Genomic DNA, 70,776 nt, shown 5'->3' with positions numbered 1-70,776 from the left:
AAGAAATAACGGCTGAAAACTTCCCAAATTTGTCAAGAGATAAAACTGCAGATCCAATGTGCCGGGCCAATCCCAAATAGGCTAAACCCAAAGAAATCCACCAAAAGTGTAAACTGCTGAAAACTAAAGGTAAGGAAAATAGCTTGGCAGAAACAGTGCATTACTTACAAAGGAGTGCCAATTCAGATGGCCACAGATTTCTCATCTGAAACCACGGAGGCCAGGACAAGGGCGCAGCATTTTTCAAATACTGTGAGGAAAGAACTGCCAACTCAAATTCTATATCTGAAGAAAATACCTTTCCAGATTGACAGTGAAATAAACATGTTATAAAATGAAGGAAAACAAAGGGAACTGTTGCTAGTGAATCTGCTCTTAAAGAATGGGCAGTTGATAAGAAGATGTTGAGGTGTTGCTACTAACTGAGGTGTGTAGTTTACCGTATGGTTTACACTTAGCACCATATTAAAAGAAAGAATGGCTAAAGGAAGTTCTTGAAACAGAAGGAAATAATAGAAGAAGGCTTAGAATTTCAAAAAGGAAAGGACATTGGAATGACTAAAAATACGGAAAATATAATACACTGTTGTTTTTACTATGAGTTTTTAAAATGATATTTGATAACTAAAGCAACAATTACAACACCTTTTGATGTAGTGCTCAGTGTATGTAGCAGAAGTACTTCAGGCAATTATATTTTAAAAGTTAAAAAAATCAATGCCATTAGATTGTGATAAGTTACATAGATAGATGATAGATGGATAGGTAGGTAGATAAATAGATAGGGATAGAGAGATATAGAGATAAAGATACTGTGTTGGTCAGCCAAAGGGGTGCTAATGCAAAATCCCAGAAATTGGTTGTTTTTTTTAAAGGGTATTTATTTGGGGTAGAAGCTTACAGTTACCAGGCCCTAGAGCATAAGTTACTTCCCTCACCAAAGTCTTTTGCCACGTTGGAGCAAGATGGCTGCCGACATCTGCCAGGGTTCAGGCTTCCTGGGTTCCCCTCTTCCCGGGGCTTGCTTCTCTCTGGGCTCAGGGTTCCTCTCTTCCCAGGGCTTGTTTCTCTTTCCTCACAACCAAGCTCCTCTGTATACTTACTTCCTGGGCCTCCAGGTCAAGACTTGAGCATCAAAACTCCAACTTCAAAACTCCAACTTCAAAATTCCAACTTAAAAACTCCAACTCTGTCCTTTGCCATGTCTTTTATCTGTGAGTCCCACCCACCAAGGGGCAGGGACTCAACACCCTACTGACGTGGCCCAATCAAAGCCCTAATCATAATTTAATCATGCCCAGGTACAGACCAGGTTACAAACACAATCCTCTATGTATTTGTTGGAATTCATCAACCATATCAAACTGCTACAGATACCATTTAAACTGTGATGCACTGGGAAAAAACTGATAGATCCGAAAGAGGGAAATAGACAAATGTACAATGTAATTAGAGATGTCAACATATCACTCTCAGCAAATGATGAACTACTAGATGCACAATCAGCAAGTATGTGGAAGAACTGAACAAAACAATCAACCAACAGTATCTAATTGCCATGAATCAACACTCCAACCAACAACAGCAGGACATACACGTTTATCAAACATTCGTGGAATAGTCACTAAGATAGGCCATATCCTGGGCACAAAACCAAACCTCAACAAGTTTAAAAGAGTAGAAACCATACTGAATGTATTTTATTACTATAATGGAATCAAACTAGAAACCAATAAGAGAAGGACAAGAAGAAAATCTCTAAACACTTGGGAATTAAACACACCTTTAAATAATCTATAGATCAAAGAGGAAGTCTTGAAGGGAATTTTAAAAATATACAGAACTGAATGACAATGAAAACAAAATATATCTAAACATGCTGTATGCAGCTAAAGCAGTGCTAAACTGCATGCTTGTACAGTGTTGGTGGAAATGTAAAATGTACCGGCACTGTGGAAGTTTGGCAGGTCCTCAAAACATTCAGTATAGAATGACCATATAACCCGGCAATTCCATGCCTATGTGCTTACCCAAGGAATTGAACATGGACCCAAACAGATATTTGTACACCCGTGTTCACGGTGGCACTCTTCACTCAAGCCAAAAGGTGGAGCATATCCTCTCCAACATTTGTTCTTTTTTTAAAAATAATAGCCATTCTTGTGAGTGTGAATTGGAATCTCATTGTGTGTGTGTGGTTTTTAAAAAAGATTTATTTATTTATTTCTCTCCTTTCCCCACCACCCCGGTTGTCTGTTCTCTGTCTCTTTTGCTGCGTTGTCTTCTTTGTCCGCGGCACGGGAATCTGTGTTTCTTTTTGTTGCATCATCTTGTTGTGTCAGCTCTCCGTGTGGGCAGCGCCATTCCTGGGCAGGCTGCACTTCCTTTTGCGCTGGGCGGCTCTCCTTATGGGGCGCATCCTTGCGTGTGGGGCTCCCCTATGTGGGGGACATCCTGCGTGGCACAGCACTCCTTGCATGCATCAGCACTGCGCATGGGCCTGCTCCACACGGGTCAAGGAGGCCCGGGGTTTGAACCGTGGACCTCCCATGTGGTAGACGGACGCCCTATCCACTGGGCCACGCCCGCTTCCCTCCCTGTGGTTTTGATTTGCGTTTCCCTAATGGCTGCCAGTGATGTGGAGCATCTTTGCATGTGTTTTTTGGCCGTTTATGTATCTCCTTTGGAAAAATGTCTATTCAAGTACTTTGCCCATTTTAATGGGGTTGTTAGTTTTGTTGATTGAGGAATTCTTTATATATTCTGGATATTAACTCTTTTTCAGGTATATGATATACAACTATATCTTCCTATTCTTCAGATTGTCTTTTCACTTCCTTGATTATTAATTTTTAATTAAAAGAAAAAATTTCCCCCTAAATAAAAAGTTTCAGGCCTAGGTTTGACTGCAGAATTCTATCAAATATTTGGAGAAGAATTAACACTAAATTTACTCAAATTATTCCAATAAATAGAAGAGACAGAAACACTTCCTAATTTATTTTGTGAGGTTAGAATCATCATAGTATCAAAAATAAGCAAAGACAGTATAAAGAAAAAAATAAAAGGAAGACTACATATCAACAGGTCTCATGAAATTAGATGCAAAATTCCCCAACAAAATATTAACACATTGAATCCATACATATATAACATGACCATGTATAAAATACAATGTATAAAATACACCATGACCAAGTGGAATTTATTCCTGCTATGCAAGTCTGCTTCAACATTCAAAAATCAGTTAATCGATCCATCACATCAGCAGACTAAAGGAGAAAAATCATAGGATCATATCAGTTTATGAGAGAAATAGCATTTGACAAAATTCAAGTACCATTCATTATAAAGTCTCAGAAAATTATGAATAGAGGAGAATTTCCTCAACTTGATAAAGTTTAGCTAAAAAAAAAATCTGTAGCTAATATCATGCTTAAAGGTCGAGGACGAGGTCAAGGACGAGGAAGGTGGATCTACTACCACAAGTTGTTATTGCTGGAAGTTATAGCTAATGCAGTAAGGTAAGGAAAAGAAATCAATGGCATAAGTTTAGAAAAAAAACTGTCCCAATTTGCAGGTTACATGACTTTCTACATAAAAAATTCCAAGGAATCTATTATACATAATGCCTCCTAAAACTAATACATTCATCAAGATTGTAAGATACAAGATCAACATACAAAATCAGTTGTAATTCTATGCAATAAAGTAATGAACATGTGGAAAATGAAATTAAAAACACAATAAAATTCACAGTGGTACCAAAGAAAACGAAATGCTTAAATATAATCTAATTAGCATACATAGGATCTTTATGGTGAAAATGACAAAATTCTGATAAATTTTATTAAAGAAGACTTAACATAAGTATAGCGACATCCTATGTTCCTGGATTGAAAGATTGCCTAGGAAATAAGTCAGTTCTTCACAAATTGATCTATTGATTTAATACAGTTCCTATCAAAATCACAACCAAGTCTTTTGTTGACATAGACAAGCTTACTCTAGAATTTATAAGGAGGGAGCAGATGTGGCTCGAGTGGGTGAGCGCCTGCTTCCCACATGGGAGGTCCCAGGTTTGCTTCCCGGTGCCTCCTAAAAACAAAAACAAAAAACAAACAACTAGCAAACAAATGAAAAAAAACAACTCAGGGGAGCCAATGTTGCTTAGTGGTTGAGTACCAGCTTCCCACTTATGAGGTCCCGGATTTAATCCTGACCCCAATAACTTAAAAAAAAAATTATATGGAAAAGCATAGGAACCAGAATAGCAAAAAGAAGTTCTGAAGGAGAATGAAGTGAGAGGGGTCTCTTTGCCCAACACGAAGCCGTTCACAGACGATGGTAAGCGACGTGATGTACGTTGGTGGAGAGATGGACGTCATCATCCGTCAGGGACTGCCAGTTAGAACCTTGGTGAGGTGTCACTGCCCACCTAGAGATGACTCCAATAGAAGATGAGTAACACAGAATGCTCAGAGAAACGGGATCACTCCTCCGTTGCTGGCATGAATGTAAGTGTTACAGCTGCTCTAGAAAATAGTATGGTAGTTTCTTAGAGCTAAACATGTGCTTGGCAGACAACCAGCAATTACATTCTTGGGCATCTAGGCCTAGAGAAATGGCAACGTATGTTCACCCAAAAACCATGACACAACTGTTCATAGCTGCTTAATTCACAAGAGCCCGAGGTGGGACAGAACGTAAATGTCCTTCAGTGGGTAAATGGTTAATCAAACTGCGTTTTGTCCATGCCATGGAATACTACTCAGCAATAAAAAACAAGGACCTGCTGCTGGCCCAGTGACTTGGATGGATCGCAAGGGAATTAGGCGGAGTGGGAAAAAAAGCCAGTCTCCAAAGGTCATGCACTGCATGATTCCATTTATAGAACATTCTTGAAATGACCAAATGGTAGAGATGGAGCCCAGGTCAGTGGTTGCGGGGGTTGGAAAGAGCGGAGGGAGGGAGGCGGCTGCGGCTACGAAAAGATATCACGGGACCCTCATGTTGGAATTTTTCTGAATCCGAACCCTGCAGTGGCCGCACAGATCCACACGCTGGGTAATAGCGCATGAACCTAGACGTGCACAGACACACACGCACACGACCACGTGTAGAAGTGGTGAAAGCCGGTGAGCTCCGTGGGCTGTGCCAGCGTCGCTCTCCTGCTGTGACACTGCTCTGCAGTTATACAGACCTTACCATCAGCGGAAACTGGATAAAGGGGGCATGGATCTCTCTGAATCATTTCTTACAACTGCATGCGAATCCACAGGCTATCAAAATTAAAAGTTAAAAAAAGAAGAAATAAACCAAAAATCCTCTACAGGGATATGTTTAGGAAGAAATACACCTAAATGTTGGTGGTAGTTGTTTTTGTGTTGTAAGGGCTCTGGATAATTAATTGGAAAAGAAAACTCTGTCCATTTTTCTATATTTTAAAAAGTGTATTATAATAAGGATGAGTGATTTTTATAATTTAAAAAAAACAAGGAAAAGGTAATTCTGACTTTTTTTTTTTTAAGATTTATTTCTCTCCCCTTCCCACCCACCCCGTCCCAGTTGTCTGTTCTCTGTGTCTATTTGCTGCGTCTTCTTTGTCTGCTTCTGTTGTTGTCAGTGGCACGGGAATCTGTGTTTCTTTTTGTTGTGTCATCTTGCTGTGTCAGCTCTCCATGTGTGCGGCACCATTCCTGGGCAGGCTGCACTTTCTTTCGCGCTGGGCGGCTCTCCTTACGGGGCGAGATCCTTGCGCATGGGGCTCCCGTACATGGGGACACCCCCGCGTGGCAGGGCACTCCTTGCGTGCATCAGCACTGTGCATGGGCCAGCTCCACACGGGTCAAGGAGGCCCGGGGTTTGAACCGCAGACCTCCCATGTGGTAGGCGGATGCCCTAACCACTGGGCCAAGTCCGCTTCCCAATTCTGACATTTTTAGAACATTGTTTAGGTGTCTTATTAGTCTGTTGAAAAGTACAACACATGGTACCCAGTGGCAGTTATTTCCTGCCCCTAATTATTTTATCTTCTAGAGATTCCTATGGTAAAATACATTATTTGGGGGGATTATTTAAGATTTTTCACTTGAACTTGCGCTGGAGTCAAATATGCCTGTTGTTTTGTTTCCCTCCTGCCCAAATGTCACAGCAGTCCTGCTTAAGAATATTGAGGAATGCAGACTCTGTCCTAGGGACCTTCCCCACCTCTGCTGACCGAGCTGGTGGGTGTTTCTGCCACTTTCTCTCGGGCTGTGCGTCGTGAACTCAAGCACGGACGGCTCCCTAATCTCGTGGGCGTTGTGGACAGGCTGCTTAGTTTCACGAGTGCCCAGTTTCTAACTCCGGTGGGAAGTGGCTCCTGGCCGGCTGCTGCGCAGGTGGACACATGGGGGGTTAGAGGGAGACCCGCGGAGCGCGGGCGGCCGTCACGGGGAGGCGCTGGCGCAGGCCGAGCCACCTGGCCAGGAGGCCGGCGCCCGGGTGCCCAGAAGGAAGGGGGCCATGGCCGGGCCTGCTGCCTGGCACCCAGGCAGGGCCCCGCACACAGCCTCCTGTCGCCCTTTGCAGACCCCAGACTCTCCGGTGTGCTGGAGGAGCAGGGCAGAGCAGGCGTGTGCTTTAGCGCTTTCGTAAGTGGTACACATTTTCCTTTAATCAGAAGGCAAGTGGCTTCAGACCCTTCCCTTATTTTCCTGGGGTAGAGGTGATAGCTCTTCCTGAAATTTAATTATACCCTCCCCCAAATCTGATTACTACCTACACCCGGGAAACCTCATTAGAACTTCCTTTTGCTTCGTTAGAGATGCGTCCAACAGGCCCCTTCCTAATCATCTCTGGCAGATTTCCCAAAGAATATCAGCCAGCGGCTTTGCATAGATCGTTCACTACCCCATGGTGCAGATACGGAAAACACAGCGGACCTGTAAGCCTGGCGTGCTTGAAGACAGCGTCTGTTTTCCTATGAAAGGCTGATTGCTGAGGGTTCCCAAGGGTATTCATCACACCGAGAATCAGCAATCAGGAATCAGCAGGTAATTTGGTTTTGTTTTCCTTATTTTTTCCCAACTTTTCCTATGAAACATTTCAAGAGAAAGGCTGAAAGTCTGGTACAATAAACACCTGGATGCACCCTCTGCCCGATTCCGTCCATATTTGAATGCTCTTTCTCCTGCCCCCTCTACGCGTGTGGCATCTGTGTGTGTTTGTGTAGCCACTCGAAGGCAAACTGCAGACATGAAGGTGTGCACCCCCAAAAGCGTCAACATTCGTCTTCTAAGAAGAAGGACATTTTCTTACTTAATCACAATCATACCCCATAACTAAGAAAATTACCAGTGATGCCGTAATATTTTAAAGTAAGGATGATCAGACCCACGAGATGAGCTAAGAGAACAGCTGCCACCAGACGAAACAAAACAGAATCCAAAACGAATTATCCTTAGAGACGTTGGATGATACTGCGGCCATAAGAGAACAGCCCGCTAAGGAAAACGAGCGCTCTGAGAACTCTAAAGCGCCTTGCAAGTTAAGTGTGCGTGTGAGTTTGAATTTGTTGAATCCTCAAAAGAGAAAGGTGCCGTTCCTGAGCTAATCCGTTCCTGTGGGTGTGAGGCCCTTTCGGCTGGACCGGGTCGGTGCAGCGTGGCTCAGGGCGAGTCTCCGCCTCTCGCGGGGTCTGGTGTAAACAGACGCAGACGCGCAGGAGCAGGGAGCGCCGCCATCTCCATCTGGCCCGGGGGGGAAAGGATCCAGTTCACCCATAGATGAGCTCAGGGAGAAACGCTGCAGAGGCTCAAGGAGCGAGGCCCAGGGAGGGATGGCCGATCGGCCACGGCCGCGTTCAAGGGGGCAGCGGAGGTGCTGGCAGATCCCCCAGCTCGCCCGCAGGACGCCAGGGTCTCTAGGAGCTGTCTCTGCGGGGAAAGCTCTTCTGATGGGGCCTTGATTGGGACACTTAACCTCAACTGTGAGCTTTCACCCCCAATGAATCTCCTTTACAAAAACCAACCCCTTTCTAGCACTTTGCATCGGCAGCCCTGTGGCAGGCTAAGACAACATTTTAGAAATCCAATATAAGGGCAAAAAGATAAATTGAGATAACTTCCCAACGAAGATCTAAAAGGCAAAGTGAAGGGAAAAGAAGGGGAAGGTAAAGAGCTATGATGGTCAATCTAAGAAACCCAGAACTTTCCCCAAAAGAGGGAGCAGAGAATTCAGAGGCAGGAAAAAAAAAAAAAATAGAAAAAAGGAAAGAAAATTTCCCAGATTGAAGAAAAGCAGGAAGCTTTAGACGGGAAGGACCACAGACAGCCTGGGGGATTCCGGGACTCCGAGTAAAGCTAAAGAGAGGTCCCAAACTCAGGCGGGAGAAGCACTGAGTCCCTACCCGGGGAAGGCAGCGCTCGGCTCCCCTGGGCAGCAGCTCTGCGGGCTGGAGCGTCGCCCCTCAAGGCTAACCTACCCCTGAGCCTGGGCTCTCGCGCCCATTAGGGTTGGGGTGGCCCTAGGCTCGCGTTTCTAGCCAGCTCCTCAGGGATGCCTGCGTGGCAACGGTCTGGAATAAAATGAGCAACGCCTCTAGAATTCTGAAGAAAGTGATCTTGAATGTAAAATGTTGTAATTAGACAGATTAATGATAAATTCTGAGGGCAAAATAGGGACTTACAGATATCCACGTCCTCGGTAAGTTTGCCTGCCACGCACTCTCTGAAAAACATTTGTTGGGAACTGCAAAAACAACAACAACAAAAAAACAAAAAACCGCATAAAGGAATTAGGAATTAAAAAGATACATATGCTTTCTGGAATTCACCCAAAAGGAGTGTGTGTAAAGAAATCCCTGGATGGTAGTGAGGCAAGTCCAGAAAATTAGTCCCAATTAGAATAGGAAGTGAGAGGGATCCAATGAACGGCTTCACAGAGGAAATGTTTCCTGCTCAACCAATAACACGATGAAGAAGCAAGAGCCTTGTGAGATGATGGAAAAGGCATGTGTTTCTTCTTGAAACAAGAGAAAGAGAAGTCCATTAAGACTTCAGGAAAAACAGAGCTGCCCAGAGATTCCTGCTCCATGTGTGAAGCAAACCAAAGCACCATGTGAGAATCCATTTGACCTTGACAGCTGGACACTTCTCTTTCCAGCGGAACGAAAACTGTTTAATACTGGTTATTTCTGGAACGCGGTGCTAGAGGTAAGGGGTTGGGTAGGAGACATTTACTTTGTATTTAATGTTATTCTCTAGGGATTGAATTTCTAAAATCAAGAGTGTTTAAAACGATTGAAAACAACAGCAGCAGCCGTCCCTTACATCTAACGAGTAGGGGAAGGAAGAGAAGGGACGCCAAGTAACCACCAGGAGGCCTCTTCCAGAAACCGACGGCCACGGCCTCCCTCAGCCTCCAGGCCCCACACCGTCCCCGCCCCCACCGCGGAGAGTTCCAGGGTCTTCTCCTGGACCAGCAGGACGCCCGGCACAGGTGCTAGGAGGAGGCTTGGGCCCTGGGCCGGTCAGCGAGGGCAGTGGGGGCTGGGCTCTGGTCGAAGGACCTGGGCTCTCTGTGTCCAGGAAGGAGGCCTGTGGCCACCCTGGAAGGACCTGCCCAGTGCCTGGCCACCTTGGCTGTAGGCGGGCCCCGTGGTCAGCGGCTAGAGATGCCCAGACACCAGGGGAGAAGAGCAGGTGGCCCTGCAGGGAGCGGCAGAGGCCGGTGGCCCCGACTGCCTGGCAGCAGAGCCACGTTCCTCAGGACAGAGTCCCAGTGACCACGGGCCCCCTCAGCGGGGACGGGGTGCGGGCTGGGGCAGCAGTTCTGCCTCCCCAAAGGCGAGCTGCCCTTCTCCTCAGGAGGGGGCTGAGAGCCCACCCAAGCTGGCAGCTCTGGGGCACGTGGTTCCAGGGCTCGCCCCAAGACGACAGCCGGGGCCACCAAGCACCCCGATAGTGGCGGGAACCCGGGGGAGGCCTTGGGAGGGGCTGAGGCAGTGGCGGCCAGCACGGAGCAGGCCTCCCGGCATGGCCGCCAGCGGGCAGGAGCCGGCCCCCGGGGGCAGCGGACGCCAGCAGGCAGGGGCCGGCCCCCCGGGGGCAGCGGATGCCAGTGGGCAGGGGCCGGCCCCCCAGGGGCAGCGGTGAGGTGGGGGCTGGCCCCCCAGGGGCAGTGGACGCCAGCAGGCAGGGGCTGGCCCCCCGGGGGCAGTGGACGCCAGCGGGCAGGGGCTGGCCCCCCGGGGGCAGTGGACGCCAGTGGGCAGGGGCCAGCCTCCCGGGGGCAGTGGACGCCAGTGGGCAGGGGCCGGCCCCCCAGGGGCAGCGGTGAGGTGGGGGCTGGCTCCCCGGGGGCAGTGGATGCCAGCGGGCAGGGGCTGGCCCCCCGGGGGCAGTGGACGCCAGTGGGCAGGGGCCGGCCTCCCGGGGGCAGTGGACGCCAGTGGGCAGGGGCCGGCCCCCCAGGGGCAGCGGTGAGGTGGGGGCTGGCTCCCCGGGGGCAGTGGATGCCAGCGGGCAGGGGCCGGCCTCCCGGGGGCAGCGGTGAGGCGGGCACCGGGGGCAGAGCCGGGTTGACGCGGTCGTTCATCTCGGGGGTTTAGGGGGTGCTGGGACGGCGCACGCTCGGGGCTGCTGGGGGGCTCGAGCGCGTGGCCTGGTTTTCTCCCTCTCAGCCCGCTGGCCCGCGCGCAGAGCTGGCCTTGCTCTTCAAAACCGAAGGCTGCGCGTCTGGATGTTTGAAGGTCTCCTGGGGCCTCCGTCTCTGAGATTTCGGGGAAAAGCCGCTGTTGGGGCCGAGTGACGCGTTTATCTTTATTTGCTCCTCGAAAGTGGCTTCCTACCTTGCGTCCGGACGCTGAGCGTGGCGTGGCGACGGCGTTAGCGGCTGTACGCTCTCCAGCAGGGTGTGCCGGCTGTGATGGCACTGGGCAGGAGAACTCGGCGCAGGGCGGGGGTCACGTGCATAGCACCCACGCCAGAGCAGCCCAGAGTCCCAGCCTGATTCGCCCTGAGCTTACAGATCCTTCGGCACCAGATAACACCCTCTCAGGCACCAGGAACCGATGGAGAAAGAGCAGCTGCCCGCTTTCTGTGATTTAAAAACGGCGTCTACGCCCAGGGATGGTGGGACGTGCTGCCCGAGGGGGCGTCACAGGCGGGGGACGGGGCAGGGGCGGGAGAAGCTCCTCCTCCCCAAAAGTGTGGGTGTAACTGGCCCAAAGGTACCCCAAGGGCCAGGAGGCCCCCGCGCCCCGTTATTGGAGTGCTGGTTGGAATCTTACTGGTTTTGCAGTTTGCTTGTATTTAATTTCCTAGCTTATGGTTCAACAAGAGCTATAACTGTAAGCTGTTTATATCTAGTCTTACGTTTGAACTTGGAAACAACCTGAGTCGATGCCGGGAGTGACGGAGAACGCTTTTCCTCCGGGAGGGGTTCCACCTTACTCGAGCTGTGGGAAACACCTTAGGATCTTTTTTAGAAAGTTCTCCTTTGTTGCCATTTACTGCTTTATTTTCTCACAGTTTTATAACTTTGGTCGCTTTCTCTTTTTAATAAAGTGATGTCTCTCTCTCCAGGTGACACCTGTTCTAGCTCCCCTGGGCAGGCTTTCTTTTTTTTTGGCTGTTGCTTGTAGGGTTTGGGTTTTGGGGGGCCTGGTGCACACATCGCAGGCCATGTGGGGCGGGCAGAGAGGAGGGCGGGAGGAGGCCTGGGGGCCGCACACCCTCGCTTCAGGGGGTCCCACAGACGCGTCGCTGGGGGCCAGGGCACACTCATCAATCGCCCGCTGGGAGTGGCATGATGCCCAAGGCACCGCCACCCAAGCTGCTTTCCCGTGGTCGGCTCTGCCCGCGCCAGCGTGGCCCCGTGGCCGTCCAGCCCCGGCGAGAAGACGACGCAGCATCAGGTAAAGCTTCCCCAGTGCCTCAGTGCAGATGCCCCGGAGGTGCCCTCCCCGGGGGCCGGGGTGAATGTGGGGTATCCGCCACCTCTTCGGCTAGAGCCGGGGACGCGGGCTGCGCGGAGGCCGCACGGCGGGGGCTGCCCCACAGGGCACCTGTTCGAGGCCGAGCACCCAGGATGCACACTTAGGTGCAGACTGGCTGTGTGGGGCCTTGTACACAGCAGGCGCTCAATAAACATGAGCAGAATGAAGGCAGCCGGGAGAGACGCGCTTCATTCTCCAATCTGGAAGAGCCCTTGGGGGTGAGTTGAGTTTGGCCCAGTGTCACAACAAAAGGCCGTTCTGAGCTCAGCCCATCGCTGCCGCAGCGCATCCGTCCTCCCAGGGCCAAGCGCAGAGCCCAGGCCTCGCCCCGCTGCGCCCGCCGGGGTCGTCGCGAGCCTCCCGCCTTCCCTTCCAGAGTCTCTTTACAGGGTCTCCCTAAAGAGGGGCCTTGGGGGTGTCCAGCAGGTGGAGGAGGCGGGAGGTGGCCTCTCCCTCGTCCACGGCCTGGCACCCTGGCCGTCCCTGACCCAGCCCTAGGGATCTGGGGTGCCTGGGTGAATTTGCATTCCAGGCGAACAGTGAAAGCCTTTTTGATATAAGCACCCCTGCAGTATTGGGGTGTCCAGATGGCAAGCGGGCGCCCCGTATTTGACCTGGCAACTCTCTGGAGCCTGGGGACCGGTGCCCGCCCCGGGGCGCGAGCCCTGCGCAGGAGGACCGCGTGACTCGAGGCCGCTGCGTTGCTCGGCTTCCCGCACGACTCTGCATGCGCCCAATGTCGTCCGCGCTGAGCGGGCTCGGGACCCTAGGATGGCGGGAAGGCTGCTGGCCTCGGGGACGCCCCAGCAGCCTCTGGCCTGGTACCTCCTGTGCTGCGGGGTCAGCGCCCGGCACTGCCCGATGCCAAACCCTCACCCCGAGGGGTGCCTGCGTGCCACCGTGCTGCCAGCAACCAAATGTGGCTGCAGGTGGCCGCGGCCCCCGTGGCAGGAGCCGTGGAAGAGGAGAGCTGGTCACCGTGCAGGCTGCCACGACGGGGGCTCCTGCGCTGGCACCAGGACCCCGACCTGAGTGCGTGAGGATGGGAAGGAAAGGGGTCCACGCTGGAGCCGGGGGCCATGCGAATCCCCTCCCCACAATGGGCCCCGCCTAGAAACGAGTCCGCAGGCTGTGCGGGAACCTGGGGGTCCACAGCCAGGCGGGCTCAGCCCCCGCGCGCTGAGACCAGGTCCCTGCCGGAGCTCCTTTGTGCCGTGGCTTTCGCATTGCGTGGCATCTCCTGGCTGTGCTCAAAGCCGCAGCGCGAACGACTTCTCCTTGAGGGAAGCCGCTGCCAGCTCCATGGAACCTAAATGGTTTTCCACCTTCATGTGTGTCCATAGCAACATTTTTTTTAAAAAGATGTATTTTTTATTTATTTCTCTCCCCTTCCCCACGCCCCCGTCTGCTCTCTGGGTCCATTTGCTGTGTGTTCTTCTGTGTCCGCTTGCATTCTTATCAGCAGCATCGGGAATCTGTGTCTCTTTTTTGTTGTTGTGTCATCTTGCTGCATCAGCTCTCCGTGTGGGCGGCACCACTCTGGGGCAGGCTGCTGTTTTTTCGCACTGGGCAGCTCTCCTTACTGGGCGCACTCCTTGCACGTGGGGCTCCCCTATGCAGGGGACACCCCTGCATGGCACGGCACTCTTTGCGCACATCAGCACTGCATGTGGGCCAGCTCCACATGGGTCAAGGAAGTCTGGGATTTGAACACTGGACCTCCCATGTGGTAGGCGGAGGCTCTATCAGGTGAGCCAAATCTGCTTCCCTGTGGCAACTTCGGAATAAAAAGTGTAAAACTTGTTTATATATAACTTCTTATTTGTGCATTTAAGTTTTCTGTCTTTATGTGTGTAAATGCATTAGATGGTGCATTCAGGAACACAGGGATGAGGGAAAAGCAGATCCGTGCTGCGTGCTCAGCTGGATGGCCGCTGCCCCCGTGCTCCCTGCTGGCCCTTTACAAAGTGCTGGACCCACTGGCATCCTGGAAGCTGCGCCCCGTGGGAGCTGCGAGCGTCAGTCATTTACTATTTCACCAAGGGGGGCGGCACCACCTGTGGAAAACAAACATGTCTTTTAATTCCACGTCTCATGACCTAGAAAAAGAGCAATGATGCCAAAAGCAGGGAACAGAAAGGAACCAAAATCCAGAACGAGTACTCTGCATTTGTGATATAAGCCAGAACCAAATTTGTCTTTTTTCCAGGCTTAGTAACTGACCTTGTTTATTATAGCATTTTCATTTTCATTCTAGCTAAAGCTGATCTTCTTGATTTTCCCCTTGTACATAACTGACTGTGTGATTTACACACTTAGGCTGTAAAGCTGCAGCTGTAAAACATGTCTACATCCTCTGACCTGGAGCAGAGGGATTCTCAGTGCATTCTTCTGTCTATTTAGTGTTTTATAAGGCCCCCTTCACTATCCTGAAATGAAATTGTGGATAATAGAAACTGTCTAGAGACATAATTTCAAGAAGTCAAGACAATACGCGAAGAAAATGAAAGGAAGTTAAACAAAAGGAAAGTCCCTTGTAATAAGCTCACACCACCCGCGTCTGCCCTGGGCGCTGCAGGCTGGGCCCAGGCCTGCAGCCCCGTCATGGCCGGGACGTGGCAGGCAGTGGACAAGGAGAGTGGCTGAGCCGTGGTGCAGCACCCGACACGCCACCGCCCCATGGCGGATGCTGTGGCACCTCTCGCACCCAGAGGCCGTGGTGGCCAGTCTTTGCCCAGGGGAGGGCGAGAGCCACAAAGCTCTCGGCTGCCCGACTGAGTCCACCTGTGGGGCCGTGGACGGGATGCTGGCCGAGGCCCCATCCACGGTCGGTGCTGCCCCATGCGCCTCACTACACTGCTAAAGACCCCCGAGCAGAACGGTGCGGCGGGCGTCCAGCACCCCCGGTGGGCGGCGGGCCGAGAGCCTCTGCTCGGTCTAGCCCACAGGCGTTTACGCTCAGGGACCGGCCCAAGGACAGTGGCATTTGTCTCCACAGGTTGATATCAAGGTAATTAACGATAGTGTAAAGCTGGAGTCAGCCCAAAATCCAACAGAGTGGAAGTGTTTAACTAGCTGTGATTTATCCAAACAAGAACACGCCCCAGCCACTAACTAGATAACTGGAATCCCACGCAGCACTGCGAACTAAGTATCCCTTGTTGACTGGAAGTGTATATAATCTTTTAGGTTATCTGCATCAGATTGTGGATGACGCAAAGAAGGAAGTGTTCTGAACTCAGGAGTGGAGAATGACTCAGTTACCTCTTGCTGTGTGACAAACCACCCCAAAACTTAGTGATGGTGAACGGCGACCACTGGTCAGCTCGTGGTTCTGGGGTCAGCAGCTTGGACAGGCTCGCTCGGGCGGCTGCGGTGGCTGCAGACTGCCAGGGGCTGGTCAGTCCAAGGTGGTCTCCATCCCACGTCTGGTGGTGGCGATGGCGGTCAGCTGCGCCATGGAACTCTCTGGCAAACCTGGACAGGTTGGCAGCATTGCTGCTCCAAGGTAAAACTCCAGAGCTGCAGCCGAAGGGCTATGGGGTGGTTTGAGACACGCTCACGCTGTTTCCCAGAGGCCTCGTCAGCCGTAAATGTCAGAGGCAAAGACGACAGAGTGGGCGGCCGCTGGCCCCGGGAGAGCAGGTAGCGGCGTTGCAGTGTGGACGAGGCGGTTGGTCCGGGCTGGCATTGCACGCCAGGTGGGAGGATACTGTAGGCAGCGAGTGGAGTCGGCCACTTCGGGGGGGCTGGATGGTGGGCCAGTGCCCCCCGTGTGTCCAGGGCCCAGGGCCCAAGAGACCGGGTGTGGCGGGGCGCCCACCAGAGCGGGCACCTCCTGCATGGGTGGCGCTGACTGCTGTTCCCGTCCGTCCGCAGATCGTAGCGCGGGAGGTGCTGGCGCAGCACGCCAGGTGGCTCCGGGCTCGGCCTCTTCGTGGCCTGCTCCGAAGCTGGACAGAGTCCTTGGGTGACACGCTGAGAGCCAGGTGGGTATGCTGCGGCCACTGCTGCCAGCTCGTGGCCTGCTGAGCTGCAGGCCCAGAGCCTGGGCCTGCAGCTCAGTCTTGTGTGGATTTTTTGTTAAGGAACATTCGATGCATTCCAAAATAAGTAAGAACGTGCAATCTGGGTGTGTGACCCGGTCCCCAAGCCCTCAGGCTCGGCCTCCCGTCCTTGCCCTCGAGCTCCTGCCGGACCCCTGTCCCCTGCTCCCAGCACGGTCCTGGTTTCATCCTCACGAAAACCCCACAAGCTAGCTGCTGCCAGAGGAAACCGAGGCACGGAGGTCAGGGTGTGCCAAGGGGCACACGAAGCGAGAGGCGGGCGCGGGGCCCCGCTTGGGGCTGTTTTTAGAGCGTCTTTAGGTTTGTAAATCCGCACACGGCCGTGGTCTTCTGTGGCTTCCGTTTTCACTATTTTGTTCCTAAGATTCTCCCTGGTTGTTGCGTGTAGCTGAGGAGCCGCGCCACGCGCCCGCAGCATCCCCCGGGGCCAGCACCGCCTGTCCTCCGTCCCAGCCGTGTGCGGGCGCACGACTGGATTGTGTCGCACCGAGGTGTGGTCGACAGTCTGGCACGTGCCTCCCGGGAACGTGGGCTAGAGCTTCCTCAGGGCTCCCGGGCTCGGCGCCCACGGCCGGCGTGAGAAGGACGTTCTGCTCCGTCAGCGCCCCCGCTCCTGCCCCCGCACCCAGGGAGCGTCTCCTGAAGCGCCGGCTCCGCGGCTCCTGGTGGGCTCTGCTTCCTTCGGGTTTAAAACATCCTGATTTCAGTCCTTAGACTGACTTCGTGACCCACGAGGGGTTGGCGGTCGGTGTGGGAAACCCACCCGCCTGGAGTGGACTCGCCGTGTGTGGCGTGGGGCAGCGCGTGCTTTTCCAAGTGGTTGGACGGATTTTTACCCCTGCCGGCACGTGGATCCCACGGGGCCACGGCTTCACCAACACTTGGTATTATCAGACTTGATTCTTGTCGGTCCAGTGTGATCGCCGCAGTGTGCCCTGCTTTTCCTGGTTGCTGCTGGGGTAGAGTGTGCTCTCTTCACACGCCCAGCTGCCGTCTGCATCTCTTCTGTGAAATGCCTCTTCATTGCTTCTGCCTATTTCTCTCCCTCTCCCTCTCTCTTTTATGTCTTATTCTTTTTGATTTTCAGGGATTCTTATCCTTTATGCTTTGTTGTGATCCATGTGACAGCTATCTTCTCCAGGTCTGTGTCTTGTGTTGTATTTTATGATGTCTTGTGATGAATGTAAGTCCTGAAATTATAATTGAATTAATATTTTCTTTTCATAGCACTTTTTACACCTTGTTTCCTTTGACATATAAGACATGTTTTTTAAAAGTTTGAGCTTCACCTTTCACATTTAAGGCTTTAATCCGTTGGAAAGTTTTGTCTGTGGTGTGAGAAAGGGATTTAACTCCATTTTTCTCCGTCAGGGACTGCCAGTGTCCCACACCATTTCCTCTCCACTGTGGGCTCTTCTGCTGCCGTCTGTCTGTATACCTGGTCCAGACCACACTGCTGCCAAGCCCTCCCTCTTCAGGGTAAGTCTTTACAGATTCAGAATTGTGCTGGCCCGTCTGGGACCTGGCTACTTCTGGACACGTTTTAGAGCAGTTTGTCAGGTTCCTCAAAAAAAACCCAAAAACCAAAAACCAAAAACCCTGCTGGAGTTTTCCTTGACAGTATGTTAAGTCTATAGGTGGCTTCGCAAAACAAATTGGCATATTTGTAAAACTGATTCTTCCTCTCAAAGATTTTAATCTTCCAAGTGTTTTCCAGGGTTTTATGTTTTTCTCTGTACAACTTGTAAATCTTTTGACAGATTTATTACTAGGCACTTAGTAACTTTTATTTTTGTTGTAAAACATATTTTTAAATTTTGCTCGTTGGTTTCTGATTTATTATAAATACAATTTACTTTTGTATATAAATCTTATATCCAGCCATCTTTAAAATTTTTTTTTCTGGTAAAGGACCTGTAGATTCTTTGGGGTTTTATCCGTGGGCAGTCATATCATCAGGAAACAACGGTATTTTAATTTCTTTATTTCTAACTGTTGTTGCTTTTATTCTTTTTTGTGTAGTACCGCATGGTGTAGGACCTCCAGTACAGTTTGAATAAAGCAGTCATAGGGGTTGTTCTTTTGTCTTAATACTGCTTTTAAAGAGAATTAGTTTAACATTTCTTTTCAATTTTTTAAGTTTTTGATAGACACTTTACTTGTTACTTTAAAAATATTTTTGTTATTACTATATAATGAATTTTACCAGGTGAATTTTGGCATCTTTGAAATGATCTTATGGTGTTACTTTTTTAAATTTTTTATTCTTTCCATTAAAATTTTTTTATTATTGTCTTTTTTTTAAAAAAAAAGATAAATAGATCACACAAAATGTTACATTAAAAAACATAAGAGTCCCATATACCCCACTCTCCACTCCCACCCCCCACATCAATATCCCCTTTCATCAGTAAGGCACATTCATTGCATTTGGTGACTATACCCTGGAGCATTGCTGCACTGCATGGATTATAGTTTACATTCTAGTTCACACTCTCCCCTGGTCCATCCAGTGGGTTATGGCAGGGTACACAACGTCCTGTATCTGTCCCTGCAGTATCATTCAGGACAACTCCAAGTCCCGAAAGTGCCCCCATATCACACCTCTTCCTCCATCTCCCTGCCCTCAGCAACTCCGTGGCCACCCTCTCCACATCAACGATACAATTACTTCCATTGCTAGAGTCACAACAGTTCTAAAGTAGAATACCAGTGAGTCCAGTCCAGTCCATATTACATTCCTCCATCCTGTGGACCCTGGGATGGCGATGTCCACTCCACCTCTAAATCGAGAAGGGGCTTAGGTCCCACATGGTTGATGGATGCGATTCTCCTGCTTGCAAGTTGTAGATACTCTTGGTTCCCTGGTGTGGCTGACCATCCTCACCTCCCCGTCAGCTGACCGGGGTGAGTGCAACGAGTCAGAGAATAGGTGTTGCCACTCTGCTGAGGCTCAGGGCCCAGCTGGCACACGGGCAGTCCAGAGATCTGCATGACCATAAGACCCATGTGTTGCTTACTCTGTTTCTTCAGTCTGTTAATTTGATAAAAACCTTTGTAAGTCTTCTAATTTTAAACTACTCTTGCAGGCCTGAGAAACACCCAATTTTGTTATGATAAAATGATGTGGTTTATCTGGGTCTCCCCTATTTTTCAATGTAACTTTTCTGTAATTTAAAACTTCTTAAAAAGTGAAGTAAAAAATGATACAGCATTTTAATCCTAAATATTTAACAGATATTTTAGTATATAGTATTTTCCTGGATTTAGCTTGCTAATATTTTAAGTGTTTTTGTATACTTATTGGCTTATAATATACTGTTTTCCTTTCTTGTACTTCCCTGAGTCAGTTTTAATATCAAATTTATACTGGTCCCATAGAGCTATTTAGGGAGTCATTTCTTAATCTGTGGAAGAATTTGATAAGCTTGTAATTATTTGTTATTTGAACACTATCTGTGGGGAGATATTTTAAGCTACTGATTCAATTAATTTTAGTGCTTTTAAGAATACTTAGACTTTGTCTTTCTTCCTGTGTCAGGTTTGGTAAATTGTGTTTTTCTAGGAATTTATCCATTTGGGTTTGGATTTATTGATGTAGAGTTGTGTGTCGTCTTCTCCATGGTCTTAACTTCTACTAGCTCTCTAGTCATGTCGCACTTGTCATTCCTGAAATTGTGTCTTGTGTCTTCTCTCTCGTCTGCTGCTGTTCAATCAGAGGTTTGTCCAGCTTGTACTGTTTTCAACCAACCGTTTCCATTTGCTGATCCTCTCCACGGTGCCTTTGTTTTCCAGTTCCTTGGTTTATACTCCTAAATTAATTGTCTCCTTTATTCAACTTTTGGGGCATTCATCATGTTTTTCTTTAAAATTACTCTTCTTTGGAGGCAGATTGTTGGTTTCCATAACCCAAATGCATGGTACTAATTTTCAAGGAAACTATTTGTATTAGTCAGGGTTCTCTAGGGAAACAGAATCAACAGGAGATATCTGTCAACAGTATAAGATTTTATAAAATTCTCTCATATGACTGTGGGGATGCACGAGGCCAGATTCTGCAGGCAGGCTGCAACCAGGGCCCTGATGAAAGTCCAATGAAGTCCTTGATGAGCTCCCGGAGATGGTGGCTGTCCAACGAGGACCTGGGAAAGTCTCTCCGAATGCTGAAGTCACTCCCCCTTTTGGCACTCAAATGATAGAATAAAACGTCACTCATTGTTGACGGTAATCTCCCTGGTTGATTGTAGATGTAATCAGGCATCTATGTGGTAAACTCACTGATGACTAAAGTCCATAAATGCCCTTGTATTACAGTTAGCCCAGTGCTTGCTTGACCAAACAGCTGGGCAAAATTACCTGACCGAGTTGATGCATTCACCTAACCATCACACTACCCATCGGAAAAAATGTTATCTTGCAGTCGTGATTAATCAACATGGAAAACACAATAAATGATGGTGTAGGGCTTTCCATTTCAATAGGGCATGAGAAGAAATGAAGAAATCTGTTATCTGACCTTTCATTTTTATTTTTTATTTTGTTGCTTTCCCGGTTCCTGTTTATTATTATTATTTTCTTTATTAGAGAAGTTGTGGGTTCCCAGAAAAGTCATGCATAAAATGCAGGATTCCCATGCACCACCTCCCCACCAACACCTTGCTTTGATGTGGAGCTTTTGTTATAAGTGATGACTGCACATTTTCATAATTGTACTGTTAACCATAGTCCATGGTTTAACTCAGGGTTCACTGTAGGGCACTGTAGTTCCGTGGATCTTTAAAAATTTTATTGTTGCCTTGTACACAGCCTGACACTCCCCGAGGCTCCTGCTGACTTAACTGTGGCCTGTCTTAAGGCTCGGAACGTGAGCCCCCCGCCCCGGGAAGGTGCCTCGGGGGCTCTCAGCTTCAATGGCTCAGGGTCTCCTTGCACACGTGACAGAGCGAGCTCATCTTTTAAACATTTCTAGTCTTGAGTGGGCATTTCATAGTACTGATGGTTTCCCCCCAACTTATTATTTTGAAAAATTCCAACGTATAGGGAGTTGAAAGAACAGTATAATGAATACCCATGAGCCTTTCATCTGGATACACTAATTTATCACATTTTGCCTCTTTTTATTCGTTCTTTTCTTTTGATGACTCATTTCAAAGTAAGTTACAGAAATCATGATCCCCTCCCCCTAACTACTTCATCTATCTCTTAAGAATGAAGATTTTTTCACACATAAGGAAATTAATAATTCCTTAATATCATCCAAAAATATTATTATAATTATATATTTGAAATATATAATTGCCCTCCAAATGTCTACTATAGCTACTTTTAAAATCCGGAATCTAGTCAAAATTCATGTATTGACTTGTCATTTCTCTTCAGTCTCTTTTAACCCAGATTATGCCCCTGCCCTTGTTTCCAACAACAGGGGCAGTTTTTTAAGAATCTAAGCTAATTGCCTTGTAGAACGCCTCATCTTCTGGATTTGGCTGCTTTTCCTTGTGGTTAGATTCATATTAAACATTTTTGGTAAGATGGTGTCACTTCTGACGCATACTGTCAGGTTGTCTTCCAGTTGCTGGTGGAAATTTTTTATCCACTGGTCGAGGTGGCCACTTCAAGTATTCTTTACTGTAAAAAGGTGTTTTCTCTTTCGTAAGTAAAACATACTTGACGTGGTGATTATGTCAACTGCTGACGTGTTTTACTCTTCTTAGCCACCCACTCAGTGGTTTTAGTATCCGGTAATGATTATTTACTGGTGCTCTCACTCTTTCTTCTGTAAAGGGAGCTCTCCCTTTTTCCTCTTTTCCTGTCTCTTCTCTTTATTTCACTGTATTATAATATATTTGCATCATTATTTTTTTTGTGATGTTCGATCTTCCCAAATTTGGTGCTTCCAACTAGTTCTTCCTGTATCTTTTTACATGCCATTGGTCTTCACAGGCCTCCTTGCTTCCTGGCCCAGCACCCCCGTCCGGCTGGGGTTCTGCTCTCTCTGTCCCGGCCCGAGAGCTCCTCTCACGGGAGCCTGAGTCCCTCCTGTGGGCAGTGGTCTGTCCAGCTGTGCTCATGGTGTCCTTCCTTCCAGGCCCCTTAAGCCCTAAGTTCATACTGATATTTTCAGTTTAAATGGAATACTTACCAGTTTTTTCTCATCTTTCATTTTGTATTTGTATCTCTTTTCTCTCACTTAAAAATTCAGGGTCCTAATAGCATTAATTTATTTATTTAATTTGCATTATCCTAATATATACATAGTTTTTTCTGAATTCTAATACCAAGTATCCTACTAATGGCAAATTTGTCAAATAAATTTTAAGATTTCTTTGTAGTTGTGTTCATCTTTGTGCTATACCCACTAAAACTGGCAATAAGAGCACAGTTTTCAACAGGAATTGTAATTAATTCTTGTCTTTGTTGCGATTATGCTATCATTTTGGTATATTTAGAGTCGTTTCTGTTTTGAATTTTGGGGGATTTTCATTCTTTTAAAATAGTTATATTTTTTAATATGTCAAACATTTACAGGGTTTGAAAGTCAGTATTCCAAAGAAAAATCAAAACTCCCACTCTCCTTCCAATTCCCACCACCCCACTTTCAAACCCACTGGGAAACCACTTTTCTTTAGTTTCTGCATTTATTGTTTCAATGTGTCTTTTTGCAGAAAGAATACTAGTTGCGTGTATCATTCAGTCTTGCTCCCCTCTCATCTCACACACAGAGGGCGTGGGAAATACGCTCCTTCCTTCCTTGCCTGCTTGCTTTACGGACTCCTAGGAGTCATTCCACGTCTGTCGTCCTCACCTGGTTTTCATCACCGCTCCAGGGTCCTGCCTGGCCTGAACGTGCCGCTGCTGAGCTGACCTGTCTCTGGGCGGCGCATGTGGCTGTTTATAATCTATTACGCCAGGGCCTCGAGCGCTAGCTAGCCCTGTGCTTTGCATTAGGGGAGGTGCAGCTTCAGGATAATTCCTGGAGTGGAATGACTGGTCCAAAATGAATATGTAGCTTTATTAGAGGTCACCCCATTCCGCTTTACTTGTTACCTATTAGTATTCTTACCTCATTTATTTTTCTGCCTTTCTACTTTTCTTACTTAGGTATTTGAGGCTATGTATCTTCTTAATTATTGCTCTACCAGTTTCTTAGTTTTATACTCTTATTTCTTGTACTGTTATGCCATGTTCCACAAATTTTGATATGTAATCTTTCCGTTAATGTTCAATTCTAAGTATATTTTTAATTCATTGGTTTCTTCAGAAACCCGTTTGGAGATTTTTTTATCCTTTTGTTATTGACTTTTGTTGCAATTGGCTTTTGCAGATAATATGGTCAAATGAGAGAGATTTTATGAGGTGTCCTAAGATGTGCTTGATGGTCAGTTTTTGTGAATCTCCTGTGTGTGGGTGAAAAGAACAGACAAAGTAATTGTTGGGTGCAGGGTTTTATGTGTGTCAACAACCCAAACTTTAACGGTGGTTTTCAAATATTCTGTAATTTTACCAATTTTTTGTTCCTTTGCCCTGTTGATAATTGAGGAAAGTGTATTGAAATGTGCCACTGTTGGCAGATTTGCCAGCTTCTCCCTGTGTTTTTAAATGTGGGGGTTCACTCGTGGGGCCTGGGTGTTTCTGATGAGCTGCTCCCGCCTTTTTTGACCCTCATGAGCTCGTCTGTTCTATCGCTAATAACGTTTGTCTTAAAGCCGATTCTGGCTGATCTCGAGGGACCCCCATCCTGGCGGGGAGACAGCCCTGTCTCCACTTACAGGACAGGGCATCGCACTGCGGCGCGGTGCACGGCAGAGGGGACCTGCGCGCGGAGCGAGCGTGTGCTGGCAACTTCCGCTGGGGCTTGTGCAAGGCCGTGAGGCTCTCGAGGCGAGTGGCCGCCGAGGCCTGTGGGGCGGGGGCCGAGGGAGCGGGTACGAGGCCAGCGTCGAGCTTCTCAGGCCCAGGGCCCACCTCCCCGTTGGCTACGCTCCGCCCAGCGATGGCCAAGCAATGCAGTTGCCCGAGGCCGCCCTGCTACTGGAGGCGAGGTTTAAAGGACTGCAAAGAGAGGGGCTTTGAAAAACCCCGTGGATTCTGAAACCTGACAAATAAAAGAAAAAGGGGCTGGTAGCAAAACTGGGGGTGGCTTGTACTTTGAGTGCCTAGTAAGGGCCAGCGCCACTTGGACAGCTTACTGTCTCGTCTCATCGAATCCTCTCGATGGCCCAGTGAGAAGGGGTCTACGGTGATTCGCATCAAGTGTGGGGACACTGAGCTTCAGAGGCAGGGTCGAGCCTCGGGCTGCAGGGCTGACCTTGACGCCCCTGGAGCTATGACCTTGGAAACCGAGAGGACACGGTCGTTACCAAAAAGCTCAGGTCAGTTCTGCGCTGGACCTCGGCACCCCGTGCGGGGAGGGCTGGCCGCTGGGGGGTCAGGAACGTTTCCCAGCAGCTGGCTTGGAGGGACCTCCGGCTTGGGAGGCAGAGCCATGCGGAGACTCGCTGTGGGAAGCTGGGCTGGGGAGCGGGGGGCAGGGGCACCCCAGGATCCTTGCTTCCCGGGTAGCCACCTGGTAGGACTGCCGGGGGAGCAGGGAGCTGGGGGACCTGGCTGGCCTTCAGCCGAGGGGGCGGCGGCGGCCAGTGCTCTCAGCTGCTGTCCACCTGGGCGGGATGCGGCTGATGCGTGGGTCTGGTGTGGGTGCCCCCTCCTGCCTTCGGGGACGTGCTGTGGACCCCAGGGTCAGCGCCAGAGAGGGGGCCAGCGTGGACCCCGCCACCAGCACCAGCTCCAGCCTTTCAGGAACCCAACTGAGTCGCCGCCTCGCGTTCTGTTCCCGTGGGGCAGCACGGGGCTTGTTTCTGTCCTTTCTAGAGCAGGCAGGGCTCGTGCACGTGCAAATCTGTATTTCTAGCAAACTGTCCAGAATAGCGTTGAGATGTGCCAAAGGCAGAAGTCCAACTGTAAATATTTGGAAAGTCCAGTCCATTTATTTTTGTCTCGGTTATTAACCTCAAGAACAGTGCACGTCTCTCCCCCTCACGCCAGCTCTGCTGATTCGGTCTGTTTATCCGCCGACACCCCCAAACCCTGCAGCCTCTGAAGTTCACACGTGCTGTGTGCATGCACTGCACGGGCACTCCCCAGGCTGCTGACACCCAGCGACCCGGGCCGCAGCGCTCCGAGCGTGTCCAGCGCCGTCCCCAGATCCCCGGGGGCATGTCCGTGAGCAGGTGCCCTCGCGGCAGGTGGGCTGACAACGCCCAGTGCCCCAAGCCGGCTACCCACCGTGGGGATGGGGGGTCTGCAAAGCCTCCCTGAGCCCAGGTGGGTGGGCAGGGTGCCCGGCGGGAGGCGCTCCGAGACACTGCCCCCTCCCGTCCCTGCTCCTGTGAGGGGTCTGTCCCTGGCGCCATGCGCCCCGGCCTGTGGGCCCCTAGCAGGCTGTGGAAATCCGGAAGAATTTTACAGTGAAAATTCATGTACCCACATTTAAATTGCACATTTACACCCGACTGCACCCTCTCGAGAGCATGTCTCCCATCCCCCAGTCCACCTGTCCATTCGCCCTGTCTTTTTTAAAAGATTTATTTGTTTGTTTATTTCTCCACCGCCTTGTTTTTCACCTGTGTCTGTTCATCTCCCTTGTTTTCTTTAGGAGGCACCGGGAGCTGAACTCGGGACCTCTGATGTGGCAGGGAGGTGCCTAATCACTCGAGCCACCTCCATTTCCCGCTTTTGTTGTGTCTCTCATTATGGTTTTTCCTCCCTGCTACTCTTGTCGTGCCTCTCGTTGCGTCAGCTTGCCGTGCCTGCCTGTTGCGTCAGCTCGCTGTCTTCTTTAGGAGGCACTGAACCTCTGCTCCCTGCTTTGTGTCTCTCATGTTTTTTCTTCTTGTGTCACTTGTTGTGTCCGCTTCCCATGCCTGCCTGTTGCTCCAGCTTGCTGTCCTCTCCAGGAGGCACTGGGAATCGAACCAGGGACCTCCCATGTGGCAGGCGGGAGCCCAGTCCTGAGGGTCACCCGCTTCCCAACTGGTCTTTCGATGCCTTTCTAAGTAAACCGCAGACAGCCACACATTCTCCCGACATAGCAGCACCAACCAGAGCTCAATGTTTGGTTACAGTTATTTTTCTTTCCCTGTAGCATTTATGTATAATTAAATGCATAGATCTCAAGTGTTCATTCACTGAACTTGGACAAAACGGTGTGGCTCAAACTCGTAACGAGATCTAGGTCGTCTCCGTCCCCCTGAAGGTCCCCTTGCGTCCCTCCCCAGCCAGGCCCCCACCCCGCCCCAGCGCAGCCGCTCTGCTGGTTTCTGCCTCTGCGGTGTGGTTTCGCCCTCCTAGAATTCCATGTAAACGGGAACGCTCGGTCTGTCCTCTTCTGTGACCGTCTCAGGGACACGACATTTGACCGCCGTCACCGTGGCCGAGCGCCGCCGTCGCCCTCTCCGCTGCTGAGCAGCACCTCCCTCCACGGCCCCACACGGCCCGTTCTCCCCTGCCGCCGCGGCGCCCTGCCAGGCTGGCTCTGAGTCTCCTTGGCGATGGGGGAGCAGGAGCCCGGCCCCACGGCCCATCTGTTTCCTTCCCGAGGGTCTGGAGCCCCTTCTCTAGAGAGGTTTCCCGCTGCCCGCCCGTGGACGACGTCAGCGGTCCTGGTCCCGTCTCTGCTTTTAGCCCCCTGGACTTGGTGCCTTTTTCACTGCAGTCGCTCTGGTGATCCCCTGCTGGCCCAGCGGCTTCCAGCTGAACTCCATCTACACTTGATCTAACTCAGCCACTGTGAGGTGCTTGTGCCAGGAGGCTGCCCTGGCGCTCTCCCGGTTTCTAAGTCCACGCTGGGCCAGGGCAGGGCAGCCACTCAGCGCGCCGCTCCTCCAGCCTGAGCCCCGCTCCGTAGCCCGCCCCGCTCGCAGCCTCGGTGGACGGTTTTCTACAAGCGTCTCAAGGCAATCTGCAATGACAACATTCACAGCCTCCAGGTTTCCTAGCAGCGGGCCCTGGAATGACTAAAACGTGCTTTTCAGTAATGCACGAGTTCTTTGCACCTTTTGTTAAATAGACAGAAACCTGACCCTTTAAAGATTCAGCATGCGCCTTAGCACCCAGCCCCTCGCAGGTGCACCTTCACCCATCGCCCTGCCTGCCTGGGGGACGTCTTAGCACCCGGCCCCTCGCAGGTGCACCGTCACCCGTCGCCCTGCCTGCCTGGGGGACGTCTTAGCACCCGGCCCCTCGCAGGTGCACCGTCACCCATCACCCTGCCTGCCTGGGGAATGTCTTAGCACCCAGCCCCTTGCAGGTGCACCGTCACCCATCGCCCTGTCTGCCCAGGGGACGTCTTAGCACCCAGCCCCTCGCAGGTGCACCTTCACCCATCGCCCTGCCTGCCTGGGGGACGTCTTAGCACCCGGCCCCTCGCAGGTGCACCGTCACCCGTCGCCCTGCCTGCCTGGGGGACGTCTTAGCACCCGGCCCCTCGCAGGTGCACCGTCACCCATCACCCTGCCTGCCTGGGGAATGTCTTAGCACCCAGCCCCTTGCAGGTGCACCGTCACCCATCGCCCTGTCTGCCCAGGGGACGTCTTAGCACCCAACCCCTCACAGGTGCACCTTCACCCATCGCCCTGCCTGCCTGGGGAATGTCTTAGCACCCAGCCCCTCGCAGGTGCACCTTTGCCCATTGCCCTGCCTGCCTGGGGGACGTCTTAGCACCCGGCCCCTCGCAGGTGCACCGACACCCGTCGCCCTGCCTGCCTGCCTGGGGGACAGTGGCTCACCGGCCCGTGGCTTTCTCAGGAGCACCCACTGCTCGTGAAGTTCTTCTCTTGGCTTCTGATTAACACCAGCTTTGGAGGGTTTTCAATTTTGGTTGATGGGCATCTAAGCATTTGGGTCTCATTAAAACCTATTTCCCCAGGATGTGGAGCGGAGAGCAGGGAGGGCAAAGCAGTGGTCGTGGGGAGCGGGGAGCCCTGCGGGTGTTTTCGCCCCTTTCCTGTCTGTGTATTGACAGATGCTAAAGAAGGAAGGTTCCCGAGGGCACGATGGGGTGTGGGTGACGGCGCGCAGGGCCGGGCGCCTGTCGCCTCATCTTCCCTTAGCAAACGAGGACAGCGGCAGCTCCCCTGGCGGAGACGGCCACCGTCGCCCCTGCCCTGCCCGTCCCGCTCTGCCCTCCGGGGCTCCTCTGCCCCCAGATGCTGGTGACCCCAAGACAAACCGGAGCCTAACCTCGCTGTGCCCCAGCGACCTTGAGCAAGTCCCTGAGCCTTACTGAGGTTCATCAGTTTCTTGAACCATAAAATGGGGTCATTATTCTTGATTTAGTCAATAATTCACAAAAAGTACTTAGCTCCTGATTTATAATACATTGGGCCAGTATTATTCATTGGCAAATATTTGTGAGCGATGTATTTGGTCACTTATACGTCATACATCTAAATATGAAGTGTTCACAAGTGGCTAAGAAAATTGTTACAAACGCCTTGGTGGAAACTGTCTAGCCGTTACGCAGACAGGCTGCGTGAACCCCTGCAGCCCGCTTCTGCTGCGGAGCAAGTGAGAAGAGCAGGAGCCTCAGTGCTCGCACACCACAAGGACAAGCGCACGGAAGCCGCCAGAACACCCTGAGAAGACGCGCTCGGCAGTGAGCCGAGGTGGCAATGGCCCTCCCTTACTGTGGGACGGAAACCCTGTTTGAGAAAAGAACAACCCACCTCTTTCTTCTGAATAAGCCTTGGTGAGGCAGACTGACGCCCCCACCTGCTTTTGGGCTTCGTTTCCTGGCCTGGGGCGCGGGCGCGGTGGGGGCCCGGCCGTCCTGCTGAAGGCGTGCGTTCCCGGGAAGGGCTCTGCAGCGGGGCTCGGCGGCCGCATCTGCTATAAGGCACCGACCCCTCGGGCTGCATTGTTCTCCCGACACGTGTCCGCCCCGCTCTGCCGAGTGCGGTAGAGGCTGCCCGCGGGCCGCTGGGCACTCCAGCGCCACTTGCCTTGGAGTCTGGGTGTGACTGTTTAATCCCCTTTACACGGTCGTTTAAAATCCTCCTGCAGGCATTATTTGGCTGCTGTGGCAGTTGACGAGCGGAGTCACTTTTAGCCCTTATTAGAATTGAAATGCATCGCTCTCGGTATATAATCAACACGTTCTTCTCTGGGAAAAAAGGTGCATTGGGCGTACTTAGAAATTACTTCTTGTTGCTCTTCGCGACACCCTGGGGCTCTGCAGAGACGTGAAATCCAGAGCGAATTTCCACCAGGTGCCAAGCCGATGGGGTGTTTGAGGAAAGCCCACCCACCTGCAGAGCGTCCCTGCCCTACTCCAGCCCAGGAGGGCCTCTCAGCAAGACCCGCGGCAGTGGCCCCCACGCAGGGCCTGCCGGGGCTCAGGCAGTGCTCCCCTCGGCCGGGAAACTCGTTCCCAAGAGGGCAGGATTGGGTCCCTCGTGACTTTCCCTCTTTCACACCTCCCTGCTGTGATCAGCTCACAGTAGGTCTGCACAAAGGGAAGGCGGCGTATGACTTAAAGAAATAAAGGACAGAGAGAGACACACAGGAGAGGAGATAAAGCTGGGACCAGGGGACTCCCAGCTTCTGGAACTGAGAACCTCGACCCTAGTTTCCACCTTGTATTTATTTGGAAACTAATGAGCAGCTGTTTGCTATCATAACTGCAACATCAACTACAATAACAGGAAGTAACTGCAACATCTGCAATAACAGGAAGCCACTGCAACATCTACAATAACAGGAAGTAACTGCAACATTTACAATAACAGGAAGCAATTGCAACATCATCTACAGTAACAGGAAGCAACAAATAGGTAAGCCAGTTTCTCACAACACCACCCTTTTTGTATGAATTCCAAGTATTCCCGTAGAAAATGTAGATGTTCCCATAGAAAACAGGGTGTTCTCATAGAAAACATGTGTTCCCATAGAAAACATACGTGTTCTCATAGAAAACACAGGGTGTAAAGGGAAGAGGATGAAGGGCACAAGGGTATGGGGGTCCCTTAGGAAAAATCTGGAGACGGCGAGAGCCCCTGATGCATGTGGCCAAGAGCCGCCCCTGGGCGGTCCCTGTGAGAAGCCGGGCTGGTGGCCGTGCACATCAGCGTCCTCCAGACTCAGCGCTGCCGGACCTGCGGGCACAGGCAGGCAGCAGAAAGTGGGGCACCTGGGCTGCCCTTCGCCAGCTGTGGCCGTGCAGGGGAAGGACTCCACGAAAGGTAGCAGTGCCAGAGGCACTGAAGAGCAGAATTAACAGGAGAGAAAACCAGTGTGCTAGCATTCCAGGACTATAGAGGAAAAGGATAAAGACCAGGCAGCTAAGAAGGTAACAGGCACAGAAGGAGGTCGGTAGAAAAACCCAGCCTATGCTAACAAACATTCCTGAAAATGCTGAAATGAAAGGAGCAGAAATAATAATCATGTTATTTTCTAGCATAAGAAATATCTGAATATTAGTGGGGAAAAGACCCATACTTTTATAAGACCATATTTGTAAATCTGGAATAAATATTATGTTGTATTAGTGAACAAGCAGAAAATTATAGTTTACTCACAAAAGGAAAGCGAACCGGGCTCGCCGGAGGCTGATTCACCACTTACCTTGGGCTCTAACAAGGAAACCTCCGTCCTAAGTGCTGCTCCGGGCCGGACTGGGTTCACGAGTGAGGGCAGCAGAAAGACTGTTTCCTGTCCTAAGTAGCAGAGCAATGTCATTCATGTGACCTTCCTCAAAAATTGTTCAAAGACCTCCTCCAGAAGACATGGAAAATAATCAAAACTAGTAACTCAAAAGCAGGGAGTCAGGATTTGAAAGGGCTGGTGGTTCTTGGGAAACCAGCCACATAAGGAAAGAAACAACTAAGTACATATTTTAAAGTTAAATACACAACTAAAAATAGTTTTTGAAAAAAAAAGACAATTTAAAAAAATTTGGTGTGTTAGTCAGGCAAAGCACCAGAGCTCTGGGGGCTTTTATAAAGGGCGTCATTGGGGAAGACGTGTACAGTCGCAAGGCCTCTTGGGAGTCCAACTCGAGGTACCGTAAGAGGTACTTTCTCACCCAAAGTCACTGGCCACGTGTTGGAGCAAGACGGCGGGTGATGCCTGCAGGGCTCAGACCCTCCTTCCTCTTAGGGCTCCATGGTCCCAGCTTCTTCCTTCTCAGCTGGGGGCTGGCCCAGGGCTTGTCCTTCTTCCAGGGGCTCTTCTCTTTCCGGCTCAGCTGCTCTGCTCACTCCATGAGGCCAGCTGTGAGCGCTCAGGTGGACAGCTCTGCTCTCTCCTCTGTCACGTCTTATTCTCTGTGAGTCCTCGCCCACCAAGGGGTCCAGGACTCAGTGTCCTCCTGAGTGGCCAAATCAAAGTCCAAGTCTTAATTTAATCAAGTAAAAGTGAAACCTCTGAATTTAATACAGTCAAAGGGCATCATACCCAGAGGAACAGACCAGTTGACAAACATAGGCAATATTTCTTTTTGGAATTCACCAATAATGTCAAACTGCCACACTTGGCCAATTGGCTCTGTGATAGATAGTTTCTATAATATGTTTTAAGGTAAGATAAAAAATAAAGTAAAAACATGCTAAATTTCTTACTGTAACTACAGGATAGGTAAAAGATACTGGTTCTGATTTTGATGATTAGACAGATTAAAATGTGTGTCTCATTAGTTTGAAAGTTAACATGGGAGTCCTGAAAACTGAATGCTTTTCCCCAAATCACTGCAGAAGACAAAGAAGATAAGGAATGACCAGAGACTGATGTAATCTGAGGCAAAGCATAGGAGAAAAACCAGACCCTGTGTTACGGGAGGGCTCGAACACGGCACGTGCAGATGCTTCTGCCACGGTTGAGAGGTCCACGGCCTGTTGTGCCTTGATCGGATAATTTCTCAAGATCTGCTCACTGCTCATTGCAATGACCCTTTGACTCTGTCTGCATTAGTCAGCAAAGGACCAGCACTCTGTGGGCTTTCATAAAGGGTATTTATTTGGGGTAGAAGCTGACAGTCACAAGGCCCTAAAGAGTCTAACTCTAGGCTGCTTTCTTGCCGAGATCAGTTGCCACGTGTTGAAGCAAGATGGCGGGTGGTCTCCACGTGGCCTCCCAGGGCTTCCTGTGTCAGTCTCTGGCACAGGGCTTGTTTCTTTCCAGGTCTGCTCAGCTGCAAATTGTCAGGCGAACGACTCATCTCTCCTGGAGCCCCAGGATCAAACACGACAGAGTTCTCTCTCCTTGTGTCTTCTTGAGTGAGTGCCCATTTATATCGGCCCACCGAGGGGGCAGGGACTCAACCAGAGTTACACCCTACTGACGTGGTCGAACCGAAAGCCCCAAGTTGATTTTATCAAGTAAGCGTAAAACCTTTGAATTTAATGCAATCAAAGGGTATCATACCCGGGGGAATAGATTAGTACACAAGCATAATCTTCCTCTTTTTGGGATTCACAAATAATCTCAAACTGCCCCACTCTCCAGTTAGGCCAGGTAGCAGACCCTCTCAATGGCCCCTGGTTGGCTAAGGACTTGATATCGACCTGGTCAGGTAATCCCTTGAAAACCACATTCCCATCCCCATCTGATCCCTCAGCTCAGTCCACGATAAACAACGGGAGGCCCCTCCTGATTCCTTTCCATCCTGGAGAACTATAAACCCTTCCAGCTCCCACTTCTGGAAAGTGGGGGGTTAGATTAAGACTAGGTTAGGACACTGAAGGAAAAGAGATTTCAGTTTTCCTAGGAAAAGAAGAACCTCAGTTTAACATATATAATTAGCCACTTTCTCTAAGCCCTAGACTCAAAACAAAAATGATACTTTGAAAAGATAAGTAAATAGGTGCTGAGCAACAACCACAAATAAAAGGCTTTAAAAATATAAAAGACAAATGGGTGATACATAACTGTGGCCTTGATGTGTCGGGAGCACCTTCCGTGACCAGCTCCAAGGACCGCACCTGCCCATGTCACCCCCATCGGGGCTGGGGTGTCGCCACAGCAGAAGTGACGGCGTCATCCAGGTCTCTGTCTCATCACTCAGTCCGGGGAAGTCACGACGTGGGCATGTGAAATGGAGAGGCCCGTGTGGCGGGGAACGGAGGCCATCGAGCACACGGTGAGCTTGGCAGGGTTTCCCACGGCCTCAGTCAGGCCTCCGGAGGCGGCAGGGACTCGGCCCCCGCAGCTTGCCACCGCCTGGGGGGCGGCCCCTGGATTCCCGACCTGCAGGAGCTGTGTGAGGTAGTAAATGTTGGTTATTACATCAGCTGTGTTCAGGGGCAGTGCATTCTCAGCAAAGACAGCTAGTGTCGGAGTGGAGAGCTGACATAAAACCCCGTCTGAGGAACCGGCAGCGAGCTTTGAGGGGAGCGAGGTGGAACCCGAGGACGTTGCCGGGAGAAGCCTTGTGGGCGCTGACGAGGCTGTTGGTGATGCATTTCAGGAGAGTGAGGCGGCCTGCCTGGAAACGGGGGCGGCAGAAGGCTCGGGGACACTTGCCTGGATTTATGTGAAAAATGTGAATTCTGCCTAAGGAAGTAGGCAGCCTAGCGAAGGAGAGGAGAGCTGGGCCCTGGAAGTGCTGCCTGATCTCTTATTGGTAGATACAGTGAACTGTGAGGAGAGAGACGAAGGGAAGCCTTGCTGGACGTGAAGGGACTGGGACTTGGTGTGGTTTGAAGATTCCCAGAATCTCAGCTGGCAGATAACGCTCAAATTAAGAAATGGCTTCAGAGCAAAGATGAAATCCAAGAGAGTCTCAGAAATGTGTGGTCTAACTGTAAATTCCTTTAAGATCTGAGGAAGATCAAAGGTTGGTCTTGAATTAGTCCTTCTCGAGATTAAGAGCGCGTTTCACGGATGTTCTCAAATTCTAGGGCCTCGGAAGCTTAAGGGTGTTTCCGTTAGCCTTCTCAGCATCCCTAGTTAGAAAAGGGCTTATTTCAAAAAGAGTTTTGTGGGTGCAGTTTATTTCACGGGCTGAACCCCTGTGAAAAGATTCATAGGAAACCGACAAAGTTCCTGCGAGGGTTCCAGCAGCGGCACGTCTCCCAGCAGGGCCGCCGGGCCTGACGGCAGGAAGCAGGCTGGGAACACCACGCGGCTGCGGGGACGGGCGACCTCTCCAGGGGAAGGAAGGATGCAGGAAGCAGGCTGGGAACGCCACGCGGCTGCAGGGACGGGCGACCTCTCCAGGGGAAGGAAGGATGCCTCGGAGGAGAGCCGCGCAGCCCGAGGGCGGAGCCCGTGCTGGGGGAAGAGCTCCCGGGCAGGGGGACTCGCCCTCATCCAGGAACTTGGGGCCGTGCCTGGGTGGATTTCAGATTTGCTGTGGACCACTGAGCTTTCTGTTCCTTCGTCTTCCTCCTCTGAAAATAAAAGTGTGTGCAGCAGTGACCGTACGCCTGGCCCACCAAGGGATGCTGGGTGTGGAGAGGACAGTGAAGCGTCTCTGGGCAGCAGGACTTCAAATGGAGAGGAACTGGGCTTAAGGAGTGACGCCTGAGGAGCCTTAGCTGCGCCGAGACCTGATGTGGACGATGAGATTTTTAACTCTTTATTTTTAAATAACTTCAAACATACAGGACAGCTGCAAAAGCAGTACAAGCCCACACAGAGAACTCCAGCCTGCCTTGCCAGACACCAGGCGCCACCAGCTTAGAGGTTTCGCCACATTTGCTGTTTTCCTCTCTTCTTCCCTCCCTCCCTTCTTTCTATCTATTTTTAAACATTTGAGAGATTGCATTTATCATGCGCCTTGACTGAATTTTCTAAGAATAAGGGTATTCACTTTATGTAATCACATTAAATACAATTAACACATTCAGGAAATTTAACTTTGAAATAAAGCTTACCCTCTGTACTCTGATTTTTTCATAAGTCCTACTACTGCAATTTTGGGCATTTTCTCCTCCATTGTTAATTCCAGTCCAGGATCATGTATTGCCTTTAGTTGATTTGTCTCTTTAAATTCTCTCTTTCTCTCCCTCTCTTAATTGTGGAAATGTTTATACAACATGAAATTGCACATCTGAACCACTCCCAAGCATGCAATTCGGTGAGATGAATCACACTCCCAACTCTGTGCTTCATCACCATGCTACATCAGAGCTTTCCTAGCCCCCCATACATAACCCTGCACCCGCTGTGCATTAGCTCCCCGTCCCCCCTCACCCACCCCTCGTAAGCTCTACTTTCCGTTTCTGTGAATTTGCCTCTTCTAGGTATTCCATGTAGGTGGCGTCAGTTTGTCTCCTTGTGTCTGACTTAGTCCACTCAACGTGACGTCTTCACGGCTCATCTGTGTTGCAGCCTGTGTCACAGTTTCATTCCTCTCTGTGGCTGAACAGTGCCCACTGTATGCAGAGGCCACATTTTATTTATCCACTCACCTGCTGGTGGACGTTTGGGTTGCTTCCACTTTTGGCTATTGTGAAAAACATTGCTCTAAATATCGGTGAACAAATCTGTTCAGGCCCCGACTTCAGTTCTTTGGGGTTGTCGGACATGTGCTAGTTCTGTGTTTGACTTTCTGAGGACCCACCAAACTGTTTTCCACAGCAGCTGCACCATTTCACATTCCTAACAATATACTCAAGTTCCCGTTCATCCACCAGCACTTGCTGTTGTGTGTTTTTAATAAGAACAGCCATTCTTGTGGGTGGAGGTGGCGTTCCACCGTGGTTTTGGTTTGCTTTCCCTCACGGCTAATGCTGTTGAGCACCTGTCCTCGTGCTTGCTGGACATTTGTACGTCCTCTTTGGAGCAATATCTTCCAAGGCCTTTACCCATTTTTTGTAGTGAACCTTTTAGAATCTCCCCTCATTTTTTCCTGAAGGTATTTTTGCAATATTTTTCTTGCCGTGACTGTGGGACTTAAATGTAATATCCTGAATCTGTACTGATCTTGTTTCATTTTATACCAACTTAACTGCGATAGCATACACACCCTGCTCCTAGGCCCACCCCACTTGTACATAGCTCTTGAGGCTATACACTATAAATTTATACACTATACACTATACACTATAAATCCTAAACCACTGATTCATCGGTACTTCTTTTTTCCAGGAGGGGCTGGAAACTAAACCCAGGGCCTCGTACATGGGAAGCAGGTGCTCAACCACTTGCGCCACATCTACTCCCTTATCATTACTTTTTAAGCCTTTGCAATTTAGATCCTAAAGATAAAAGATAAGAAATGGTGACAAACTCCCTTAGCTCTGGTTCATTTGGAAACAGCTTCACCTGTTAAGCTCTCCCTCATTTTTGGAGGACAGCAACCCGGACATTTTGATCCAACCTGATGTATTTTTTCTGAAAGTTAGACACTAAAGCATCTGTTCCTTACGCTTATATCCAGCTAGTGTTATGGCAAATTTCCTTGGATGCCAGGAGCTAACATGAAGAAGAATAAGAGGCCGTCTTTCTCAGTCTGCGCACTGGGCTGTGTGCGTGCTCTCCCTCGGGCGCAGCGGTCCTAAGAGGAGGTTTAGGGTAGGCTGCAATAAGGGCTGAGGCCCTCCCTGTGCTTTCTGTGCTCTCGTCTCAGCCTGGGCACGCTCTTGTGGCCCTAGGAACACCCCCATATTGGCCAAATGTCCCCTTTTCCCTGGGACGCTGTTTCCTTGCAGCCCTGGGCGCTGCCCACCTGGGCAGCTGTGAAGAGCCGGCTCTCCTATGCTGCGAGCAGCTCTGCCTGCGGCGCGAGCCCTGGACGGTGAGCCTGCCGGGGGCTCCTGGTCCTGGCCTTCAGGCTGTGACCAGCCTGGCACTGACACCTGTGCTGCCAGCGGGCAGACACCCGTGCTGCCAGTGTGCTCGTTGGCTCCAGCTGGAACCGGGCCTGGGGACCCTTGCCGGAGAGCAGCCCAGCTCCGTGCTGAGCTAGCCAGGGGGTGGCCGAGGGCCTGCAAGGTGCCCCGAGAGCCTCCCGTTTTTAGGTCCCTTTTCTTGGTTCAGATTCGCCCTCCTGCTGCCTTTAGCTCTTTTCTGGAGCTGTGGGAAAGATGGCTCTGGCCGCTCTCGTTTGCTGGCCTGGCCTGGCTCGCTCTGCCCTCTCGGTGGCTCTGCCCTCTCGGTGGCTCTGCCGTCTCGGTGGCTCTGCCCTCTCGGTGGCTCTGCCCTCTCAGCGGCTCTGTCGTCTCGGTGGCGCTAGAGGAAGAGGGTCTGAAGCTGAGCTGTGAAGGGCTGAGAGTTTCGTGACCTGGGGAAGGGGAGAGTGAGTTTCTGGAGGACAGTGAGTCACAGGGCCAGAGGACGGCTGTGTGTCCAGCCTCGCACACTCCCGACGCCCCCTCCTGGGATTTGCACCTCTGGACTCGCTTGCACCTTTACTGGAGTCGGTCTGTGTGGCCAAGGGAATACGCAGAAGAGACAGTGTGTCGCGGCCGGGTGCGCGGATGAACGCCGGCTGCGGCCTTCCGCTCCCACGCGCTCTGGGATCACGGACGCTGGGGGAGCCAGGCCGGGAGCAGCCCCCAGGGCCCGGAACCGAGGGCCCTCGTGAGAGCTCTCCACCCGGGCTGGGGGCGTGTCTCCAGGCGGGGCCGGGGGCGGCCGACAGGGCGGGGGGCATCTGATGGGGACGGGGGCGTTCGACGGCTTTATTCAACCTCACGAGAACACCTGAGCCCACAGCATCCAGCCAGGGGGTGCCCAGATTCTAAACGCTCAGAAACTGCGCGAAACAGTAAATTTGTTATTTTAAAATGCTACGATGGGTTCATCTCTTGCACAGCGATAGGTGGCTAATGTAGCATCTGAAAGCAACAACCGTTCGATAGTTTTGGCATTGATACACGTGACATTTTTTTAAACAAATTACAAGGAGGGATTATAATCTTCTGTGACCGGTATTCCCATTTATTAGTATAGGATGGGACTTTTTCTATGTCAGTATTAGAATACTGAACATGGCTGCTCAGTATTCTGGTGCTTCCAGTGTTCAGGATTTTACCCACAGTGCCATTGTGGGCATTCCTAAGAGCAGGGACCTTTTAGGCCTTAGGTACTGCCCAGTTGTTCTCTAGAAACGTTGAGTGAAACTGCGCTTCCCCGATACCATTTCAGGATGCACATTTCCCCAGCCTTGTTCTGCCAACATTTTATTCCTACAACTCTCTCTAATTTTGTCTTACAGGTTTGACAGTCTACTTTCTTCTTTGAATGTTTTTGTTGTATTGGTATTAGAAATAGGTCCACTGTGAAATACCTGTTTTTAATTTTGTTTTTAGCATGACTTTGGATACTCCCTGATACTTACTAAATATTCAGAACAAATTTCTCTCTATAGTTGTCCTTGGCCACAGACCAGTTGCTCATTTTTTCCTAAGTGTCTGTTTTCTGGTTGGGGGTAGGAAAAAAACCTTTGTGCACACACAAGTATGTTTCCTGAACATAAATGAAACATTAGGTATGTGGCGTGGTAAAAAAATACAAGGCTTTTATAAAACTACCTTCAGAAGAGTTTTACCACTGCTAACCTCAGCTACCTCATCTATAAAACCGGGATAGTAACAGTGGGTCCCACAGAAGCTTGAAGCAAGGATCAAGTAAGACAGAATATGTTAAAAAGCACCTTTGAAACTATAAGCCTTGCTCCTGCGTAGCCGTGTGAGTTACTACCAGTACCCTGTTTTTATGGTGCAGTCAGTGAACTATTCCCTGAGCACACACTGTTTCCTAGGACCTTGGAGATGCTAAACATACAGGAAGCAGGGGGACAAGTCCACATCTAGTTTCAGCCCAAGGTAAAATGCAGTTAGTGTTAAATGAAGAAAACCGAAAGCTCAGGGGAAGGCATATTGATAGTAGTTTTGTAATCTTGGCCGAGGTTTTTGCTCAGCTAGACATTGCTGGCGTATGTCTACCTGCATTGATTTGGGGTGCCCTGAAATAAAAGCGTCTGCTCAGCATTTCGCACATCTGACCCAAACAAAGCCTCGGCCGTGTCTGAGCAAGGAGGGTGAGCTCATCGAGAATGCCAAGGCCTGCTAAGGACCCCTGGGGTTTGGTCAGAACCTTAGAGGAAAGAGTGGGCTTTGGAAATCTGCTTTTCTTCCAGCTTTTCATGGTGCCTTTGATGTTCTTTCAAAGTCCATTTACCCGAAGGGATCCTGGCCAGCCCTTCCTGGAGTGTAGACTCAGCCCCCACCCCGCCCCTGTCCAACGAGCGTGATGGGAACTGGGCAGGTGGAGGCAGGAGAATACAGCGGGGCTGGAAACGGCCGTCGCTGGGCAGGCACAGATTCTCCCGCCGTGGCTCTCGCCACCCGTGGTGCTCTGCCACGAGCCAGTCGCCCCCCTCCCGGGTGTGGGGACGTCACTGGGGAATCAGATTGACATAGTCTGACGCAGGTTACCCCGCTCCGCGGCGCGAGGCTGAGTCACGGGAAGCCTCAGCGCGCCCGAGCTGCTCACCGGTACCACGGGCGAGCGCGCCTTTTTCTCTGGTTTTGAGGCCACAGGAAGTCCCCCATCCAGGTGTCAGCAAGGCCGCGTTTTCTCCCGGAAGACGCGCGTTTGTGCCTCCAGCCCCCGCCACGGGCCAGCCCCTCTCCTCTCTGCCTTCCGTGATTTCCGGGTTCCCTTTTGAAGGCCTGGTGATGTGGATTGAAACTCACCCTCGTTCATCCTCAGGAGGCCCCGCTACCAAGCGCTCACACCCGCGGGAATGTGGCGCAGGCTTCACGGCGTCTGTCAGTCCAGGTACGTAATTCAATCTCCCGCAAAGAGGGAAGTGGTGGGCCAGCGAACACCATGAATCATCGTCAAAATCCAGGCGGTAAACTAATTTGGAAACAACTACCCTAAGCTGTTTTTCCTTGTTCAGAATTGGAGGTTTGGATAGAGAAGAACTAGTGGAGGCTGGAAATAAGGTTATAGCAATGTCCCTTTCTGGAGCTTTCTGTTTAGGAAACCTACTGCCCTGCAGTCACGTTGTTGTGAGCACTGAGCAGCCCGGCCGTTCCTGTCGGCGTGGCCTTCAGCCTCTTCCTTGGATGCTGAAACCCAGCGACGCCGTCGTGCTTCTGTCTCGCCGTCTTTCTAACGGACGGCACCCGTTCCGCTTGTTGTCGTGTTTGACTGCCGGTGCCTTTGCCCGGTCACCTGGCCAGCGTGGCGGTGGGGGTCCCCAGGTCCGTCCGCAGGGGATGCGCGTCGGTCGGGTGGCGGCCGGTGCCCCTGACGGGAGCTGGAAACGCCGTCGTCGACGTGGCCAGAGAGAGACCATCTGCTCGAGAGCGTGCGGGCGGCGAAGGGGTGGAGGGCGTGGAGGGGTCGCATTTGTAAAACCGGCGCAGTGGCCTGAAGAGCGACGTTTTACTAAAAGCCCTCCGGCACAGACACGCGCCAGTGCGGATCGCGAGGACCCGGCTCTCGGCTCCCACCAGGGCCAGCGGGCGGGGGGACCGTCCTCAGAGCGTGGGGGCTGCTGACCAAGAGGCACCTTGCCCAGAAAGGCGGCCACCTCTCCAGTGGCTGCCGCGGGGATCCTTTTAACGGGGGAAGGAGGGAGAGGCGGCTGGTGGTCCCGCCGCAGGAGGCGTCCGTGGTGGCTCAGGGAGGGGCGGGCGGCCTGGACCCGGGAACAGAAAGGCAGGGGGAAGCCGCGCCCACCTCCAGGAGTCTTTGTTGTTGCCCATCCTAGGAAACATTCCCGTGTTGTGTGCTTTCCTCTCTCTTCTTCCTTCCCACCCAGTAGCACCCTCCGTTACTTGTTAATAGTAGGAGTTGCGTTTTCTTTTTCCTTCACTTTTAACTTTCTGCATGTTCCTTTCCTAGAGAACGTCCTAAATCCTTTTCCTAGGGAAATCTTTGGGAAGGAAAAGGAAGGGAAGTTCTATCCTGTTAACTACAGGGGAGGTGCGGCCATGTCCACGGGAGGGCTGGTGCGAGCCAGCTGGTCTTGTTCTCCCACCCCGTCACCTGCAGGTGGCCGAGGATCAAGAAGGCTGGTGGTTTGGCGTGACTCAGCCACGAGGACAAAGCTGGGACTATGTTCAACTACACAAATATCCTGGTTCTCTTCAAATTTCCACCCACCACTTTTCACTTCCATTTATGAATCTTGCTGGAAATCATTATCACTGCAGGATTTACCTAGTGGGGATTTCCTGTTTCCCTCATTCCTATTCCATTTATTAATTGGAAGCAAGAGCTGTTCCTTTCTCCCTTCTGATGATTAATTGATTACACTATTCATATCGGTATGGATCCATAGACATTTATTTTCTGCTTTGGGTTATATCCCAACACCATCGTTGCTTTTGTTGCTCAGGTTCCAGCTTTGGCCACAGAGGGGTCTTTCAGGCTGGCTCCTGGGTTCCTTTGATGCCCCTGCGTCCCGTTCCGAGCTCGTCCTGCTGGCAACATGAAATGGCCCGGCCCTGGAGGGAACCCTGGTGACTTTCATTGGAGAACGGTGCTTAGAAACCAAGCTCTGGGCACCGGGGGTGCTTGCTGCTACTGGGTGTCACTGAGCCTGGGCTCTCGCTGGACAGAGCACAGAAACCGGTGCATGTGCACTAACTCACAGATCCACACGTGTGTTAGAACCGTGGCTGTATGCCGACCCCTCGGATTCCAGTCCAGCCCACAGGGCTCACTCTAGCCCTCCCCTTCCCTGTTTGTAACGTCTTCCTCTGAGAACGTGAGCAACCTGACGGTGATTATCTTGCTCATCCCTAGTACTTACGTAAAGCAGTTTCAGAATTACACTCCTGTAAAAAAAAAACACCATGTTGACTAACTAGAATGTAGTATTTTCCTTTGTGACTAACCTTATAGTATCTAGTCAAGATGCCACGTCCCAAATCACTTGGGTCAGTGTTTTCCTCTACACACTTCAGTGTGGTTGTTATTCATTTGCAGCACAATTAGGTTCACTTATTACCATTGTATTCTGCTTTGGGAATACAAAGGGGTTCTGATGCCAAGTACCAGAAATCTCTTGGTTTTTACAAAGGGTATTTATTTGGGGTAAAATCTTGTAGTTACAAGGCCCTAAAGAGTCCAACTCAAGGTACCATGAGAAGTACTTTCTCACCCAAGTCGGTTGCCATGTGTTCCCGTAAGACGGCGGGCGTGGTCTCTCCGTCCTTTCCGGCTCCGGGCGCAGCATCTTCTGATCGCAGCTTAGGCTGGCACAGGGCTTGTTTCTTTCCGGGTTTCCTCAACTCAGCTGCTCTGTTCTCTTCAGCTGCAAACCATCAGGCAAACGGCTCATCTCTCTTCCCAGGGCTACGGGATCAAAGTTCTCTCCCTCTGCTGTGGCCACAGAGCTCTCTCTCTTCCCGTGCAGCTTCTCGAGTGAGTGCCTGTTTATAGCGCCCACCAAGGGGTGGGGGCTCACCCCGAGTTACTCCCTACTTACGGGGTCGAGTCAAAGCCCTGAGCTTCACAGACACGCCAGCCGAATGTAATAAAGTCAAAGGTGTCACTCCCAGAGGAACAGGCCAGTTGACCAGCATAATCTCTCTTTTTGGAATTCATTAATTCCCAAACTGCCACAGGATCCCTCTACATCCAGGTTGATTTTCGTTATTTATTTTTGGCTGTGTGAAATGTCTTCAGGTGTCTAAGACACAAAGCTGTGCACAAAGGTGTGCTCGAGAGAACTGCTGTCCTTCCTCTCCTCTCCTTCTCCTCACCCGTCCCTCTCCACAGCCAGTCTCTTTCTGGTTTGTTCCTTGAGCAGGTGTTTATGTATTGGGTATTTTCTAACCTTTCTTTCTTATACGAAGGACAGCACACTCTAGATGCTCCTGGCACTGGGCTTTTCCACTAAGCGCTGTGTTCTGGAAATTACTCCATGTAGAGATCTACCTCATCCTTTTTTTATAGCTGCAGAATAATCCACTGCATGGACGTAACATACCTTACACAGTCTCTCTATGTGTAGACATGTAATTCCACCCTCAATATTTTGTGATTATAGATTATGCCACAGTGAATAACCTTAAGCACAAGAACTTTTATCCTGCTGGAGGTATGTTCTCGGAGTAGATTCTGTGCGTGTAACTCTTGGGTCGAAGGTGAGCACGTGTGTCGCTCTACTCGGTGGTGCTGGATTTCCCCCCACAAGGGTTGTGCCAGTTTGCATTCCCCTGAGCTGCTCACCAGCAGTCTGTGTGGTCAGAGCTTTTTATTTTTGCCAATCTGGTAGGTGGAGAGTGGTATCTCTGTGTCACCTAATTTGTCATCAGCCCACCTATACTACAGGAAATGCTGAGGGAAGTTCTTGAAGCTGAATGAAATAAAACTAAATGAAATGCATATCTAAAGGACAGAAGAACATTGAAAATGACAAGTGCACAGGTAAATAGGGATTACTTCTCTTTCTTGTGTTAAACTTTTTATAATTCAAATGGCTGAAGCAAAAGTAATTATTCTGGAGTTTATAGCATCTATAGAGGTAAATATATGGCAATACTAGCATATAGATGTGATGTAATATAGATGGAATTTCACTATTATAAGACTATTAAATTTTATATGAAGTGTTCTATTCCCTGCAGTCTGTGATAAGTAAGTGATATATATGATAATAGAAAAGGCACACTGAGGCAAAAACAATGATAACAAAATCCTCAATTAATCTAAAAGGCATGGAAGGAGGAACAAAAACCAAAGAAGAGAGGAGACACATGGACTGTAAATAGCAGTCAGTACAGTTGACTTAAACCAAGCTATATTAACAAACAATTACAGTAAAGGTAAATGGATTGGACACTCCAACTGAAAGGCAGACATTTTCATACAGGGTTAAAAATAAGCAAAGCCCATCTATGCACTTTAAATGTAAAGGCACAGAAAAAAAGAGATTTAGGATGCCTTTCAGCACAAGAGAGCCTGTGTTTGTATCAGATAAAACAAACTTTAAGACAAGGACTGTTACCAAGGATGAAGAGAGTCATTTCTTGATAATTAAAATGTTGCTTCATCCAGAAAATACCCTGATCTTGTGTGGACACCATAACCAAGCTCTAAGATATACAAAGCCAAAACTGAGGACAAAAGGAAGAAAGGCAGACTAATTTATGAAACATGTAGATGGAAATTCAGTATCATGGGAGAAAATGTGAACAGCACTATCCTCCAGCTCAACATCTGTAGACAGAGAAAACTATCCAAAACTATAGTGCTGGCCATAAAACAAGCCTCAATTAATTTAAAAAGATCGAAACAATACAGAGTATATTCTCTGTCAACAATGGAATTTAGTAAAAAATCAAAAAGAAAAATATATCTGGAAAATCTCCCAAATATTTGGATATTAAGCAACACATTTCTAGATAACCTGTGAATCAAAGAATCACAAGGGGAATTAGAAAATATTTCAAACTGAATGATAGTGAAAAAACATATCAAAAGTTTGTGGGGTGCAATAAAAGGAATTATTAGAAGCAAATTTATAGTTTGAAATACTTAGAAAATATAAAAGGTTTTAAATAAATGATGTGACCTTCTACCTTAAGAAGCTTTAAAACAAAGAGCCAAATAAGTAGAAGAAAAGTAATAATAAAGAGAGAAAATCAATGAATTGGAAAACAAACATAGAGAAAACCAACTAATCCAAAAGTTTCATCTTTGAAAAGAATAATAAAATTGATTACTCACACCAGCAAGATTGATTAAGAAAAAAAAAGAGTGAATGCATAACTAACAATATCAGGAACGAAAGAGAGGATACCATACCATGTTGTACAGACATTGAAAGTATAATACGAGGGTATTGCAAATAAATAACTTTATGCAAATTCAAGAACTTAGAGGAATTAAACATTCCTGAAAAACCACAACTTTCAAACACTGAAAAAAAAAAGATCTGTTAGGTGAATTGGATTGTAATGAAACGTTCTCCCACAGAGAGTGCCAGGTCCAGATGGTTTTACTGGTGAAGTCCATCAAAGGTTTAAGGATGAAATCATACCAGTCTTACAGATCTCTTAAAAAATAAGCATGAGACTGATGCAAAACAAATCTAACTATATTAGAAAGAAAGAAAATGGCAGACCAGTAGTTCTCAAGAACATAGGTTAAAAAACACATAATAAAATATTAATGATTGAATCCAGAAATAGGAAAAAGGATAATACCACATAAGCAAGTGGTTTATTCCAGGAATGCAGGTTGGTTTGAGATTAAAGTATCAATCAGTGAAATTCACAATATTAACAAAATACAAGAGGAAATTATATATTATATAGTACATAAAAATATTGACAAAATCCAGCTCTAATATATAATAAAAATCACAGCAAAGTAGGACTAGAAAATAATTTCCTCAGTTTTAAAAGAGTGCATCTACCAAAAGACCTACAACCGGCCGGGAGCAAGGCCACAGTGCCTCCATGGCCAGGGCCAGCACAGCCCCGGCGCTGCCGGTGAGAAGGGAGGCTTGACTCCTAGTTGTGACCAGAGGAGAACCTGAGGCAACTGGCTGTGTAGAAAGCCCAAAGGAATGTGCAAGGAATACTAACCAGCACTAAGAAATCCATTCAGGGTTACAGCTTGCAAAACAAAATCAGCAATTGGAAAATGAAATTTAAAATAAAATTTAATTTATAAAATCATTTAAAAATGAAAGCATTAACAGCAAAACACCAAAATATACAAGATCTGTGCCCTGAAAACTACAATACATTGTGGAGGTATTAAAGAAAACCTAAATAAAAAGAGCGATATGCCAAGTTTGAAGATTGGAAGGCTCAAATTGCTGTGATGCTCGTTCTCCTCAAACTAGTCTACGGAAGAAAAAACATCCTGACAACAATCCCATCCAGATTTTTTTGTAGAAATTGACAGGAAATTGCAAATGGCCTAGAACAACCAAAAAACTTAGAAAAAGTAAAAAAAAAAAATTTAAATTGGAGAAGATTCCCTCCACAATTTCAGAGCTTATGCTAAGAGCCGGTAAACCAGGCAGGACGTAAGGATGTAGTGATGGATGGAGGGACCCACGGACACGCGAGTCCAGAATTGCCCCTCGTAACATGTTCACATGAGCTTTGATAAAGGGACTAAGGGAATTCACTGCAGAGAATTTTTTCACCCAGTGTTGCAGGAGACAACCAGATATCCAATGGAAAAAAAAAAAAGAACCTTGACCTATACCATATAATACACAAAAATTAACTGGAGACTGATCAGAGATTCAAATGTGAAAATTAAAACTGTAAAGTTTACAGAAGAAAACAGGAGAATATCTTCATGAACTTGGGGGAAACTAAAATTTCTCAGAAGGGGAAAAAAAAAGCAGTAACCACTAAATTAAAAATTGATAAATTGGGTTTTTCCAAAATTAAAAATGTTTGTTTTTCAAAAGACACCATAAAGAAAATAAAAAAGATAAACCATAGCCTGGAGAAAATATTTGCAATACATGGATGCAAGAAGACTTGTACCAAGAATACATGAAGAACTTGAATAACTCGAAAGAAAGACCAAGAAAAATTGCGCAAGAGGCTTGAAAAGACAGTTTGCATATGACACACAAAAAATATCATGAAGGAATGGCTAATGAGCTCATGAAAGCTCGCGCAGCCTTACTAGTCATCAAGGAAACAGTAATAAAAACCACAATGAAATACCACTGTACACCCACTGAAATGGTTACATTAAAGTCACGGCACTCGATTGTGGGGACTTACGGAACTAGAACTCTCGTAATTACTGGTAGGAGTGTGAAGGGGCAATGACCCTGGGAAACAGCCTCTGTTTCTTTAAGGTTCTGCACACCATTTAGGATTTCCATCTTAAAAAAACGAAATCACACGTTCACTAAAAGCCTTGCACGAGGTTGCTTACAGGAGCTTTGCGAATAATAGCCCTGAACTAGAAATAGTCCAGATGTCCATCCAGGCGAGACTGGATAAGCATATTGTGATGTCGTTATGCAATGGAATATTACTCCCCAAGTTTCAGGAATGATCGTATGTGAATTTTACGGACACAAAACCTTTGTGTGGCTTCATTTCTGTGACACTCAAGAGCAGGTAAGGCCTGTCGATGGTGACGTCGTGGTGTCGGCTGGGAAGGAGCCTGAAGGACCTTCGGGGCTTTGGGAGATGGTCTGACCTTGGTTGAGCGATTTCCTGGATATGTACGTATATACGTGTACATGCACATTTCCACAGGTTCAAACGCCTCAAGCCCTAAACTTGACCTTTGTGCAAGTTACGCAGCCATCTCTGTGTATTTTATACCTCAAAAAAGTTAAAGAAGTGATTTAAACAGTGGCTGCCAGCATTTACACGTTGTTTGCATACAGTTGCTTCATCTTTTCACATTTGGAGTTGAAACTTAGAAGTCCAAAATAGAAGCCCCGGGCACTGAGTCCTGCCCGGTGGGGGGAAGAGAGGAATGGCTAATGGCTCAGGCCAACATCACGGACGTCAGTCCTGGGCAGCGCTCGGTGTAGACACTTGTCACACTGGGTTAGCGGCGTGAGATGCAGCGGGGAGGTGGTGGACGACGGGGTGGTCTGAGCCAGTCGTGGGCTCTCGCTGGAGAGGTGAGCGGTCAGGGGCCTGGTGCAGGTGCACAGGCCCTGGAGAGCCCGGCGTTCTCCTCGGGTCATCCAAGAGCCTGGCCAGGCTGCCCCATGGGGAGCCGTCCTGGCGGAGGCCCCGGCTTGGACAGCGAGTGCCAGGGAAAGCGGCAAGGCAGGGGCTTGCTGCAGAGTCGGGCCCACACGTGGGCCATGTGCCCACTGCTCCGGCCTCGTGGCTGAAGTGCCATTCGAACTCACACTGACCTTACGCCTTCCGTTTCACTCACGTACCTAAACTCATTGTGAGTGTCGTGGAGCGAGTGACCGCGTCTTGGAGCGAGTGACCGCGTCGTGGAGCGAGTGACCGCGCACCGGCTGTGCCTTCTCCGCGCTCCGCCTGATGTGGGCTGCCCTGCGGTGGGCAGTGTTGGGGTCCCCGAGGAGGAGCGTCTTATTCTGTTTCTTTCCCCCCGCAAGGCCAGCTGCAGACCCCGTGGTCACAGGCGAGCGCTGAGCTCCTCCTGCGTCAGGGTGGGCCCCGAGCCAGCAGCCCGGGAGCCTGGAAGCTGAGGGAGCCCGCTCTCCCGCCATCGTGGCGCAAACGCAGTAGCAGCAGCTGGCCTCTGCCCGCAGCAGGACACAGGCAGGGGACACCGTGGGCCTTCCAGGGAGGCTGGGCACAGGCTGGGGACACCGTGGGCCTTCCAGGGAGGCTGGGCGCAGGCTGGGGACACCATGGTCCTTCCAGGGAGGCTGGGCACAGGCTGGGGACACCGTGGCCCTTCCAGGGAGGCTGGGCGCAGGCTGGGGACACCATGGCCCTTCCAGGGAGGCTGGGCGCAGGCTGGGGACACCGTGGCCCTTCCAGGGAGGCTGGGCGCAGGCTGGGGACACTGCAGCCCTTCTGGGGAGGCTGGGCGCAGGCTGGGGACACCATGGGCCTTCCAGGGAGGCTGGGCGCAGGCTGGGGACACCGCGGCCCTTCCAGGGAGGCTGGGCGCAGGCTGGGGACACCGTGGCCCTTCCAGGGAGGCTGGGCGCAGGCTGGGGACGCCGTGGCCCTTCCAGGAGGCTGGGCACCCGGGCCTGCACCGGGTGGGGCATTTGGGACAAAGCCCACGAGGGCTCAGCTGTGGCCCCTGGGGGGCTGTGCCGCCCTCCGTCCAGCCCTCTCCCCCGAGGGCAGTGCCCGGTGCCCTCCGTCCTCAGCCTCCAGGCCCAGGGTCTGAGCAAGAAAATCTCAGCCGCCTGCTGGGCAGCCCCCGCCCCTCGGGGTGACACCCCGGGCTGTTGACGTCGGCCACGTTCTTTGCTCTTTCGGTAAAACCTGCGCTCATGCCCGCCTTAGACGCAAGGATCTCAGCCCCCTTCCCTGCCAACGTGCAAAACTCACGGGTCATTCTGAGGCCCGGGCCGTGAGCCCCGCTGGTTTGAGGGTTCCTGAAAGGTCAGCCTGCGACGCAGCCCTACGCCAGAGCAGTAAAGGGGGCTTGGCTGAGGCCACAGACAAGGACCAGCCCCGACGCCATGGGACGGCGGCCTGCAGACGGGGCTGGGCTTACGTCCGGGCCGCTCTGAAGCTGCTCCTCGGGACGTGGTCCCGGCCAGGCCCCGTGGGGACGGGCAGCAGCACGGGCGAGGGCGGGCAGAGGAGGCCGAGCGTGGAGGGTTGCTAGCCGGGGCTCGACGGGTAGACGGCCTGCAGGGGGGTAGGCAGGACCGGCCCACGCCCTGCGTCCTGTGCCCTGCGCCCTGCATCCCAAGCCCCCGCCCCGCGCCCCGCGCCCCCGTGCAGCTGCTGCATGTGCCTGGGATGGTGCAGGGCGTGGGGGCCTGGAGGCTGGGGACAAGGGGACGAGGGGCTTGGGGGCTCGGGGGCTCAGGGATGAGGGAGTTTGGGACCAAGGGGGCTTCTGGTTGCCCCACATCCTCACCAAAACTCGGTCTTAATTTTAGCCATTCGAGTGGTTATGTAAATGTATCTCATTGTGGTTTTAATTTACATTTCTGAAATCTGTGTGTGTGTGTGTGTGTTTATTTGCCATTTGTTTGTCTTCTTTAGTGAAGTATCTGTACAATTCTTTTACCCGCTTGTTAAGCTGGATTTTGCTTTCTTAATATTGAGTTGTAAAATTTCCTCATGAATTCTTTTGGTTTTAAAAGATTTATTTTTTATTTATTTCTCTCCCCCACCCCTGCCCCGGTTGTCTGCTCTCTGTGTCCATTCGCTGTGTGTTCTTCTGTGTCCACTTGCATTCTTGTCAGCAGCACTGGAAATCTGTGTCTCTTTTAGTTGCGTCATCTTGTTGTGCCAGCTCTCCGTGTGTGCGGTGCCACTCCTGGGCAGGCTGCGCTTTTTTTGCACGGGGTGGCTCTCCTTACGGGGCGCACTCCTTGCGCATGGGGCTCCCCTACGTGGGGGACACCCATGCGTGGCAGGGCACTCTTTGCGCACATCAGCACTGCATGTGGTCCAGCTCACCATACAGGCCAGGAGGCCCCGGGTTTGAACCCTGGACCCTCCATGTGGTAGGCAGATGCTCTATCAGTCAAGCCAGATCTGCTTCCCCTTCATAAATTCTTTATACAAGTCCTTTATTTTATATGTAATTTACAATTTTCTTTAGTCTGTGTCTTGCCATTGCATTTTCTTAATGATGTCTTTAAAAAGTAGACTCTTAATGCGATATAATTCAAGCTTTTTGAGTCCTATCTCACACTAAGATTTTCTCCCATGTTTTCCTTCTAGGAGTTCTGTAGACTTCGCGCTTACATTTGGATCAGTGGTCTATTTTGAGTAACTTGGCGAATGGTGTGAAGTGAGGGTTGAGGTTTAGCATTACCGCTCTTGTTTTTTATGTGGATATTCAGTTGTTTCAGCACCATTTACTGAGATTATCTTTTTCCCATTGGATTACCTTGGCAACTTTATAAAAATTTATTTCAATTTCCAATTGTTCATTGTTGGAATATAGAAATACGGTTGATTTTTGTGTATTGACCTTGTATCTGGTGATTTTGCTTAATTCATTTTTCCTAGTAGCTCTTCTTGTAGGTTTCTTCAGATGGTCCACATGGATGAGCCTGTCCTTTTTGAATGAAAAGCTTTGCTTCTTCCTTCCTAACTGCTATGCCTTTTGTTTATTTTCTTGCTTGTTTCGCTGGCCGGAGCCTGTGGTTCAGGATTGACCGGAGGTGGCGACGAGGGCACCGCCCTCATGTGACCTCAGCGGGGTTTTGAAGATGATCTTGAGGAAGACGAGTGTCTTTGACCAGCCGTGTTGCTGCCCAAGGCGAATTGGGGTTTTGCTAGAAAAGAAGGAGGAATAAACAGAGGCGCCCTGCAGGGCGGGGCCGCCAGGCTGCTTCCTGTGCTGGTCTTCCTTAGCTTTGCTCTGCCGTCCCTGATTAGGAGATAAAGGCTCTCGGCGGCGCGGGGCGGCGTTCGTGGTAAATGGGCCACGTGCGGGATGCGCATTGTGAGCCGTGCGTTCAGGAGCGGCAGGCCTGGCCAGGGACCTGGGCATGCTTGTCAGCCGCTCCCGCCTCGATTTGTCACCTGCGGAATGAAGAAAGAAAGAAGACCCGCCTGCCCAGGAGGCTGCAGCCCCTGCTGTAAAACGCTCAGCCCAGCCCCGCTCGCTGGGTCTTAGGAGGGATTCGATTCGCATAAGGAGAATTCGCACGCGGGGCTCCAGTAGCAGGTTCGCTGCTTGACGCAAAGAGCGACCTGCCGTCTAAAAACCCTCCCTCCAGAGCCCTTCACCGACGTTGTAGGCGGGAGGCTAAGCGTTCTGGTTCCTGACGCCGTACAATCCTGCGCGTGCAAGAGGTCATTTTATTTTATTTTATTATTATTTTTTTAAGAGGTCAATTTTAAACCCCTCGAGTCGCCCGGGCCTGTTGCCGGCCGGGTGCCGCTGCCGCTGCGCTGCTCTTGGACCCACTCGGCGCTGAGCTCGGAGGCCGAGCCTGAGCCTGGCCCCCCCGCCTGTCCGTTCTGACCTCTTGACAGTGGGTCAGAGGGTGGTCCAGATGGGGCCTGGGTCAGCCGACCAGGTGGGGAGACCGCGTGGTGCCCGCCGGGCGCAGCCCGTTGTTTCCTCCAGTCGACTCTCGGCCAAGGCCGCTTCGCTGCACCCAGGAACGGTGCCCCGGTCAGCAGGGCGGCCTGGGGGCTCTCCTGGGGGGCCGCCAGCCGTCCTGGCTGTGGGGGGCTGCCCGGGTTCACACAGGGAAAAGCGCTCGCGCCTCTCTGCTCCACTTGAACGTGCTCTTGCCTTGTCCCTCGCCTTTTTCAGGGGAGTCACGGGGGCTGTGCAAAGGCCCCCCGGCAAGGCCGTCCCCAGGAAGCCCCTCCCGGCTGGGGCCGCCTTGCCCGCGCCTTGGCCCCCTTGCCCTCACCTTGCTGCCCCTTGCCCCCCCATTGCCTGCTTGTTGTCTCCCCCTTGTCCCCCCCTTGCCCCCTCCTTGCCCCTCCTTGCCCGTCCTGGCCCTCTTGATCTGTGACGCGCTCTCCACGTTGACATCAGAGTAGACGAGTGCGCCGGCCCTCTCTGCCCACCTCTGCCAGCGCGTGTCCTTCCTCCCTGCTCCCCCCCTGCCGCCCCGGGGTCCCCGTCCACTCCTGCCCTCCCCGCGGCCAGGGGTGTCCCGTGGTCCCTGCCTGGGAGGCGCGTGCGCCCCGGCTGTGTCGGCCCGAGCCGCTCGGAGCGAGGCAGCGGGTCCTCACCCTGCTGTGCCCCGAGAGCCCCCGCTGGTGGGAGCCGCACGCTCCGTCCTCTGACGACCTGCCGAACCACCACGGGCAGCGGCGTTGCGCTGGCGCAGGCGGCCCGGCGCGCCTTCGTCAAGGTGTCGAGGTGCAGAGGTGGCACACGGCCGGGCGGAGCCCGTCCCCGGGCACTGCGGGGCCCCCCCCAGGCTCGCCAGCTTGGGGCGCGGAGGCCTGGGGTGAACTTGCTGCTATCGCCGAGAGCAAAGAAAACAGCTGAGAGGTTCACTCTCGAAACCATTAGGTTCTGAAACAAAGAAAGCGGAGAGGACCAAAGAGAAGTCAGGCGTACCAGGTGGAAGCGCTCTGGTCAGTTAAGCATCCGCGCGGCGCCCACCTGGACGCGGCGTGATTTGGCATCTTCCTCTTCCCGCGTGGGCTTCATTCTCACTCCACAGTGGTTAGGTTCCCTCCCGTCCCCCCAACTAAATAAAAGCCCCCTCACCGCCGAAGGTGCCGTGAACAGATCAGCGCTGCGAAGGCACAGCCTGTTGGACCCTGGTCGGGCACCCACGCGTCCCCCCGGGGACTTTCAAGGCCGCACGCGTCCAGGAAGGCAGAGGGGAAGGGCCGGAGCGGCTCGCCGTGGGTGGCGGGGGCTGGAGCCCACGGCACGTCTAGGCCGGCCCTCGGGGCTCCTCAAGCAGCTCCCCTGGGGCTCCCTCCCCTTCCGGTGGCTTCTCGAACATTCGCTCAGCTCGAGTTGGCCCCTCGTTTGAGGAATTAATAAAACCCCGGGTAGCTGGACGTGGGTGGTCACGTCACGCTTTCCTCACCTGGCCGGCCGCTCTCAAGGGCCGCAGACCCACCCGCGGTGGCCGTGCAGGGGCCGCTGCCCCGCTGCCTGGGGCCCGAGGTCCGCCGCCCTCCTGCTCCTGAGCCGCCCTCCGGGCCCCGCCAGTCATTCCTCTTCTGTCGGTCTGACAGGTGGTGACCCAGGAGGGCGTCTTCGGGGCTGGAACTCGTGCCCCCGCCACGCCACCGGCGTGTCCTTGGCGCGCCTCCACAGAGGTCAGTCTGCTCTGGGGGAAGGTGCGCACCTGAGGGGCCGGGGCTCTCTGGTCATCTGGGACTATGACATGGAGAACGGACAGACCCCTTGGGGCTCGCGGGGACGTCAGCCCCCAGTAGCGTGGGGCGGTGGGAAGCCTGGTGGTAGACGAATCCTGACGCACCGCGGACACGGGTGAACCAGCGCCTGCCGCGCCAGCTCAGGGCCCGCCGGGGGCTCACCTGCTGCAGCTGGGCGCGGTGGCAAAGCGCCCTAGAGGGGCGCCCCGGACCCGGCCCCAGCCAGCGGCGAGCGTCGTTCCAAACACCGACAGGAAAGTGCGTGTAGATGAAGGGATGCCGTTTCCTTAGGGCCACTGCCTGGAGACCGCGAGTTGCCCTCCACCCCCCAGGCCGCCCCAGAAGAGCCATGGGGCTCAGTACTGAGCGCCACGTTACGCAGCGCGTGGGAGCACCGGGCTGCGAGCGGGGGAGCGCACAGGGGCCCTCGAGCGGGCCCTGCCTCTCCAGCCCTGGGCAGCTCTCGGTGCTCTGCACCCATGGACAAGCCTCCAGACGCCAGGTCGAAGGCCAGGACGGGCAGCGAGGATGGGCTTGGACAGGCTTGGACAGGAGCGGGTGCTCCCAGAGCCCCACAGCCCACCCTTGGAGCTGGGTCCCCCGTCCGCACCCATCGCCCCGCAGGCCCTGGGTTCTGCTCGGCGAGATTTCCACCGCGAGGGTGAGCCCCGGGGCAGGGCTCCTTCCTCAGCAGGCCGTGGGGTGTGGGGCCTGCAGGCGTCCGTTTGTCTGTCTGCCCACGGTGTGGCAGGCTCAGAGAATGGACTCCGCTTCCGTTTACTTATCGCAAATCAAGCCCAACTGCCGCGTGGCCTCACGGCCCATCTCCCTGGGGGGCCTCCAGGTGCAGTGACGTTATACCCAGAAGGCTGTGGCACCGGCGCAGAGTGGGTGGGCAGCTCGCGTCCTCGGCCTGGCGGGACCCGGGAGGCCACACTCAGGCTGCCGGGCGCGGAGGCTGGTCCCTCGGGCCTGCCCGGTGGCCTCAGCGGCCCTCGAGAGACTTACGCTGCGCGCCCCTCCCCTGTGGCGGGCTGCTTTTCCAGAAGGGTCTGCCAGTCACGTTTTGTTCTCTCGGAAGCTGCCCGAAGACCCCCTGCAGGAGGCCCTCAGGCACCGGCCTGGCACCCGGGGCACGGGACCCCCGACCGAGCACAGGCCACGTGGGTGCCGATGGGCACTTCCTGTGTCAGGGACATGGCGGGACCGGAAACGGGTCCCACATGGCCAATGCACGCCCTCCCTGTGCCCGAGCGCTCGGCCATGGGTGGTGAGCCTGGCCGCGCGTGGCGCTGGGACTGGGGACGTGCTGAGGCCTCCCGTCCGCTCCGAGCCTCGGTCCATCCTCATTTACAAGACGCGGGTAACGTGGCCTCCCCCGGGGCCTTCGGGAGCTCGGGCAGTTGGCTGGAGCTGCGGCACGAGTTAAACCTAGCCGGTTCCGGGCCTTTCATTTTAATAACCGCAGAGGCGCACGACCATTCTCAGGAAGTTTGCCTCGGGTTCAAGGTCAGATGAAGAACATTGGCCCCCCAAAGTAACGGAAGAAACGGTATAAGAATTAGTTAAAGGGCAGGTTTGGGAGTCCCAGGAGGGGTGGAGAGAGAGGAGCCCGTCGGCAGCGAGGCGCACTGTGGCCCAGCACGGCCCGGCGGGACAAGCCCACCCGTGCACCACCCGCGCAGGCGGCCCCGCGGGGTGGCGGGGGGGGGTTGTCCACCCCCCACCCTGCCCAGGTGCCGCCCTGGAGGCTGGCGGGAGGAACCAGGGAGGGCGGGGCGGGCGACAGGTGGACGCCGCGCCCGGCGCCGCCCCGGGGAAGCAGAGCTCAGCCTCGGCCGTTTTTATCAGGAACCAACGGCACAGGCCGGCCCGCGTGGGATCCGCTCGTCACCTGAAGCCCCGGGAAGACGGCACTGGAATGAAAATGTCAGGCAGTCTCGGGTGGTTTCCGTGACGAGATGCGACCTAGCAGTGATGAATCGTTTCCTGCGATACGCATTTTTATCTCGCCCCAGAAACAGCAGCGCAGGAGCGCGGAGCCGTGGGGACCCCGAGGGCCCCCCGGTCCCGAGCCCGGACGTGGGAACTGAGCACCTCCGCTGACCTCCACTCCCCGCGCCCCGCGGAGCTGCTCCCCGCTTTCTCCTTCGAAGCCCGTGAGGAGCTGTGCTCTCAGGACGCCGGAGGTTCCTTCTGGGGACTTGCTAAGGTGACGGACAACTTAGCATGTTCTCCCTAAGGGCAGGTTGCAATCGTAATTTGAATATGCAATGGCGTGGATTTCTCCTAGTGAAGGATTAATTTCCGACTCTTCTCAAGTATGTGTTTGTTTCCAACAAGACTTTCCTTGCTAATGGAACGTGATGGTGGGCACCAGTCAAGCGTGGCTTCTGTCCTTGACCGTGGGCACTTGCTCCAGGCCTCTTCGCGGGGTCAGCACCTTCCGCCCGGTCACCAGTGGCTCCTTGTCAGACGACACTCACCTCGATGTCGTTCCAGTCGGTGTTCACCTCCTAGGACGTGGGGACGCCTGGGCTATCTTGCCACGTCCTTCAGTGTGAGCCCACCCCGCAGGCTCAGGAAGGTACAGTCAGCCCCAGCAGACGCCCGCTAGACTCGGGGACGGTCCCCCAGGCCCCGAGGCCCCTCTGCTGGAGCGCCAGCCTGCGCGCCTTGTTCCTTGAAGAACCAGCTCCCAGGGGCTGGGGCGCCGTGGGCGGGCAGGGGTCTCGGGCGGAGGAGGCAGCAAATAACCTTCGAGCTCACAAGCCACCCTCCCAAGAACCAGAATGAACGGCAGAAGAAGTGGGAAAAAGCATCTTTCTGTTGACAACCAGGTTTTCCTTCTGCTCTTTGAGTCTTTCATCCATAAATAATCTGGATGTCTCAAATGTGACCATTTTCTTTAATGGTGTCTCCAGGCATGCTCCCACTTTCCCGAATCTTAAAAAAAGGGATACGCATAAATCACGGGACTGCTGTGTTTTGGGAGGAGAGCACTTTCCTACACGGGTTCTTAGGTACGAAGATGTCAGGGTGGAGGATTAAGATGATGTATTCGAGCTGCAGTGCATCTGTTTGTCTTTTATGAAATCTTGAGTTTGATAAATCACCAGAGATAAAAATATCATTTTTAATCTATCGGGGATCCCAGATGTCAGGAGGAAAAATAGTGTGTGTCGCTTCTTTGTGAATTTACCGCTCCCCTTCCTCCTGAGTTATGGGACTTGATTTGCAGAGAAGACGTCATGCTCTATTAAGCATCATCTACTAAAAACGATGGCTTTTACTCAGAAATATGAGACGTGAAATGGGAAAAAAAGGATTCAGTCTCTGAGATGTGCTCATTTAACAAGTCTGGACATAGGCTGGTGGCGCAGCACGTTGGGTGGGGAATATGATGGCAAGTGATCTGAAATCGAGGTTTTCTACACACATTCGCCTTCTTTCTAGACACGGGGGACCACAGATCCCGGCACGTCGAGAGTGGGTGCTGAGTGGTGGGGTGAGGTCCCTTAGCAGCAGCGAGGGAGAGGTCGATGACGTTCTCTTGTGATTTCACCCTACAAACCAGTCAGAAGTTCCTTCTTGCTAAGCAGCCTGGGAAATAAAGGAAGTCCCCCAGATTTATACAATTCTAGGTGAAAGCTCTGCTGCGCGCACGGTGCAGCGTGCCGAGGGCAGAGGGCCGGTGGGCTGGCTTCTCGCCTCTTCTCACCCGGCCCGGAGCCTAAAGGCGTGAACCAAAGCAGTGCGTTGATCAGGAAAGCGCGGTGAGCCGGAGGGTCAGCTTCCCGCAGTGCTCAGGCCGGCTGTCTCGGCAGGGCACGGCTCCTGAGGCTCGGGGCAGTCTCCCCTCGCGGGCATTCCCATCGCGCTGAGCGGCTCGAGACAGGTCTGGTTTTGGGGGAGCCCTGCAGTTGGTTTTCCTGTGAACTGCAGCTAATTGAGGAGGCCCCGTGGCTCTGCCCGAAGCCGCGGCCGTGCAGGACCAGCCACGCTGCTCTAGGACGGCCATGCTGCTTTAGGACAGCCACGCTGGTCTAGGATGGCCATGCTGCTTTAGGACGGCCACGCTGGTCTAGGATGGCCACGCTGCTCTAGGACGGCCACGCTGGTTTGCTGTCGTCCCTCCTGAGGGCCGGGGTGGGCAGCGAGGGGCCCGAGGCTGGAGCCAAGGGCAGGAAGTGCTGGGAGGCTGCGACCCTCACCCCTAGGCCCGACTGTCCGTGAAGGAGGGGCCTTTGGAACCGGGGGCTGCCCCTCGAGTCCGGCCTCTGCCAGCACCCTCGGGCCTGGCACCGATGCGGGGTACCGGCCCCCCACGCCCCTCTTCACGCATCGCACAAGCCAGCAGCTGTGGAGGCCACCTCTGTGCCCGGAGCTGGGCTATGGTCAGAGGACGAAGGTCCAGTAAGAAGCGGCCCCTGCCTCGGCGAGTGTAGCCTGGGGGCTCAGCGCCCGGCCCCTGGGGGCCCCGTCGGACCCGGCTCGGCTGTAGGCGGTCAGCACATGTGCTACGGCCCTGACTCCGGAAGGACGGGTGGGACCACAGGGCACAGCAGGGCTGGGAACAGGAAGTGACCAACTTTGGGAAACGGCTGGTGGGTGGCGCGGCCGAGGCGTGGCTGAGCGTGGGTGATGGCAGGAGGGTGGGGGTCCCGCGCCTCCCGTCACTGGGAAGCCAGGCTGGGAGGTGAGCAGAGGAGAGGTGTGACCCCCTGGAGCCTGGGCACTTCCTGGCGGGGTGAGGACACGGGAGCAAGGAGGAGGCGCAGGTGTCCAGGACAGAGCTGCCGAGAGAACGAAGGAGGCGTGGGCGCGGGAACGCCGGGGCCAGGCCACGCCGGGCCGGCCTCTGACGGGCCTCTGTGGTTGAAACGCGTCACGTCGGGGGTCCGCGGCTCTCGGTGGGACGGAGGTGGTGGCTCCAGCTGTGCCACTGTCGGGGCTGTTGTTCCAGGTAGGTGAGGGCGTCTGCGGGCGGGAGGGAGTGAGATCCTGGGGGAAGGCCCCCGGCCAGGCACCGCCTCGGGGCAGACGTGGTGGTAACCGCCGCCTCGCCCGCTGGCCTGGCTCCCGCCCTCAGCCGGCTGCGCTGGTGCTGCGGGGGAGCGAGAGGACGAGCCTGCACGCCTGCGGCGAGAGGGCGGGCTCTGGAGGGCGGAGGGCAGAGGGCACATCCCGCCTGAGCGCCTGGCCACGTCTGGCCCAGGCTGGCAGGGCACTCGCCCTCATGGCAGTGCACCCGAGCAGGGGCCACGCCCAAGCAGGGACCTCGACAAGCAGGGGCCATGCCGCGCAGGGACCACGCCGAGCAGGGGCCACGCCGAGCAGGGGCCACGCCGAGCAGGGAACACGCCCAAGCAGGGACCTCGACAAGCAGGGGCCACGCCGCGCAGGGGCCACGCCGCGCAGGGAACACGCCGGCTCTCCCCTGCATCCCTTTAGCATGGTGCCCCGAGGAGGAAGGTAGGACGGGTGCCCTGGGCGCACGCAGCAAGTGGGGTGCTCCGGCACTTGCCAGCACCCGGGCCGTGGCAGCGGGCAGCCACATCTCCCGTGGATGACCAGGGGCCACACTTCCGAGATGTCGACCCCACCCCACCCCACCCGTCTCCGTTTCCTGGGTGGCACCACAAGGAAGGAGGCTGGCGGCCCATGGCTCTGGTGGCCTGAAAGCGAAGGCGTCGGCCACGCTCCTTGGAGGCACAGGGCCCTGGCAGTGGCTCCTCGGTCTGTCCATCCATGTTGCCCTTCCAGACGTGAACCCGGCCAGTGCCGCCTGCAGAGCACTGCCTCCGCCGGCTTCAGCCGGCACCACCGTTCCAGGGTGGGCCCGAGCTGGGATCCGCCCGCCTGGGGAGGCGCCTCCTGCGGGCCACGTCCCACTCTGCTCATTTTATTCGTGCGACTTGGGCCCAGAACGATCAGATCCGTGGCACATCTTCGATCCCGTGCCAGCGATAAAATGGGACCGTGAGGGCCTCTGGCCCACGTGTGTGCGCGGCATGTGTCCACGGAATGCCCACCCATGTCACAGGGCCCCGGTGGTGCCGCGAGAGCCCCACGGGTGCTGGCCGAGGTCCCACAGGGTGGGGCGGGGGCGAGCACGGGCCGGGGTACAGGTGCGGGGGCTTGTTCGGGCAGCGGCAGTGGCCTGTTCTGCTGGGAGGAGAGCGGGAACAGCCAGGAGAGGAGAAGGGGAGCCTGTGGGTGGGCTGGGGCCAGCAGGCGCACTCCGTGCCGTGTGGCAGGCTGGGCCGAGGGTGACCCACGCCCAGGCCCTGAGGGGCCGCCTGGCCCCAGGCCGGGGCCGCTGGGTGGGGGGAGCACGGGGCACCCACAGCAGCAGGAGGAGGGGAGGCTGAGGGGGTGGTGGCGGGCTGGAAGGAGGGCGCCGTGCAGAGCAGGGGCTCCGGTGGGGTGCCCGGCCAGGGCTTGGAGCCGAGGGCGTGCTGCGCATCGGTGGGGGCCGGCCTGGAGCGCTGCCCTGGCCGGGGGTGGCGGTGCATCCTGGGGTGGGCCGTGGCCCTCGGCCGAGCTCCTATGAGCTGGACGGCAGGCAGGTGGCCGCCGCGAGCCCAGAGGCCTCCTGCCCTTTCGCCGCACTCTGCGGGAAGGGGGCCGCCGCCCGGGGGGCTGGGGGCCGGGCAGCAAGTCCTGCCCACCTGCCGCTTGTCCTTCCTGTGGACACAAGCCCGTGCCAAGCGGCGAAGAGGAGACGGGGGCTTCAGAGGCCTGCAGGATGGACAGGGCTGCAGAGGTGCTGCGGCCTGCTGTCCCTGGGCGAGGGGCGGCTGGGAGGCACAGCCCCGGGAGGGGCAGGCCGGGCCGAGGCCCACCAGCCCGGGGCGCAGGGTGCTCGGCAGCTTCCTGCACCCCGAGGGCCTGGTTGAGGGGTGCACACGCTGGGCAGGGCTCACGGCTCGGGGCACTTGGGCTGGAAACCCCGGCTCCTGGGAAGCCTGTGAAGTGGGGTGCAGGCTCCAGGTGGCACCCCCTGCTGTCCCTGGAGGGGGGCCAGAGCAGGTCCCCACATCCAGGCTTGGCACACGATTGAGAGAAGCTGAAGGAACATTCTAGACAGGTGAGCTGTGCCTGGTTCCCCAGAGATGTGTCCCCAACCTCACTGCAGACATTCCAAGGAGAAAATCGGCTCTGCGGAGCTACACGTTTGGTGCATCTCGCTGTTTCCCGCACTTGCAGCACCATTTCACCATGAAAACGCCTGCAGCTGGGCCGATTTCCCTGCGTTTTGGGGATCTCCCGTTTTGCAAGGCCTTGAGAAGTGGTGCAGGGGCAGAGGCGGTTGCTCATAATTCGCTTTCCAACCTGCTGCAGCGTGTACTCAGAAGGCGAGGCATAGGAGGTGCCTTGAGCAGACCTAAATTTTTTTGTGCCAAGTTGCCATTTTTTACTTAAATGAGAACATTCTTCCCAGGGACCCCCCTCACCCCCTCCCCCCCAAGCCCAGAGCTGCTCAGGTGAAAGGCTGGCTTCTCTCCTGGGCCGTCAGGCAGGACTTTTTACTAAAGGTGCAGAGGTCCAGCTGAGGGCCCTCGCTGTGGAGAAGCGCCCGCCCGGCTCGGTGGAGAGCGCCGGGCAGTGGTACGAGTCACGACGGGCTCCGCCAGGCGCCTCTGGGGGCCTGCCTCCGTGTCACCTCTAGACCAGCAGGAGGAAAGCGGCTGCACGAGTGCCTTCATCTGCGTTTTCCTTCCTTGTTCCAGCGCCACGGAGGGAGAGAGGAGCTGTCAGCCCTGCCACGTCTCGGCGGGTGTCGTGGGGGCGAGCAGCTGTGGGGCAGCAGGGAGCCCTGGGGGAGGGCCGTGCACCCAGTGTGGCCTCGAAGGCGAGGGAGCAACTGAAAACCCAGTGTCTGCCTCGGCGTGGGCTCTGGTGGGCGAGGCCGGACGAGGGCCCCCTGTGCCCACGGGAAGGCCTGGGACGGCCTCCAGGCTGTTGGACTGTCGGGGCCATGAAGGCCGCGCAGGCAGCCTGGCTGGGGGCCACGGGCTCCCCGGGAACGAGGTGGCCTCCACCCGGAGGGAAAGCCTGAGCATGGGCCGGGAACCCCGCCACGGGGGGCGAGGAGGTGCGTTGGCACAGTGTGCCCACAGCTCCAGGCCCCAGGGTGCCAGGTCCTCGCTTAACCCAGCGGGACTGCGGAGGACACTGAGGCTCAGCTGGGGTTCAGACACACCGAGGCCCGGGCTGGCTGCGGCCAGTGAAGATACAGGGTCAGGGCCGCCCCGCGGGCTGCGTGCACAGGATGGGATGCGGCAGGGGGGGCTGCGCCATGGGCAGCCAAGGGCGAGGGGGCAGGGAGGGGCAGCCACGGGCGAGCGGGCAGGGAGGGGCAGCCACGGGCGAGCGGGCCGGGAGGGGCAGCCACAGGCGAGGGGGCAGGGAGGGCAGCTTTGCCCCAGGGAAGAGGGCTGAGACCCAGGGAGCGGACGGGGCCTGGCGGCAAAGGGAGCCCCAGGAGCCCCGGCTTGGGCAGGTGAGGGGACGGGGAGCTGGGGAGTGGGGGGAGAGGGGCAATGGGGGAGGAGAGTGGGGGAGGGGCTGAGTTGTGGGAGGAGAGGGGCTGTGAGGGCAGGGGGCTGAGGAGTCAGGGAGGGGCTGTGGGTAGGGAAGGGAGGGGCAGTGGGGGGAGGGGCAGTGGGGGAGGGGCTGGGAGTGGGGGAGGGCTTGGGGGAGGGGCACGTGAGAGGGAGGGGGCTGGGTGGTGCGTGAGGGGTCTCTGCAGGAATCAAAGTGGCGCCTGTGCTGTGGGCAGGGGGCTCACTTGAGGGACAGCGGACAGGAAGCGTCTGCAGGCCTGGTGGAGATGGGCGCAGGCCTGGGAGCCGGAGGACCACCGAGATGGGAAAATGTCCAGGTGTGGGAGCCGAGGGTCCAGATCGGCTCTGCAGAGCTCAGGGCAGCTGCTCGGCTGGGGGCTGCGTGGTGTGAAGATGGAAAGTTCCATCCACTCCGAGGTGTGGGTGTGGGGGTCCCACGGGGGCCTCAGGACGCAAACGGCGAGAGCTTTGGTTCCCACACCCTGAGCCGGGGGAGGGTCTAGGTCCCAGCATGAGCCTTTATAAGCCTCCTGTAAAAGACCGTCCAAGGGAAGCCTAACACCTGGATTTTCAGATGATTCTTCATTTTTCTCAAACAATAGGGAGAATTCAGTATTTTGTCACACCAGGTCACAGGACGGCGAGAGGCGCAGCAGACCTGGGGGTGGCCTTGGCGGCCGTGGCCTTGGGGGCCGTGGCCTTGGGGGCTCGGGCACGGTGAGGGGACCCGTGCGCGCAGCCTCACGGCGCCTGGGCGCTGACCCCCACCAGCCGAGGGGAGCCCCTTATGTGGGTTTTCTTGGCTCTAAGAAAAGCTGACCTCTGCACTTCCCGTCGCGTGGCGGCTGGCCCTCGTGGGACAGCGGGGAAGGCCGCAGCCTGAGCCCACTGCGAGCACACCTTGGTCCTAACACAAAAATCCAGACTTGGAAGAAATAATCGGCACGAGATACAGCTGGCGACTGTTAAAGCCGCAGAGACTCAGTCAGTGATGAGCTGTCTAAAGAATGCCCTTTTATGGGTAATGTTGGAAACTACAAAAAAATTTACCCAGAGAATGCTTTCCTGATGAAAATCCGTGATCGCTGGCCTAATTGTCTGTAAAATACCTGTACCCATGAACGTGACGCCCGAGCATCCTGGGGCCGAGGCGGTGGAGACCCGCCCGGGGGGGGGGGTACCTGGAGGCGGACGGTGGCTTTGGGTGGCTGGACGGACAGGCCGTGGGCGCCGAGGCGGGGAGGGGGACCTGTTCCCACCAGGTGGCTGTGAAGGTCTGACAGGTGAGGGGCCGGGAGCTTGGGGTCTGACGGGAGGCGCTGATCCCGGCAGGCGGCTGAGTGGAAGCTGCAGGCCTGTGGGAAGAAACCGTCTAAGCCGGGGGAGGCCGAGAGTCCTCGGAGCGTTTGCAAGAGCGAAATAAATGCTCGAAAGAGCAGGCAGGAAGGCAGTTCACCCTCAGAGCTTCCTTAGACCAAAGCTCACCCAAGTGGCTTGGAGAAGGGGCGGGATTTGTTCCGATTGCCTAGAGGCTTTGATATTCCCAGAGCTGTCGTGGCCAGTTTAAATGGATCATTAAAATATTTTTCTTGGAAAGCCGATGTAGCTCAAGTTGCCAGTGCCTGCTTCCCGTGTACAAGGTCCTGGGTTTAATTTCTGGTACCTCCTAAAGAAACAAACAAAAAGGCCAACTCTCACTGGGGAGTGGACGTAGCTCGGGGGTTGAGCGCCTGCCTCTCATGTACAAGGTCCCAGGTTCGATCCCCACTACCTCCTAAAAAATATATATTTATAAATACATGTATTTATATATCTTTGCTATGGGCAGCGTTCTTGGGTTTCTTGTCCCCTACCTGTGGAATGATGACTTGACGTGCTTTTGAGAGCCCACAGGGTTTGCTCGAGTCAACTCCGAGAGGAGACTTGAACCGGGGACTCGGCAGCCTCTGGACGGCTCAGCACTGCCCGAGTGCCCGAGGAGGCGGCGTCTTGGCCGTGGCCAGCGATGCCCCGCGCGGCGGCTTAGAGAGGAGCATTGCGCGCTGCGCCCGCGACCCCCAGAGGGGCAGACAACGCGCGCCTGTCTCCAGGGCAGGGCTCTGCGCCCGGGGACGCGGCTCACGGCTTGTCCCCTTGCCTCGCAGTCACCTTGGAGCAGTCTGCCCTGGCCGTGCGGCGCTGCCCCGACCCAGAGGCCCTGCTCTGCTAATGAAGGTGGGCTCCTGCTTCCTCAGAGGCGCAGCGGGCTCATCGTCCGGGGCTGGCTTCGCTTCTTCCAACGGGAGGGAATTTATCATCCCCGAGCCCGTGCTCCACGGGGACTCGCTTGTCACAGGCGGGGCGGGGGCCGCCGGCTAATGAGCGCGAGGAGCCGGGCGGGTGCCGGAGAGCGCGGCAAGTGGCGCCTCCCTGGGCTCTCCAGGGGGCTTGGCCGGGCCTACTAAACCCACCTGACAGTCTCGGCTGTTTTCAGCAGATTAATGAGGCTCGGCCGGATTCCACGTCCCCCCCACACCTCCTAATTAAGACCCCGGTTTCATCCGAGCCCCTTGGGGAAAGCTATGCAGATGAGCCTACGGTGGGCATCTCCGGCCAAGGCTTCCGGCCGGCGAGCGAAGGCAAACTTCGAGTGTCCTCAGGCAGCCATCGCCTCTTCCTCCCCAAACGACAAGAGCCGAGATGCCTTCTGCGCTGCGCTTAGGCCATCGTGGGCAAAGCTTGGCCAGCGGCCAGCGGGCAGCCAGCTAAGACTTCTCCTAAGGGCAGGGGCAGGAGAGGACACACGCTTCTCCGCGGGGGACCCACACACCACTCGGGCCTGCCTCGAGGCTGATAGGCTCCGGTTCTGTAGCTTGGGGAAACCCCCTGGACAGGAGTGGCGGTTCTTTGCCTAAACCCTGTGCCAGGGGCCCCCCGACTCTAGAAGCGGGTGGGAGAGGGGGCGTCGCGGCAGCAGATCCTCGCCTCTTCTGCCTAAGACGTGGTGTTTGGTTTGCGTGTGTCGTTCGTGTCCAGTGATGTTCCCTTGTTGATCAGGAAGCCGCACCCTGCGCCCTGGACCCCCAGCCCGGCCAGAGGACGCCGACGTCGTGGCATCGTCCACGGTGCAGAGGCCTCCAGGCTTTTGTCCCGCAGCCCGAGGGTCCGGTGCTCGGCCCTGTTCCCTGCCCGAGGCCAGGTCCCGAGGCGCACTCCTTAGAGGGGCTCCCAGCTCCCCAGCACGCCCTCTTGCCCTCCTCAGCGCTCTCTGGCCATCTGCTCCGCTTGCTTCTCTCGCGCTCTTCCTGCCCACTCTTCCTACCCACTGTCCCACCTCCACGGTGGAGCTGCCTGCCGGCTGTGACCTTGCCTAACCTTCCCACAGACAGCTCGAAGGCCGCGTGCTATAGGGAGGACAGAGCAGGGCGCCGGGGCCAGGCGCCCAGACCTCCAGGCAGCTTCCCACTGCCCTACGCGCCGGGTGCCCACAGCTCCCCGCTGCCCAGTGCTCTCCACGACTCTAGCATGAGGGTGGACGCCGCCTCTGCCCGACCCCCTTGGCCTTCCCAGCCCTGCCCTCCACGGCGGCCCTCCCGCTGCTTCTCCCGGATTCCGGGGAGAGCGCAGTCGTTGGGGGCTGGCAGAGGTGGGCGCGCCCTCCTGAGCCAGTGTGCCCCCGGGCGGGCGGCGTTCCCGCCTCCTGGCTGGGCTCTGGGGACGGCCCGTGGCGGCAGGGCCGGTGGGTACTTCGTCCCTCCACCGACCTTTGAGCACACGTCACCCTGCTCAGCCCACAGACCGAAACTGCCCGGGGTTTCCTGGGAGAGTGAGGGCTGCTGCTCCTTTTTTGGTCGCACTCGGGAAAGCACCCTGCGGGCGTGCGGCTTTGAAGCTGGCGTGTGGGCTGCCGTGGGCCACGCTGACGCGTCAGCCTGCACCTCCCTGATTATCTGCACCAGATGTGAGCATTTCACCCAACCTCACTCGGCGAAAAATGGTTGGAAGAGACCCACGTACGCATCGGACCAAATACGAAGGCTTAAAAAATGGTTGTGGCACCCCCACGCTGAGACGGAGGCCCGTCGTTCCAGCCTGCAGCTGCGGCAGCAACACCCAGAGCGGGCTCCGGGGGCAGGGCCGAGCCGGCGCGTCCTGGAGAAGCGGAGCAGGAGCCGCTGGAGTGGGGGCCAGGGCCTCCGTGGGGGCCGCTGGAGTGGGGGCCAGGGCCTCCGTGGGAGCCGCTGGAGTGGGGGCCAGGGCCTCCGTGGGGGCCGCTGGAGTGGGGGCCAGGGCCTTTGTGGGAGCTGCTGGAGTGGGGGCCAGGGCCTCCGTGGGGACTGCTGGAGTGGGGGCCAGGGCCTCTGTGGGAGCTGCTGGAGTGGGGGCCAGGGCCTCCGTGGGGGCCGCTGGAGTGGGGGGCCAGGGACTCCGTGGGAGCCGCTGGAGTGGGGGCCAGGGCCTCCGTGGGGGCTGCTGGAGTGGGGGGCCAGGGCCTCTGTGGGGGCTGCTGGAGTGGGGGGCCAGGGCCTCTGTGGGGGCGCTGGAGTGGGGGGCCAGGGCCTCTGTGGGGGCCGCTGGAGTGGGGGGCCACGGCCTCTGTGGGGGCCGCTGGAGTGGGGGGCCACGGCCTCCGCTGGAGGACCGCGGGGAGCCAGGAGATAACGGCTCGCCACCCCCCCAGCCGGCGCGGCCGCACACTTGGAACCTGAAAGCCGGGGTCTTGGGCCCCCCGGGTGAGCTCCCCCGGGGGCTCCACGCAGCTGTGCAGATTCCCAGCAAAGCCCCCCCACCCGCTGCCCCCAGGAGCTCACGTGGAAGGCGCGGCCGCGAGGAAAGCGCACGGCACTGCGTGTCCGGCTCAGGGACCCTCTTGGGGCTTGTTTCTCAGATCCCGTCTGCTGGTGGTCCTGAGACTAGGAGAAAGTCTCCCCTCTGTGACTCAGTTTCCCCATCTGCAAACAGGTCAGGGCTGCCGCCCGCTTGTGGCTTTTCCCCCCACGAGGCCCCGGGAGGGCGCCAGGAAGGGGCAGCGCCTGGTTTGTCTCCGCAGGACTCGCCTCTATCCAGCCCCAGGAGGTGCTCCCGGACCCTCCCCGGCGCCGTGCACTGTCAGCTCCACACTCGCTGTCCCTCCCCGGGGTTAGCTCTGCTCTTCTGTCCCCCGACCTCATACCCGCGGCACCACCCCCGCCAGCCTCACCTCCAGGCTCAGCGGCCCCCTCGCTCCAGCCCCTGCGCTCCCGCCGCCCACGCCTGTGCTGTTGTCCGGCTCCCCTGCCCACAGCTGCCACGCCACACCCACGCCCTCCGTCCCCTGTGGCCTGTGGGAGCCTCCCTGTCCCAGTGCCCCGCAGGTGCCCCGGGGCATGTGCCGGCCCTGCGGTGGGGACTCGTGGACAGGGCGCCTTGACCGCCTCCGGGCACGCCTTCTGCACGGGGAGGGGGGGTCTGGGTGAGCCCGGGCGCAGGCCAATGGGGACTCGGCAGCAGCCCTGCAGCTCCAGACATGCACTGCCATGCGTGCACCAGCCACGGCCACTCCTGCGCGTGTCCCCAGCCATGCCTCCTCGGCCGCAGAGCCCCCCTCGGTCACAGAGCCCCCTCCCGCACGCCGCTCTTGGATTAATTGCCCGCAGCCCCCCCTCTATGGACCCGGGGCTTTTCTGAGCAGCAGGGGTGCCGGGGACAAGTGGGCCTGATGCTGGCCACGGAGGCTGAGGGTCCCCGGCAAACCCAGGCGGGGGGGTCTCCCTCCTGCCGTGACGCGGGACGCTCTAGGGGCTTGGGCAAGGCTCGCCTCCCCCCCTCCCTCCCGGCCTGGCTCCCCCCTCCCCCTTCCCGGCCTGGATCCTCCCCCCCAGGCCGCCCCCTCCTCCTAAACCTCCCAGTCTCCTTTGATGGTCGCAGGCAGGGCTCTGGGTGCCGAAATGCACGGGGTCCCCTTTTCCTAAACCCGACGTGCATGTTTGCTCTCAGGGCGTTTCTCACACAGGTGGCAGCCATCCCTCCCCATTTGGGTGGGAGATGAGGGGCCCCAGCGGTGGTCCTCAGCCGCCGAGACCTCCCAGGGGTCCCTGCCAGCCCCCCGCCGCCCCGGTGGCAAACCCACTCCCCGCATAGGAGGCGCGCACTGGGGGCTTCGCAGGGCTGACTGCAGCCAGCAGTGACGAGGGGGTCCCTGGCTACGCCCCTGCCGCGGCGAGGCCGAGGGAGGGCCCAGGACCGATGGGCGGCAGCCCCCGTGCCCACAGCCGCTCCCGGGGCTCCGGCGGAGGCGGCCGGCCACGTGTCCCGGGGCACGGCTCTGACGCTGGCCGCCGGCCGCTTGTTTGTCCTCCGCCCGAGCCTCGGCTCTGGGTGGCAGGCCAGGGCTGTCCGGGCAGTGACGGGCGCCCCCCGCGTTCCCCCATGCGCCCCCCGTGGCCCCCCGTCCCCCCCCCCGCACCCCGCGCCATGCAGGGGCCGAGCCGGGGTTTGTCTGAAGACACAGGAGCGCAGTCTGACCCCGCGCCTGCCCCAGTCCTGGGGGGCCCTCGGGCTGCTGGGCCCAGGCAGGTCCCCAGGAAGTGCCCGCAGCTGGCGTGCACAGGGCGGGGGTTGCCAGGAAGCCAAGGGCACGGGGGCTGGGAGGCGTGGGGGCCAGGCGTCCCGCTGTGGCTCTGCCCCTTCTCTAAGGACGTCCCGAGAAGCAGGACACCCGAGTCCTGCCTGGACAGAACCCCGGGGAGCGGGCCCCGCCCCCCACCCCCAAGCTTAGGGGGCAGCCTGTCCTGGCCCCGCGGCCCCTGCCCGCTGACACCACCCGGGCCTCATGGCTCCCTGGCGTGGGGCGGTGCTGCCGCCAGCCCTGTCTTCCCGCAGACCCCCGGGAGGCTGGAAGCCCCCCGCACTGGCCGCCCCGCGTTCCCCCCGGTGTCAGCGTCACAGGGGCCTCCTGTTTCCGTCTCCCACCGGGCGCCCCCTGTGCGATCGTCAGCGTCCCACTGCAGGGTCCCTGCTGCCTCTGCGCCCCAGAGGGGCCTCTGGGTTCCCGGAAGGTGCTCGCTGCAGCCGCCTGAGGTCTAAACAGGGAGCTGGAGGGGTCTATTCCATTCCCAGCTCACCACTGGAGTGGGCAGTGCTGAGAGGAAGGGAAAGTGGGGCTGATGGCGCTCGCCGACGGGGTGCCCACTCACCGTGGGGGGACGACTCCCAGAGGAGGAGGCGTTTGTCTCCGAGTCTGCAGGAGATTAATGTAACCGGCCCCGTGGCTTCCACCTGGTGGTGACCGAGGGCAAGGCGGGTTCCGGCCTGCACTTGCGGAGGCCTCGGGGGGCAGGCTGCGCCCTCGGGGCGGCTGGGGGACAAGCCGGGGTGAGGGGCAGGTTGTGGGGGGGGGGGAGGCAGGCCGAGGGGGGAGGCGGGGGGGGGCAGGCCGGAGGGCAGGCCGGGCAGCCGCCTGCGGGGCGGCCCGTGTTCCGGAGCTCCCGTTCTTGCGCTGCAGGTTTCTCCGGCTGACCTATCGCTATCTTGAGTTCCGGCATTCTAGATCCTTCCTTTGGCTTGGAAAACCCCAATGCAGGGGTCTCTGTGAAGGGGTGCTGCAGGAGCCCCCAGCAGCTCATGGCTGGGCTGCCCGAGGGGTTATTCTGGAGCAGGTCTTGAGGGAGGTGATGGGGGGTCGGAGGAGAAAGGTGGGGGAGGAAGGCGGGGGGATAGGGGCGGAAGGCGGGGGGGCTGGGGAGGAGGGCGGGGGCCTGGGGAGGAAGGCGGGGGGCTGGGGGCGGGAGGCAGGGCCTGGGGAGGAGGGCGGGGGCTAGGGAAGGGGGCTGGGGGTGGGAGGCGGGGCAGCCGCAGTCGAGGTCGCCCGCCCGTCTGCTGACCCTCTGCTCTAACCGCCCCGCGCCGTGACGCTCTCCCATCAGGGGAAAGGGCCGATGTCCTCTGGGCTGGCGCCCCTGGCTAAAGCCCTGCCTGTGCTCGGTCACCCAAGATGCGCGTGCAGTCACGGGATGGGCTGCGTGGAAGGACGTGCCCAGGGCACCCACCTCGGGGTCCTGTCCTTGCAAGCCTGGCGCAGGGATGGCTGAAGTCGTCTTCCTCTGCACAGCTCTGGGGGCAGATCCCACTTCCCGCTGCTCCAGGAAACAGAGCAGAGAGCAGGACAGAAGCCTGGCAGCTTTCAGCAAACTCAAACACCAAGGTAGCCCCTGTCCTGGTCCATGAAACAAACCGCAACAGATTCAGAAGATCCGAAACTGCCCAGAGTGTGTTCTCTGACCACAGTGGAATAAAATTAGAAATCAATAACAGGAAGATAATTTTTTTTTGAAACACTTGAAAATAAACAGCATGCTTTTGATCCATGAGTCAAAGAGGTAGTCTCAAGAGAAATAAAAAATACATTGAACTGAAGGAAAATTAAAACATGACATCAAATTTGTGGGACACATGTAAAGCAGTGCTGAGAGTGAAAATTATAGGCATACATTAAATAGAGGAAATATCTCATCAATAATCTAAGTTCCCACCTCAAGAACCTAGGAAAAAAGAGCAAAATAAACCCAAAGCATTCAGAAGGAAGGAAATAATAAAGAGAAGAGCAGAAGTCAAGAGAAAAACATAGAGAAAAGTGATGAAGCAAAGAGCTGGATCTTTAAAAAGATCAATAAAATGAAGAGACCTCTAGCAAGATTAACAAAGAAAAACATAGAGGGAAACGGACTTTGGCCCAGTGGTTAGGGCGTCCGTCTACCATATGGGAGGTCCGCGGTTCAAACCCCGGGCCTCCTTGACCCGTGTGGAGCTGGCCATGAGCGGCGCTGATGCACGCA

This window comes from Dasypus novemcinctus, chromosome 17 (assembly GCF_030445035.2).
Source record: "Dasypus novemcinctus isolate mDasNov1 chromosome 17, mDasNov1.1.hap2, whole genome shotgun sequence".
NCBI classification, from domain to species: domain Eukaryota; kingdom Metazoa; phylum Chordata; class Mammalia; order Cingulata; family Dasypodidae; genus Dasypus; species Dasypus novemcinctus.
The sequence above is the reverse complement of the archived record's forward strand: the minus strand, read 5'-3'. Positions refer to the sequence as shown.